This window comes from Lynx canadensis, chromosome E3 (genome assembly GCF_007474595.2).
Source record: "Lynx canadensis isolate LIC74 chromosome E3, mLynCan4.pri.v2, whole genome shotgun sequence".
NCBI classification, from domain to species: Eukaryota; Metazoa; Chordata; class Mammalia; order Carnivora; family Felidae; genus Lynx; species Lynx canadensis.
In genome coordinates this window covers 37,263,930-37,334,059 of record NC_044318.1, presented here as the reverse complement: position 1 = coordinate 37,334,059, position 70,130 = coordinate 37,263,930, and the positions used below count along the sequence as shown (strand labels likewise).

The 70,130-nt window shown below is 49.6% G+C and overlaps 2 protein-coding genes across 3 annotated transcripts; both read left to right on the top strand.

Moving 5' to 3' along the window:
• Nucleotides 1–27,630: 27,630 nt before the first annotated feature.
• On the top strand, nt 27,631–27,902 carry LOC115504471 (NADH dehydrogenase [ubiquinone] 1 beta subcomplex subunit 1-like). The gene has a single exon (XM_032591656.1). It carries the CDS (start codon nt 27,662–27,664, stop codon nt 27,833–27,835), a length of 174 nt encoding a protein of 57 aa, XP_032447547.1. The 5' UTR covers nt 27,631–27,661; the 3' UTR covers nt 27,836–27,902.
• A 1,708-nt stretch (nt 27,903–29,610) lies between these two features.
• Nucleotides 29,611–68,863, top strand: WIPI2 (WD repeat domain, phosphoinositide interacting 2). Of its 2 annotated transcripts, none has more exons than XM_030300527.1 (12): nt 29,611–29,860; nt 36,911–36,993; nt 55,275–55,444; nt 57,720–57,816; nt 58,462–58,559; nt 58,987–59,079; nt 61,772–61,842; nt 64,139–64,246; nt 65,195–65,359; nt 66,218–66,325; nt 67,158–67,255; nt 68,165–68,863. In XM_030300527.1, exons 1-12 carry the CDS (start codon nt 29,787–29,789, stop codon nt 68,275–68,277), a joined length of 1,278 nt encoding a protein of 425 aa, XP_030156387.1. In that variant the 5' UTR covers nt 29,611–29,786; the 3' UTR covers nt 68,278–68,863. The 2 variants fall into 2 exon arrangements, with proteins under 2 accessions (XP_030156387.1, XP_030156385.1); XM_030300525.1 differs by having other exon boundaries at nt 29,612–29,860; nt 67,158–67,288.
• The last annotated feature ends 1,267 nt before the right edge of the window (nt 68,864–70,130 follow it).

The following is a 70,130-nucleotide window of genomic DNA, read 5'->3' as shown; positions in this document are numbered from 1 at the left end:
AGAGAGAGAGCATGAGCAGGGGAGTGACAGAGAGAGAGCGGGAGAGAGAATCCCAAGCAGACTGTGTGCTGTCAGCACAGAGCCCGACTTGGGGCTCAATCCCACGAACCGTGAGATCCTGACTTGAGCTGAAATCAAGAGTTAGATGCTTAACCGACTGAGCCATCCAGGCGCCCCTAGGTAAATACTTTTTAAGTTTTATACTTATCAATCTTCATTTGTATTTTGCCTTTCAGATTTAAGAGAATTTCGGATATCCTAGAATACAAATAATTTAAGGTAGTTTTTTACATCTCGTTTAATTTACCTTTGCGGGATATTTTTTAAATTACATTTTGCGTTTTCATCCTTTAGACTAGTGCTCTCTGAGAGAAATTTCCATACTGACAGAAATGTTGTAGGTCTGTGTTGTCCAATATGGTGGCCACTGGCCACCTGGGGCTCCTGAGCCCTTAAATGTGGCCTCTGCAACTGAGGGACTAGCTTTTTAATTTTACTTAATTTTAATGAATTTAGACTTGAATTTAAATAGCCACAGGTGGTTAGTGCTACACTGGACTGCACAACTTTAGATGATCACTGTGAAGAGAATGCAATTTCCGTGAAAATCTTGAAAACAACATAATTAATGATTTTGCTGCAGCGAACACAAAAATAAATCGTATGAAATCTATAAACTACTAAGTTATGCACGCCTTTATTTTATTTGCTCACCCAGGCATCGCGGGCCTGGCCACAAAGGCCGCGCGGCACATGTAAAAATAACTAAACTCAACTTCCTTACTTGACAGTGGCCAGTCTTCATTCATATGACGGCCACCATCCTACAGAGTGTTCAACCCGTGTCATCGTAGAAGCGTATTTGCCGAGGAGGATGGAACCCGTTTCGTTGAAAAGCTTGTTAGCTAAATTTTTAACTTTAAACATTCAGACATATGGTGTGTGGGCTTCCACTGGGACACTTGGTCCGTCCCCACAGATGCTTGGGGCAGGCCTGTCCATGAATGAATGAAGGAGGCGGTGTCTTCTGAGAGCCCTGCCAGGCTGTGCAACGGCACGTGCAGCGGGGAGGACTCCGGATTCTAGCCTCTGGGTCCAGCGGGGACTGGAAAATCACCTGACTTTGAGGATTATTATCCCCATCGCGGCGTGGGAGGCAGAAAAGCCAAGGACAGTCCAGGTGTGAACCTCACTCTGGGCTCCGTGACGGAGGGCAAACCAAACAGGGACAGAATATGGTACCTCGGGGGCACCTGGGTGGCTCGGTCGGTTGAGCGTCTTGACTCTTGAGTTCGGCTCAGGTCACGATCTCACGGTTCGTGGGTTCGAGCCCCGCACTGAGAGCTCGGAGCCTGCTTGGGATTCTCTGTTTCCCTCTCTCTCTGCCCCTCCCCTGCTCATGCTTGCTCTCTCTCTCTCTCTCTCTCTCTCAACAATAAATAAAATCCAGCTAAGGACTAGATGAGATGGTGAATGGAAGATGCTTGTCACGAGCCTGGCACGTGGTTCCCACTCCACGAAGCCCAGGACTGGCCCGCCCACGGCCGCCCAGCAAGACAGAGGACCCGGAAGCCCCTCCTCGCCATCCCTTCTCCAGGCACAGAGACCTGCTGACATCAGAGCAAGCCTTGCCAGGAGGGAAGGGTTCTCCGGGGAAGTCCCGTGGCTCCTGAGAAGCTTGATTCTTACAGAGTGCTTCAAACCCTCCCCAGAAAGAGATTGTAACAATCACTTACACAAATAACCACCACTTTGGAGCGCCAACAAAAAATGTTTACGAAACCCATAACCTTCAGAATTTCTTGGCTCGTCCTAAATGGCCTTGCAGGGACGTTGGGTAGTAGTAGGACGTCAGGATCTAAATCTACAGAGAGCCCACCGGGGTCACCATATGCTTAACCAACCCCACATTAGCCTCAGGTATGAGAAGCTAGCAAGGCTTAATGAATAAGTAGCCTGCTCCAGAGAAGCCAGCAAAGAGATGAGCAGAATCAGAACACAAGCTCCAAGCTCCTTCCACTCTCCAAGAACACCACTGCAGGAAGAGCGGGGCCCTGACCTTTGTGGGGCCTTAGGAGCAACTTCAAGACCCACGGTAAGAATTGCATTAGAGGGGCCATTCCTGGGGGCGCCCCATGACCTGGTCACTGTAAACTGGGCAGTGTGCATCACCTGGAACTTGGGACCCACAGGACGTGGCCAGTGCCCAGGTTTGACAATGGATCAGAGAAGTCTCCTGAACACCGGGACCCTGCTGCAGAGACGTCCCCAGCAGCGTTACTTACAGAAGTGGATTCCAGGAAGCAACTTGAGCATCCGAAGGTGGGAAATAATAAAGCAGCGTGCGATGATGAGATGGAGTGTTAGGCACACATTAAACTGAGCTGGTGAATAATCGTTAAAGACAAGGGACACAGAACTGCAGAAGGTCTCACTTTTAAAATTAGGATACAATGCTAGCTATAGGTATGGTATCTGCAGAAAAAAGACTGCAAATAAACAAAAAACACATTTCACAGCGATGATCTCAAGATGGCAGGATGAAGGGTGACCGTTGCTTTCATTTTTTATAATGTTTATTTACTTTGAGAAAGAAGGGGAGAGAGAGAGAGAGAGAGAGAGAGAGAGAGAGAGAGAGAATCCCAAGCAGGCTCCACACCATCAGCACAGAGCCCAATGCGGGGCTCAATCTCACAAACTGTGAGATCATGACCTGAGTTGGATGCTTAAACCAACTGAGCCATCCAGGCACCCATTGCTTTCTTTTTTTTTTTTTAATGTTTATTTATTTGTGAGAGAAAGAGAGAGAGAGAGAGAGAGAGTGGGGAGGGGCAGAGAGAGAGACAGAGACACAGAATCAGAAGCAGGCTCCAGGCTCTGAGCTGTCAGTGGAGAGCCCGACACAGGGCTCGAACTCACAGGCCATGAGCTCATGACCTGAGCTGAAGTCAGACGCTTAACCGACTGAGCCACCCAGGTGTCCCGACTGTTTTCATTTTTATACCTACTCCCCATGATTTAAAAACTGTTCTTTAAGGAGCACGTGCTGCATTTATAACCACCATGTTGCTTTATAAGGACCCCCTTTTAACATCACATTTTTAAAGCAAGAGAGTAGACCAACATCTTGGGAGGTTAATTTGCTTGTCCAAAGTCACACCGCCACTAATTCAACAGATTTGAGTGGTACCTTCTCAGATGCCAGGTGCTGTTCTGACCCCCAGGGAGGCAGCAATGGACACAGACAGCTGGACTACACTTCCCAGCCTCCCCTGCAGTGAGGCGTGGCCACATGGGTGAGTCTCCCCATGGGAATGGGAGCTATCTTATAGGGCACATAGAATCCGGCTTGTTTTTCTTCCCAAGTCACTAATTAGAACACTGCCAGGACCCAGAAGCACCCTGTGTACCCCACCTCTCTTAGAGGTAGCCAGTAAGCTGATTTTGCAATAATCATTTTCTGGCTTTCCACATACCTTCCTCTGCACTCCTAAACAACACAGTTGGTTTGCCTGTTTTTGAGCATTAAACAATTGCATTCATACTTCGTGTTTTGCTACCACTCTCGACGTCTAGATTTATCCATTCTGTTGCCTGAAAGCGGAGGTCATTCTCACGAAAGGATATTATTCCAGCATATGAATTCTACCATTGACACTTGGGATGTCCTGCTTATCATGAACAACTAAGATGCTAAGATGTCCGTGTCCTCTGATGGACGTGCACACCACTTTCTCCAGGGCAGATGCCCAATGAAAATGAGCAGCTTTTTGTGTTCTCCCTTCTCTGTGTGCATCTGCAAGACGATTTGCATTTCTGTATTTTCTGTTCTTTTATCTGTCCTTTTCTTACGGTAGGGCTTTATACACCCTGGATATTAATTAATGTGGTGGTTAAATGTGTTGCAGATATGTCCTTCAAGGTTGCAGCACCTCTTCTATTTCCTTCATGGCATTTCCCTGATGAATAGAAACTCATAATTTTTTTTTAATTTTTTTTTAACGTTTTATTTATTTTTGAGACAGAGAGAGACAGAGCATGAATGGGGGAGGGGCAGAGAGAGAGGGAGACACAGAATCGGAAGCAGGCTCCAGGCTCTGAGCCATCAGCCCAGAGCCCAACTCGGGGCTCGAACTCACGGACCTCGAGATCGTGACCTGAGCTGAAGTTGGACGCCTAACCGGCTGAGCCACCCAGGCACCCCGAAACTCATAATTTTTAATGTAGTCTTGTTTATCCACCTTTTCTTTAACGGTTTTAACTTGCCATGCCGTCAGAAATCTTTACCCACCCTGAAATCCAAAAGATATTCTTTTCTATTTCTAAAAGTTTTCAAGTGTGTTTTTTTTTTTTTTTAACTTCACTTATAAATTTTAATCCATCCAGAAATGCTTTTTTCTGTATGGTGTGAGGTAGGGCTCCGGTTTCATTGTTCCCATCTAGATAGCCAATTGTTTTGGTACCATTTATTCAATAGACCATCCTTGCCTCCGGTGATCAGCAACACCACCTTTCTCAAAAATCAAAGGTCTTTGGCGTGACTACGTGGCTCAGTCAGTTAAGCATCTGACTCTCCATTTCTGCTCAGGTCACGATCTCAGGGTTGTGAGATCGAGCCCCCTGTCAGGTTCCACGCTAGGCATGGAGTCTGCTTAGGATTCTCTCTCTCCCTCTTCTTCCATCCCTCCCCCACTCAATCGCATGCCCTCTCTCTCTCTCTCTCTTCAAATGTCTTTGAAAAAAAATCAAATGTCTTTATATGCATCAATCTGCTTCTGGCCTCTCTATTATGTTTCATTGGTCAATTTCCCTAGCCCTGCACCAATACTACACAGCTTTTAATTCCTATAGCTATATGATAAATATATTTCTTGATCTAGATAAACCATTTAAGGATTCCAGGTTAGAAATTTAAAGATCAGCTGGTCCAACCATCCATTGAAAAACAAAGGCTCAAAGAGGGAAAGCATCTTTTACAGTATCACACAGCATATAACTACGGACCCTGTTAAGAGCTGAATGTTTGTGTCCCCCCTAAAAAAGTTTGTATGTTGGGGCGCCTGGGTGGCGCAGTCGGTTAAGCATCCGACTTCAGCCAGGTCACGATCTCGCGGTCCGTGAGTTCGAGCCCCGCGTCGGGCTCTGGGCTGATGGCTCAGAGCCTGGAGCCTGTTTCTGATTCTGTGTTTCCCTCTCTCTCTGCCCCTCCCCTGTTCATGCTCTGTCTCTCTCTGTCTCAAAATAAATAAACGTTGAAAAAAAAAAAATTTTAAAAAGTTTGTATGTTGAAACCTAACTTTCAGTGTGATGGCATCTGGAGGCGGGACCCTTAGGGCATAATCAGGTCCAGCGGGTAGAAGCCCTTCTGAATGAGATTAGTGCCTTTATAAGAGGCGACCAGAGAGCTAGCTCCTTCTCTATCACATAAAAATACAGTAAGTCTGTAGTCTATAACCCAGAAGATGGACCTCACCAGAACCCAACCATGCGGGCACCTGATCTTGAACGTCTAGTCTCCGGAACTATAAGATGTAAGTCTCTATTGTTTATAAGCAACCCAGTCTACGGTACTTTGTTACAGCAGCCCAAAATGACTAAGACAAACACCCATCTCTCACCCTGGAAGATATTCCTGTGCTATTTAATATGGTAGCCACCGGGCATATGTGGCTATTGAGCCCTTGAAATATAGCTAGTCCGAAGTGAGGTGGGTCCTAAGTACAAAAGACACAAACAGATGTCAAAGACTTGCGGTGAGAACAGAACGTAAAAAGTCTCATGAATAATTCACTTACGTTGATTATATGTTGAAATGATAACACTTTGCGTATCAAGGATTAACAACAACATATTCTAAGAACTCATCTCACCTGCTTTCTACGACAGCGAGATAGAAAATCAGCCACACACTCAACGGAACAGCTACTAAAAACTGTAGAACTATATACGTGGCTTGTATGACGTTTCTCCTGAATAGCACTGGGTCACGCTATTAAATCTGCTCAATCAAGAAGCCTGCATTAGGGATTTAACTTGTAGGCGGCACCACAGTAAGGGCCATGCAATGAGGAAGGGAACAGAAATAGTTCTAACTGATGTGCTCTACTTCCCCACTGGACTCCTCACCCGTAGAAACGGCATCAGCCCAAGCATGAAAGGAACAAAGCTCATGGTCCAGCCCCTGACCCAGCTGGAGAGCTCTATCCCAGTTAGGGAGGGGTGCACCAGTGTCCAAATCTAGACATCTCCGACCAAGCCTCCCGTCCTCTCACAAATCAACCAGAGAGGTTCAGACACCTACCCAAGACCACACAGCAGCTGCACGGCAGGTGAAGGCCCACAGTACGGGCTTCACAGCTCCCTCCCTGCATGTTTGCAAATGTGGCCTCCTGTCCCAGGCTTCCCCCTTCCCTTTCGAGGAACCCTCCACCAATTTAGACCTCACCATAGCAAAAAAGGACCCTCGAGAACAAGCCTTTGAAAGTCCAAGCGTCCGTATCAGAGAAGATCCCATGGATTTGAGCAGCCAGTGCCTCCCACCTTCTAGCCAAAAGAAACCAAAAACCAAAAACCAACCCCACAGGAACTCCCCCGTGCATCCGTCTTTCCCAGTAGGACTCCCCAACTTTATGAAGGAGAAAAGGAACCCCCCCCCCAGGAAATGGAGGGTGAGACTGAGCGGGAAAAGCCCTAGTCCTGCCTCCCCACCTCCGATGCCATGCTCAGCGTGGACATCTGTGATCACGCTCTGCTGTCTGACCAGAATGGGTACAGACCTCATAGGGACGAGGACCCTCAGTAAGTGCCAGGAGACGACGAGCCACGTGGATGTGGGTATCAAAACTGATGCCAACCCGTCTCAAATTCACCACCTTCCCCTCCGCCCAGAAGCAGGACACCTGAGGGGGAGGGCAGCACATCAGGTGGGTGCCCTCTTGTTGCCCAGGCAGGAGGCAAAAGCCTTGGGGGCTGCGATCCCAGAACTGCCTGCCCTTCCTCAAGACCCCCAGGGGCGGAAGGCAACTGCAGGAAAGGGTTTTCGCGCCAGCTCTCAGGCGAGTGGACCCCACAAAATCTTAGAGCAACTTAAGAATTATGAACCTCCCCATTCAATGTGTACTTAGTCCAACAGGAGCTTGACTCCCACTCAGCAACTGGGTGGGAGTATCTGTCCTCGCCATTTTAGGAGAAACTGAGGCTCAGGGGTGACCACAAACCTCACACCGGGAAAAGGCCAAGATGTACAGGCAGCTCTTCCCGGGTCCTAGGCCTCAGTTTCCCCACCGAAAAAGAGCAGTTCATTCATTCCTCCCGCTTGCTACGAGCGAGCGTGGTCAAGGGTTGGGGGCGGGGGGTGGGAAGGTGTGATGCGGGGGGGGGGGGGGGGGAAGGTGTGATGCGGGGGTGGAGGGGGGTTGACAGGAACGGTACGGCGGCGGGGTGCGGGGGGTAGTGGGGGAACACGGGTGGTGCGCGCCAGCACCTTTTACATTAACAAAAACGCCGGAGAGAAATTGAGCGATTACTCTGCTCCGGGCGCCATTCAAAGTGCTCTCGGGAGCGCCTGTCACTAATCCTCACGTGGTCCCCAGGGACGGGACGTTCATTATCCCCGTTTTGGAGACCTGGAGATTGAGGTTCAGGGAGGTGAAGCGACTCGCCTCAGGACTCGCCGCCAGGAGAGGAGGCGCCGGGAAGCCGCGCTGCTCCCGGGTGCGGGGCGCACAGCTGGGCGCCGAGACGCTCACAAAGACCACGAAGTCTCCTTTCTGGTTTCTTCCGGCCGAGCTTAGGGTGCATCTATCAACTCCAATTCTCCGGGCGGCGCGGGGAGCCAGCCCGGCGGCGCGGAGCCGGGAGAGACCCTTGGCCACCCCTCCCTGCGCGCGCCCCCTCCGCGCGCGCCCCTCTCCCCGCGCGCGCCCCCTCCTCGAACGCCCCCTTCCGGAGCGCCCCCTCCCCACGCGCCCCCCCCCTCGCGCCCCCTCCCCGCGCGCTCCCGCCCTCACCTCGCGTACTTCGTCTTCTGGAAATCCAGGAGCCGAGGAGCGAACATCGCGGCGGTTCCATCGGCACCCAGCCCGGGGCTCCGACAACCGGCGCTGGGACGGAGCGCGGGAGGGAGGGAAGGAGGCGCGGGGCGCGGGAGCAGCAGGTAGGCGGGCGCAGGGCGGGGGCGGCCGGGGGGCGCGCGGAGCCCGAGCTGGAGCCGAGCCGAGCCCGAGCCCGAGACGCCGACGCCAAATCCCGAGCAGATGGTGGTGGGGGCGGGGCGGGGGGGCTCCGGGCCAATCGCCTTAGTCCCCGCGGCCTCGGCCCCCTCCCCGTGCCCTGCGGACCCCTCCGGCCTTCGCTGGGGGAAGGAGGAGAGATGGGGAAGGATGGGGGCTTCGATTGCAGCCCCTTCTCTCTCTCTCTCTCTCCCTGTCCCGGTGTCCCCTCCGCCGGTAGTTTTCAGAACGAGGTGACGGCCTGCTAGACGGAGCCGCGCTGTCTCCCCCGCTCCTCCCGGCCGGGGCTGGGCTGGAAAGGGAGCGAGGACACTGATGGCGCGCCAGCCGTTCAGGCCCCTGGCGTCGCTGGCCCCGGAGTATACTTGTAGCTCACGCTTCCCCCGCGGCCAGCGCCTCCTGCCTTTCTTTGAGCGCCTGCGAGGCGCGACGGCCCCAAGGGATCCGCCCGGGAATGGCCGCAGTCTCCGGGGAAGCTCTCCACACCCAGAGACTGTGATTCTGGGGACCCTCACGATCCCCCAGACAGGGGTACATGCATTTGGTTGTCGGATTCCAGCGTACCCGGAATCTGCCCACCCGCCTCGGTTCTTCTACAAAATCCAGTGGTCTCCTTTAGGAGACCTTGGCCCGGGTGATGGGTTGTGGGGAACCACCTACAGGAAGGGACTGCTGGAGGCAGAACAGCCCTCAACCTGAAAGGACCCGTGCCCAAACTGAAGGGCAGGCATCTCCTTCTCCCCCTCCTCGCCCTTCCCTTATGCTCACAAACCCCAGCTCCCTGCTACTTTTTATAACGCTTTATTCGAGAATCCTGCTACACATCCAGAAAACAATCCCACCCTACGGAATTCGTTTCTGCACTCCAAATGCTGGGCGCGAGACGGGCTCAGATACCCAGTGTTGGTGAGGACAAGAAGGGTTACAGGTGATGCATTCACAGGGGGCAGCAGGGCTGCAGTGGGGGGGGGGGGGGGGAGGGCAGTGAGTGCGCTGGGCAGGCAGGGCTGCAGGTGGGGACCAGAGAAGGGGTATAGGGATGTTTATGAGACCTAGATGGATTTTACCCACCAGGCCCTGTTGATGGATTAGAAGTGGAGGGCGACTACTGGGCTTCTGGCTGGCCCTGCTGAGTGGGTACTGATGACATTAAGGGTGTGGGGGCAGGGGGAGGAGACCAGAGGAGAAGCAGCAGGGAAGGGAGGTGAAGGAAGATGTGAGCTGGGTTTTGGCCAGGTGAGTTTGAGGTCAAGGTGGGCATGAGTATAAGGTCAAGGGCTAGACTGGTGAGCCAGAGGGTCCAGTAGGGCAGCAAGCCCACCCTGCGAGGAGGAGCTGGGAGGGCAAAGCTGGAAGGCCCCTTGGATCTGCAGATTTCGAATTGCGCATCTCGACCTACCAGCCACCAGCCTCCTGCATCTGTTTATTTCTACATTAAATACAATGAAATGCAATTTGAAACGCAGTTCTTTACTCACGCGAGCCACATTTCCAATGCTCAACAGCTACATGTGACCAGTGGCTGCCGTATCAGACCACTTCCAAATGGAAGCAAGTCCCAGAAGACCAGGAAGTCACCCCAGGTGGGCAGCGAGCAGAAAGAGAAGAGACGTCTGGTCCGGAATGCATTGTGCTGGGAAGACTAAGTCACGTTCAGGCAACTTTTGTCTCAGTTGTTTGAGTACATTTTGTGTCCTGGTTGGCATGAAAATGTATTCTTACTGGGAGTCACGGTGAGGAATGGGCGAGGCTCGAGGCTATAGTGACCAGAGTCTCCTGTCTCCTTGGTGGAGGAGGGAAAGAGGCTGAGAGGGACCAGGGGACCCACCCACGGTCACACAGCCAGAGGAGCTGTTCTGGAGCCCAGCTTCCCAGGCTCTGAGTTCTGAGCCTGCATTTCATGGCTTCTTCCCTGACCTTGACCTCTATCACCATTGTTATGACACCCCCCCCACACACACACATACAATAAAGGACTGCCTTGTGGTCAGCCCCACCAGGGCACACCTGTCCCCGGGTCAGCCATACCTCCTCCTCAGTCCTCAACCTCAATTCCCAAAAAGGTCCCTTCAGTCTTTATAAAAGAGAAAGCCCCAGAGGCCTGACCTCCCCGTGGCCCCCTCCTCCCTGGCCTGGGGCATCGGCTGGTGACTGCAGCTGCCCTGAGGCTGAAGGGAGCCACAGGTGTGGGACCAGACCTCCCCAGGCTGCAGGCCCGCTGGCCTCCTCCGGCCCCAGCCTGCTGTTGACCTTCAGCGGGTCTTGGCAAATGCACTCAGCAAGGCCCCAGAGGAGACCCCCGAAGGGAGACACAAACCTCGAAATGGATTTTCTTTTTCTCCCCGAGCAAAAAAAAGTTGAATAAGAAATAAGTTACTATTTTTACTGCTGGGATCCGGTTGTTATGGTAACTGAGGGCCTCGAGGGAGTCAGGGTTGGCCTGCCAGTGAAGGAGATGAGGTGGGTTCCAGGGGCAGCGGTGGCAGCCACCGGACAAGCCTTGGACTACCTACGGACTGTGGGATTTCTGGCACCCCTGCCCCTGGCTCTGCGCCCCCCCCCCCCGCCGTGACGGAAGGCCACCTGTGCCCATCTAACCCTGGCCAGTGGCCTCTGGCAACTTCTCCCTTTGGTGCAAGCCCACCATCTCCTGCTGGCTGTGTGGTCTCGGGCTCCCCCGGCCTTGTCACCGAGCCTGTCCTTCACTGCTCCTGGCGGGGGGGGGGGGGGGTGGTCATTGTGCCCTCGTCTCCACATGCTGCTTTCGACCCCCGCCACAGTGACCACCACGGGCACCTGAGCGATCAGCCCCACGAGCCCTGCTGGCCAAAACCCAATTCTTCCCTCTGCCGTTCCTCTTCCAGCCCCCTCTCCAGAAGGCGGCCCCACACCACCCCCTGGGCCCGGTTGGCCGTGGCTGGAAGCTCTGAACTCGGCCTTCCCAGGATCCGAGGCCGGCCTCCACCTCCACCTAGCTTTGTGCCCTGAACCCAGGTGCTTCCCATTCGAGGCTGTTTCCCTACTTGTAAAGTGGAAGTTAACAGCACCCACCCTGCAGGATTACTGAAGGAACAAAGGCCACCTGGGCCCGATGTTATTACTGGCAATGTGTCTCCCCATTCAGTCCCCTCTGTAGCACTACATGGTAGGAGGTGCCGTTCCTAATTTGCGGACAAGGAGCCGTGCTCAGGCAGGCCAAGTCCCACAGCAAGCCACACAGCACATCTGTCTGTGCTGAAGTGCCCTGCACTGCATGGGCACTGATTAAACACCTACCGTGTTCCCGGCTCATCAGATGCGCAGGGTGGCAAGCAGGTAGGGAGATAACACCCCCCACCACCACACGCCCGCCAACCACCAGAGCTTTTCATCCCTTCCCTAGAGCCCTGACCACGTCACCAGTCTCCTCCCACACGACCGACCTCTGCCATCTGTCCCCAGGACCCAATGGCACCCTCTGATGTGATCCTTCTCCTCCCTCCTAGCGACTTCCATCCCCGATCAGTAGCTACGACATGGGCCCCTATATACGCCTAGCAGTGTCTGCCTGCAAAGTCCTCGTTGTCTCTGGCAAAGCCACAAATCTTCCCTACCAGAGTGACTTTCTGAAACGCAAGTCTGACGAAGCCCCTCTCCCTAAAACCCTTCAGTGGCTCCCACTGCTTTCAGGATGGAGTCAGGATAGAAAAACGACCTCACCCACCGTGCGCACGCAATAAATGAATCCAAACTCCCCCCAAACATGCATGGCTTTCTCGTGCTCTGTGGCTACACAGATGCTGTTCCCTCTGCCCGGAAGGCCTTTCCTCCTTAGTTTGCCTGACAGATCTCTATTTATTCTTCCAGACCCAGTTTAAAGTTCTCCTTTGTTGGAGCTTTAGGGGAAATGGCTTCTCCTCCCTTTTATGCCACCTTTGAACAAGCGTCCGGGCCCCACGGGATCATCGTGTAGGTACCCACCAGCCAAGGACTACCAGGACCGGTGCCTGTGGTAAGGTTTATCAACGGGCTGCAATTAGGGGGAGGGCTCAATGTGGGGAACTGGAGGGGGTCTCCATGAGGGGCGTTAGGAAGGACTTCCGGCAGAATTTGTACTTGCCTTAGGTACTTAGGGAAGTTCAAGGTAGTGGCACTTTACCGAGGCCCTCCTTTTTATTGGACACTCAGGGGGCGCCTGGGTGGCTCAGTCACTTAGGCGTCTGACTTCGGCTCAGGTCATGATCTCACAGTTTGTGGGTTCAAACCCCACATCGGGCTCTGTGCTGACAGCTGGGAGCCTGAAGCGGCTTCGGATTCTGTGTCTCCCTCTCTCTCTCCGCCCCTCCCCCACTAGCACTGTCTCTTTCTTTCAAAAATAAATAAAACTTTAAAAAAAAAGGAAAAAGAGGGGCACCTGGGTGGCTCAGTTGGTTAAGCGGCCGACTTCGGCTCAGGTCATGATCTCGCGGTCCGTGAGTTCGAACCCCGCATCGGGCTCTGTGCTGACAGCTCAGAGCCTGGAGCCTGTTTCAGATTCTGTGTCTCCCTCTCTCTGACCCTCCCCGGTTCATGCTCTGTCTCTCCCTGTCTCAAAAATAAATAAATAACGTTAAAAAAATATAATAAAAATAAAAAAAAAGGAAAAAGACCTTAGGGGTCAATATGAAAGTGGAGTGCACTCTGCAGACAGGCAGGAACAATTTTTAAATCCTCCATCAGTCCCTTGTGCCACTAGGGATGGGGCAACTCTCTGAAATGTAAACATAATGAAAGCTCAGATATCGACATTGAAGCCGTCTTCAGGCACGGGGCCACCAGTTTGCAAACGTCATTCTTTTCAAGGCACCCTCCACTTTCTTTGGGCTCTCGGCCACTCCCTATACCTTCAAATAGTACCTGTATCTGTAGCTTAGCTATAATCTATCTATACATATATGCACGTGTATATATATACATATGTGTGTATGTGTATATGCAGACACTTGTGTATTCTATATACACGTATATATCTCAGATTTTATAATGTATATTCCAGATTACATGTGATGTATGGTGTTAAATAACAAAACTTCAAACCTAGTAAAATTTAAAGATATAATTGGTTTTACTAATCAATTCACGGACCAGGCAGCATTCTATCCAGCAAGCTGAGGGAGGCTCCGCTGGGCTGCAGGAAAGGTTTTTACAGGCAGAGAGAGAATGGAAAAAAGGACATTATTAGCCAAGAATGCATTATTTTAGACAAGTTTGCCCTCCTCAGGGGAATGGAAAATGTCTATCAGTAGATTTCCTAGTGCTGACCAGGAAATTCCAGGTTGACGGGTTAAAGGTTACTTGGGGGGGGGGGGGCGCGGGGAGGCAGTTGAGAGAATAGAACTGCAGTTAGGTTAGGTATTAAGTCCTGGCGTGCTGACCTGGGGCTCTTCACATAAATGACGCCATTTGGGGCCTGTGGTTTTCTTTTTAACAAGGTGCGTGTAGCTGCTGGAGAGTTTGTCCCACCAGGGTCCCCTGTGCCCTGTCCTCCCTCAGAGCTGGGACTCTGACCATCCATTCTTCGTTCAGCCTGCGGTGTGCCTGGGCCTGGGGGATACAGGACTTGTCCTGGTCACTGCTCAGCCAGGGAGGCTCCTTTCCAGCTTTGCTGCCCCCGAGCCAGCCTCGCGTGTTCCCGGGAAGGAAAGGAGCAGTTCCCAGGAACCAGTCTGTTCCAGCTTGAGTTCCTGGGAAGCAGGCTCTGAGAGGAGTTTAAGCGCAAGGAGATTGATTAGGTGACTATCCTTGGGGTGGACAGCAGTGGCAGGGAGGGAAGAAGCGGCGAGGGGCCCAGCCTTTCCCTGGGCCCCTCCCTGCCTCTCTGGACGGTGGCTTCAGCAGATGCAGAGGGGAGTCCCATCCACCGGTCAGCGGGCACAGCTGTGGGAAAGGGGTGCGGCGTGGGCGAGGCCAGCGCCTCCTCTGACCAGGCCTCACTGCTCTGAACTGTCCGGGCTCTCCCTGGGTCCCCTGCACTCTTGTCCCAGCCTCTCACCTCCTCCAAGCGAACCCTTCTTTCGTCTGCTCCACTCATGACTTAGCGAGGAATCGACATCCTGAGCTTCCAAAGCGGCAGAGGTGAGAGCAGGAAGCTGACTGCAGAAGGAGGTGTGCGGGGGCCAGATCACGGGTCGTCTGTTCTTTGCCTTGCAGACACCCCTCATCTCAGCACTGCATGCCCAGGAGTGACTGTCCAAATCCCGGAGGAGGAGGAAAGGCTCCCAAGTTACACCTGCATTTGCAGAAGGCCCAAGGGCATCATTCAAAGGACTGGTTAGGGCTGGAAAGAGTCTCTTAAAGGATGAAGCCAGATTCAAATCCAGGCCCTCCATTGACTTGGAGAGCCCAGAGCGAAAACAAACACACACAAAAAACAACCAAGCAGGTAATCTCAGTACTGATAATCTAAGTCAGCAGGAGAAGAATCAGTGGAATACCAAATATTTTCCTAGAGGATGAGGTGACTCCCCCACGTTAGGTTACCGTCCTCCGGCTTTTCATTTAAAAATTTTCCCTGGGGCACCAAGAAGAAAATATCATTTTCAAAATATTCGCAAAATCTGGTGTGATGTAGTAAGTAGATTTCAAAACTCTGTCTTTGTTTTATAAGTGCAAGAAACACAAAACTTAATCTAATGTTAAAAAGACAGGGGACCAAAATGGTGTCACTAGGTTAAGAGCCTCAAGTGAGTAAACCAAGACTTAGTACCTAATATCCAACTGCATTTTCAAATCTCCGGAATTGTAACCTTTAACCCTTTCAAACGTGGCGAGTTTCTCAGTCAGCGCTAGGAAATTTACTGAACAGACCCCATCCATCCCTTGTAGAAGGGTGACCTTGCCGAAAACAATGGATTCTTTGCTAATAATTTCCTTTTTCTACTCCCTGTCTTTAAACGCCTTTCCTTTCCTGGAGTCTTTCGGAGCCCCCCTCTACTTGCTGGAGGGGATACTGCCTGAGACATGAATCGATTCAGCAAGCCAACTGGATGTTTGAATTTTACTCCGTTGAATTTTTGTTATGTAACTCTAGACAGGTACTGCTTGTGCTTTTCCCAGGGCTTATGACTTTGGAACAACCGATCTGAATGTTGCCAACTCACAGAGCACCTGGATGGGGAAGGAGGAGGCTGGGGGCCCAGGCCTGCTCCTGCTTCTGTCAGGTGTGTTACCTCAACTCACACCCTCTACCTGAGCCTCAGGTTTTTCACCTCTAAAAGACAGGGATTCCAGCTCTAAAGCTGTAAATTAAGATATCACAATAACGGGGCGCCGGGTGGCTCAGTCGGTTGAACATCCGACTCGTGATTTCTGCTCAGGTCTTGATCTCAACGGTTCGTGGGTTCAAGTCCCGCATCGGGCTCTGCACTGACAGTGCAGAACCTGCTTGGGTTCTCTCTCTCCCTCTCTTTCTGACCCTCCCCTGCTCTCTCTCTCTCTCTCTCTCTCAAAAATAAATAGATAAACAAATAAACAAATAAATAAATAAATAAAAATAAACTTAAGGGGTGCCTGGGTGGCTTAGTCGGTTAAGCGGCCAACTTTGGCTCAGATCATGATCTCACAGTTTGTGGGTTTGAGCCCCACATGGAGCTCTGTGTTGACCGGATGGAGCCTGCTCGGGATTCTGTCTCCCTCTGCTCTGTGCTGACAGCTCAGGGCCTGAAGCCTGCTTCGGAGTCTGTGTCTCCCTCTCTCTCTGCTTCTCCCCCTCTGTCTCTGTCTCTCTCAAAAATGAATAAATGTTAAAAAAAATTTTTTTTAATAAATAAACTTTAAAAAATATATATCACAATACCGAAAGAAGAACAAAGTTAGAAGAACCACACTACATGATTTCAAGATTGACTATAAAGCTGCCGTAATCAAGACATTACGGACGTTGGGAAAGAAGCAACACACAGATTAGCTGCAGAAAATGTAAAGAGTCTAAAAATAGGCCCTTCGATTTTTGACAAAGACGTCAAGATAATTTAATGGAGAAAAAGACAGTCTTTTCAACACATGGTGCTGGAGAAATTTGAAATTCATATGCCACAGAAAATTGTTCTTTTCCTTTCTCACACCCTGTACAGGCTTCAGTGGTTTCCAGGGGCTGGGAGGCAGGGGTGGGCAGAAGCTGGCCACAAAGGGACACAAGGAATTTGGGGGGATGATGAAACGTCTATATCCTGCTTGTAAGGGTAGTTCCATGGCTGTGTAAATCGGTTAAAACTCATACACCTGGGGCGCCTGGCCGTTCAGTCAGTTAAGTGTCCAACTCCTGATTTCAGCTCAGGTCACGATCTCATACTTTGTGAGTTCGAGTCCCACGTCAGGCTCTGCACTGACAGCGTGGAGCCTGCTTGGGATTCTCTCTCTCTCCCTCTCTCTCTCTTTCTCTCTCCCCCTCCTTCTTTCTCTGCCCCTCCCCCAATTATGCTACCCCCCCCAAAATAAATAAATAAACATTAAAAAAAAACCTCACACAACTGTACACTCAGTAAGAGTGAATCTTGCTATATTTAAATTACATTTCGGGGGCGCCCGGGTGGCTCGGTCGGTTTAAGCGTCTGACTTCAGCTCAGGTCGTGATCTCACGACTCGTGAGCTCGAGCCCCGCGTCGGGCTCTGTGCTGACAGCTCGGAGCCTGAAGCCTGCTTCGGAGTCTGTGTCTCCCTCCCCTGCTTGCCCTCTATCTCTCAAAAATAAATAAATATTACAAACATTTTTTAAATAATATATTACATTTCAGTTAAATTGAAAAGACCTACAATATACATAACAATTTTTTAAAAAGGCTCTATCGTTTGTACCTGCCGTGTGTGTATATGGAGGAGAGAGAAAGAACAAGCTTGTGGTGTGCGTAGGCCCAGTTATTGCTAGAGGTGAGGATTATAAGCTTTAACTAACATTAGAAATGTTCGGTGTTCAAAGTTTCTTTTTTTTAATTTTTTTAATGTTTATTCATTTTAGAGAGAGAGAGAGAGACAGAGCATGAGTGAGGGAGGAACAGAGAGAGAGGAAGACACAGAATCTGAAGCAGGTTCCAGGCTCTGAGCTGTCAACACAGAGCCCGACACGGGGCCTGAACCCAGGAACCACGAGATCATGACCTGAGCCGAAGTCCGATGCTTAACCGACCAAGTTACCCAGGCGCACCCAGTGTTCAAATTTCTAGGAGCTGATCACCAGCTCTGACGTTCAGCCCTTCTCTCATCGGGGCTTCTCTAACATGCCCAGGCTGTCGTCCATCCCTGTCCCACTTACCCAGCCCCTGATGACCGGACACCCCTGATCCCAGGCCTCCCAAGAGGGTTCAAAGCCCAGGATCCGGCCTTGGAGGGTCTCTTTGGGTCCAATGGCTGGGCCTTGCTGGCCTCTTGTGGCCAGAAGCAGAATTATCACATCATGACACATTAAAAATGACAAATCTGGGAGTGGGCTCAATCTTGAAGTAGCGGGTGGCAGAGAACCAGCTTGCTCACCCACTTTCCTGGGGGTATAACTTAGAGCGACCTTTTCAGCAATACATGTCAACATGTAGAATGCACGGAGCTTTGACCCATTGACCCCAGCTCTGGAAATCACAGATGATACCCTCTTGCCAAAATGTGTTTCCTCTAGTTCTAAGTACAAGAGATAAGAGGAACATTCTCATCCTCGTGTTACATGAAACCACAGGAAGGTAATCAGCCGAATCCAAAATGCGGGGCCATCTGTAGGACAACAGATCCTGTCCCTGCAAAAAAAAATGGCCTGGCATAAAAACTGGGAGCGGGGAGACTGTTCTGATGAAAAAGAGATTTCCAAGATCAGAGGATATATAATATAGCCAATATAATCCAATGTATTATACATCCAATATAATATAGAGCTGTAGTTTGGATCCTGGTTCAAACCATGGTAAAAAGACGTCTATGAGATAATCATGGGAAACGGATTCCCGGCAGCGGAATAGATGATACAAAGGGATGATTGTTTATTTTGTGAAGGGGGATAATGGCATTAAGGCCATTTGGCTGCCAGGATGGTCAGGGATGTGGGTCAGCACTGGTCTGAGTTCCGTTCAGACCTGAAAGATGGGAGGCAGGGGTGGGGGCAGAGTGGAAGCAAAGGGAAAGTCTTCGAGGTGGGAAAGAGAGAAGAGAGAGATTAGAAGAAGCATGACGGGGCTGGTAGAAGGCAGGTGGTCCCGGGTGAAATGGAAGCAGGTGCAGAGATTGCACAGAACAGGTGCTTGTAGACCGTGGTGAGGAAATTGGATTTGAGGGTATTGGGGTGGAGAGGGTGTCCATGACCCCATTGCCTTTAGGGTTCCTCTGAGCAGTGCTTCCCATTGGTTGAAAGGGGGCGAGGATGAAAGCGTGGAAACCAGAAGGAAGTCTTTTCTCACCGCAAGGTCAGAGATGATGGTGCCTGGGACGTTGATGGGGATGGGGAGGGGGAGTGGTTAGCTCCTAACTGTATTTTGGAGATAGCATCTACGCTGTTCATTGAGGATGTGGGAGACTGAATATACAAACGGGCAGTGGCCCGTCCACAAATGAGGATCGAACTCTGACCTACCACCCATAGCAACCAGTCCAGGATGTCAGACAACCTCCCCAGTAGCCACTGGCCCCAAATGCCACACTGGATCCATCGATAACTGACAGCTTCCTTCCTGTTGGTCCCCACTTCCGACTCGGAACCAATCAGAGAAAACCGGTGATGCTCCCCTCACCAGTCACACAGTGAGCCTGGCGTTTTCACTCAACACCATGCATACCCTGGGGACATTTCCAGGCCCTGGGATTGAAGGCACTTTGCTACTGGATTCCACTGTATGGCCATCCTACCATCTTTAAAACAGCATTTCCCAGTTGATGGGTATCTAGAATGTCCCACTTTGTGGCTTCTCTCTTCCCATCACATTTTTTACTCCCAGATTTATTTCTTCTGTCTAGACCTCTCCCCTGAGTTCCAGATGGTTAGGGTCAACTATTCCTGCGATGGGAAAACCCAAAGCAGGTCAGGGAACCACTCCCTTCCAAGGCCTTCCCACCTCGGTGGGCGGCCCTTTGTTTCTCTTTCATGCTCTCTCCAGGGGAGTGAGCGAGACCACCCAGACCCGGGCAGGCAGGGGCTATTCAGTGCTTCCACAACAAGGAGGTCGGCCACTGTCACTTGTTTGATGGACTGGAAGGCAGGCAGGAGGGTGGGAGAGCTCGACAGTGACGGGAGGAAAGTCTCCGGTGGCCTGATTGGAGGCTGTCGCCCTGGAGAAGTTGGACATATCTCCCAGGTGTGTCGTAGAACTCTATAATGTTGGAGGAAGGGGACTTGTAGACCCTCTCCCCAGCAAAACAGCAATTCATCCGATGACAATATTCAAAACCAATCATTCAAAGCTTCTGGAAATGCTTGTAAGGGCATATGGCAAATAGAGAAACTTTCATTCAAGAAAATCTACTAAATCTCTGTAAAAGCCATGCCCCCTGGCTCACCCACCCTTGAGCCACGGAGCTCCGGAAGCCCCTCCCAGGGCTGGTGCAGCCAAGGAAAGAGGTTCCCTCCCCCCCCCCCCCAGTTCAGTCCAGGGCTCCAGATTCACTCTCCGACCCAACCGCACTGCAGAAACTCTGGTCCAGGCCATGTGACTGGCCTGGAGTCCCCAGTCCCTGCTCCGCCCAGCCCTCACTCTGGGGCACAGCTGACAACACTGGGGCCCCAGCCGCCCCCATCCCAGCTCACTCTGCACTCACAGCAGTGGAAGCCGCGAAGACCAGGCCGGCCACCCCACCCTGCCCCGCTGCTCACTCATAGGGCAAGAGCGTCACTCCCAGAAAATCTGGTCCCCACCCGGCTCAGGTGAAGTGGCCCAGGGTCCTGCCCAGAGGAAGTGGCAGGCTCCAGGAGGAGGAGCTGAGCAGCTATGCTGGAGAAGACTGGTGTCGTGTAGAGTTGAAAACTCCAAGCCTGGAGGGAGATCTGGCAGATGCCCACGGCCTTCCCGGGATGGCAGACAGCTCTGGGAATCAGGAAGACTGTACCCACTCCAAGGCATTCAGAACAGCACTCAGGGTGAACTCCAAGGCATTCCCCATGCCGCACCCAGCTCTCGCTGAAACAGGTGGACGCCTCAATGGCACAAGGAACTTACCAGGACTTCGGACCCACACGTACTGGACAGTAGCTACTATTCCTCAGTGGTGGCTCCAAGCAAGCCATAGGGGTTGAAATGCTATCCAAGTCAACTCTGGCCATCTGAAAGACGGTGTGCAAGCCCAGGGCTCCACCCCATTGGGAGAGACCATAGAAAGAACTCTGAGCTACTAGTTTCCGGCCGAACAGAAGGCAGAAACAAACTCTCTGAACTGTGATAGTAGCTTCTGGGCCACACGTACAACAGTAGCAGGTAAAAATCTAACTGACCTAGGGCCTTACAGAACCTTTGACCCATCGGTCGCTTAGGCTGAGCCAGAGACGTCCCCAGGTAGGCAGGTTAAAAAGCGAAAATAAGGGGCGCCTGGGTGGCTCAGAAAGATAAGCCTCTGACTTCTGCTCAGGTCATGATCTCGCAGTTCACGGGTTTGAGCCCCGCGTCGGGCTCTGTGCTGACAGCTCAGAACCTGGAGCCTGCTTCCAGTTCTATGTGTCCCTCTCTCTCTGCCCCTCCCCTGCTCAAGCTCTGTCTCTCTCTGTCTCTCAAAAATGAATAAACGTTTTAAAAAAAACTTTAAGGCAAAAATGAGAGGAAAAAAATCTGAGTGGGGAGATCAGAAATTGCGTACCGAGAGTTGAGGGATGCAGGGGTGGGACTGACTTCTCAGAATTGGTTCAACCAAGTCACCGAACAAATACACAAATTACCAAGCCAACAACAATAACATCTCCCAAGGCAGGAGCAGAGGACCAGTATCCAAAGTTACTACAATATATTATTTAAAATGTCTAGTTTTCGAGAAAAATTGTGAGACATGAAAAGAAACAAGACAGCATGACCTACACGCAGGCTTCACTGGAAAATTCTACTAAACATTGACAGACAAATTAACATCAATTCTTCTCAAACTCTTCCAAAAAATAGAAAAGGAGGGAACATTTACTAACTCATTTTATGAGACTAGCATTATCTTACCACAAAGCTAGAGAAAAATACCAAAAGGAGAGAAAACCCTACAAAAAAAATATTCCTAATATACAATTCTCAAAAAAAAGAGAATACTAGCAAACCATATCTGACAGAAAAGTAAAAGAATTATATACCATGACCAAATGGAATTTAAAATAATTTTTTTTATTTGAGAGAGAGAGAGAGAGAGAGAGAGAGAGAGAGAGAGAGAGAAGGTGCTCACGTAGGGGAGGGGCAGAGAGAGAAAGAGAGAGAGAGGGAGAGAATCCCAAGCAGGCTACACATCTAGCACATCTAGCTTGGAGCCCAACTCAGGGTTTGATCCTATAATCGTGAGATCATGACCTGAGCCCAAATCAAGAGTTGGATGCTTAACTGACTGAGTTACCCATGTGCCCCTGATCAGTTTTCTTATGCTGCATTCCAGGGATAAATTCCATTTGGTCAGGGCTCCTGGGTGACCCTATGAGGAGCCTGCTTAAGATTCTCTCTCTCCCCCTCTGCCTCTCTCCTCCCCTTGTGCACACATTCTCTCTTTTTCTCTTTCTCTCTCTCTCAGAAAGAAAGAAAGAAAGAAAGGAAGAAAGATAACTGATCAATGTAATATACTATGTTAATAGAATAAAGAACAGAAACCACGTGATCATCCTATAGCTGCAGAAATGCTTTTAACAAAACCTAACCACCTTTCGTGATAAAACTCAACCGCTAGGAATAGAAGGAAATTTCACCCACATGATAAAGAGCATCTACAAAAAACTCATGAGCTAACCTCATACTTAATGGTGGAAGACGTAACGTTTTCCCTCCAGGATCAGGAATAAGACAAAGATGTCTGCTCTTGCCACTTTTCTTCAACACTCTGCTAAAGGTTTTAGCTGGGACAACTGGCCAGAGACGTGTGCCGAGGTAAAAGAAATAAAAGGCCTCCATATTAGAAAGGAAGGAGTAAAACCTATTTGCAGATAATGTGCTAGTGTATACAGAAAATTTTAAGGAATCCGCTGAAACAAAACTATTGGGGTAATACCAGAACAATATATGAAAATCAAGAGTTTTTATATGCTAGCAATGAGTAACCTGAAATGAAACTAACAAAAAATCCATTTATGCTTGCATCAAAAAGAAGAAAATACTAAGGAATGAGTTTAACCAACGAACTACAAGGCCTGTATATGGAAAACTGTTGAGCAGTGCTAAAAGAAAATGAAGACCTTTGTACTGAATCATCATCTTCATACATCTTTATACAGTTGAAGTCCATCAATACAACATTCTAATTATTTTTATGCCATTGTTTTTCAAGTCAAATAGAAGAAGAGTTACCAGAGCCATACATTCGGGCTATCTCTGTATTTACCTACGTTGTAGCTTTACAAGTGCTCTTTATTTCTTCATGTGGTTTTGAGTTACTGGCCTCCATGGCTTCATTTCAGCCTGACGGCCTCTAGTATTTTCTGAACAGATTGGCTATTAGATTATTTCTATGATTTCTGTCTCTTTATTGAGATTCTCTTTGGTGAGACACGGTCATCATACCCGTCTCAATTCTTCAAGTATGGTTTCTTTTGGTTTTTTGAATTTAATTGTAATAGATGCTTTCAAATCTTTGTTCACTAAACCTACCCTCTGGGTCCCTTCAAAGGCAGTAACTTTTCCCCGTTTGGGGGCCATACTTTCCCGTTTCTTTGTGTGTCTCCCAGTTTTTTGTGGACTCTCAGGAATATGCCAGGAGCATTTCAAAGCTTCTTACGGACATCTCATCCCCCAGACATTCCTTTCAAGGATTTGTTTTTGGTGTGTTTTAGTTTTGGTTTTGCTTAGTCCCTTATTCGCCCTAACTGGTAACCTCAAGGCAGTTGCAATACAATACAACACAATTGCCAATGATTGTTTTGGTCACATGTCTTGGGGATGAGCTGGCAACCCCCCGGATCAAATAAAGACGAGCTCTGAAAGGGAGTTTTTCAGCAAAGTATCAGGCAGGTCAAATAGTGACCATTCTCTGGGGATGGGGCTTTTGGGGGAGCTCCAAGCCCTTTCTGCCCGCCTCCAGTGACCACTAGGCTGTTTGTTTTTACATCTATCACAGTTGTAAGGCTGCTGATTTTCAAGGCTACCATGGATCTTGGATAGAGAGATGAGATTAGGGAAAATTAAAAAGCCACAAATCTCACTGCTCTCGCTGAGACGCGGCTGTTTTGTTTGAACGAAAGCTTCTTAGATGGTTGCGAGCCTTTTGTTGTTAATTTCCAGAGTTCCGGAAAGGTTGATTTTGATCATTTTTTTTTTTAATTTTTTTTTCAACGTTTTTTATTTATTTTTGGGACAGAGAGAGACAGAGCATGAACGGGGGAGGGGCAGAGAGAGAGAGGGAGACACAGAATCGGAAACAGGCTCCAGGCTCCGAGCCATCAGCCCAGAGCCCGACGCGGGGCTCGAACTCACGGACCGTGAGATCGTGACCTGGCTGAAGTCGGACGCTTAACCGACTGCGCCACCCAGGCGCCCCTGATTTCGATCATTTTTGCCAGCGTTCTCTTTGCCTTCATGGAGGAATGGTTTTCAGAGATTCTTGCTCCACTATTCTGGAAGGGCTTCCTTCCCACCCATTCAACCCCCACAGCATTCTCCAGAGGTGAATTATTCTAGCCCTTGTTATTGTTGAGGAAACATGCTCGGAGAGGTTACGTGGCTCACCTGATGAGGCACAGCTCGTGAGAATCGGAACCAGGATCCGAATCTCGGTATGCCTGTGCGATTTCGGTGTGGTGCGTATCCCGACCTCTCTCCCACTGCGTCACCTCATGCAAGGTGCGCTCCAGCACCCTTTCACTCAGCCCTTAGTTCCCTCCTCCGTGCCAGCTGTTTAACCCACGGGTTTATTTAGGAACTCGCCTGTGGGAGGATTGCTCATCTCTGAACGTTGCACATAAGAAGAATACTTGGGGAGTTTTTTGAGCACCGGCAGATGATGGTTCTGTTCTAAGGTTGACAGGAGGGAGGGAAGCAGCGATGACAGAAGCTCAGGAGAGCATCCTTCCTGCTCTGTCTGCCATCGGGAATGTCAGCTCATGTCCTCCCCAGGAGAGCTGGGACACGAGGGTGCGTTTCTGAGTCACACGCAGGTCAAGCTCTTTGGCGCAATCCCAGTCTGCTCCCCAGCAACGCTTGTCCGTGGTTCCCAACATCTCCCAGATCATAGAGCAGGGAATCAAAATCTGGGCGGGTGGGTAGCAGCCCTGAGCGCCAGCCCATTCTGGCCCGCAGGAATGGAAGCCCAGAGCTGAGTTGTTCAAGGACTAAGTTCTAGCATTCTAGGGAATGGGATCGCACAGTGACCGATACAGACAAAAATCCTCCCTCAGTGGAGGATTATGTTCTGGTCAGGAGGGGGCGTTTTGTGGTCCATCGGAAAGTGATAAGTGCTATATAGAGACAGAGAGCAAGGAGAGGGATGGGGAATAGAAGAAAGTAGGGAGGTGACCATTTTTAAGAGGGTTATCCAGTTCATACCCCATCTCTTCTGACCGGAAATTCACACGGTGGTGAGGAAGCTTTGACAGTGTGCTCATGCCCTTGGAATTCACCGTCCTTATCATGTGCCCTATTGCCTAGAGAGACGGCAGAATGGCTTACTGAAGGTTTAGTTGTGGCACCAGCTAAGAGACCACACCCTGTGGGGTTGGGTTGTCATTCCACAGTAGGCAATACATGCCTGCAAACTGGGAGTGGAGGTGGTAGGGTCTTCTCGCATGTGACAAAGAATAATCCACTGAAAATGTTTTGTTTCCATCCACACACCCCTGGGCTCACTGGATTTTGAGGTTCTAGTACCCAAAGGACCCCTACTACTCCAGGGAACAGACTCATGGTTCAGGTAGATTGGAAACTGAGTCGACCCTCTGGTCATTTGGCAATCCTCACTTGCTGAACCGACAGAAGAAGTTACTATCCTGGATGAAGTGATAGATTCCGACGAACGAGGGGAAACCGGGTGGCTTTTCCAAATGAAGCCAAGAACTGTGTCGAGAACCCAGGAGATTTCTTCAGGCACCTCTTTATGTGGCTCTGTTCAAAAATAATGGTCCATAGGAAACTGTGCCAACTGATAGATACACCACTAAAGACATTGCTCCTGTGTTACATCTTGACTTCTGGTGATTGGCGTTCGGCTATATGGGCATTCACATACGTATATTTATTATACATTTACATATGTCCATGCCCATGTAGCCAACCACCAAAATCAAGACATAGGGCAGCTCCGGCACTCCAGCTGGTTCCCCTCATGTCCCCTCCGAACCAATCCCCCGCCAGAGGTAACCACTACTCTGCCTATTTTTGACTTCATATAAATGGACTCATACAGTACATATCCTTTTTTTTTTTTAATGTTTATTTTTGAGAGAGAGAGAAAGACAGAATGCGAGCGGGGGGGGGGGGGGCAAAGAGAAGAGGAAGACACAGAATCCAAAGCAGGCTCCAGGCTCTGGGCTGTCAGCACTGAGCCTGATGTGGGGCTCGAACTCACAAACCGTGAGATCGTGACCTGAACCGGAGTTGAATGCTTAAATGATTGAGCCACCCAGGTGCCCCCTTTTTTTTAAGTTTATTTATTCTCAGAGACAAAGCACAAGAGGGGAGGGGGAGAGACAGAGAGAGAGAGAGAGAGAGAGAGAGAGAGAGAGAGGGAGAATCCCAAGCAGGCTCCGTACTGTCAGCATGAAGGCTGATGTGGGCTCAATCCTACGAACCATGAGATCATAACCTAAGCCGAAATCAAGAGTCGGACGCTTAACTGACTGAGCCACACAGGGCCTCATATATTCTTATGCACCTGGCTTTTTAAACTCAGTATTGTATCTGTGAGATTCACTCACATGCGTATGGCCTTTTAATTGGTCTGTAGTATTCTTCTGTATGAATGTACCACCATTTACTTACTCATTCTGCTGTAGATGAATGTTTGGGTTATCTCCAGTTTGTGATTATGACGAGTAAAGCAGCTGTGAGTGTTCCTATACCCGTCTTTTGGGGAAAATATGCATTAGTTACCACTGAGTACATATACCTAGAAGTGAACTGTCTGAGTCATAGGGAATATGTATGTTTAACTTTAGTAAATACTGTCAAACGGTTTTCCAAGGTGATTCTAACAATGCATTTTTTAAAAAAGATTTTATATTGAAGTGATCTCTACAGTCAACGTGGGGCTCGAACTTACAACCCCAAGATCAAGAGTCACTGCTCCGCCACCTGAGCCAGCCAGGGGCGCTGAGTCTAGCCATTTAAGACTTTTCCTCACAGTGTTATGAGAGTTCCAGTTGCTCTGCAATTACTGTCTACACTTTGCATTGTCAATCATTTTAATTTTAGCCAACACGTTATGTCAAAAGTTCAGAGCAAAAAAAGAAAATCGGGGCGCCTGGGTGGCTCAGGGTGGGTTAAGCGTCCAACTTCGGCTCAGGTCATGATCTTGGGGTTTGTGAGTTCTAGCACGTCGGGCTCTGTGCTGATAGCTCAGAGCCTGGAGCCTGCCTCGGATCCTGGGTCTTCCTCTCTCTCTGCCCCTCCCCTGCTTGCATTCTGTCTCTCTCCCTCAAAAATAAATAAACTTAAAAAAAGAAAATCAACGAATTGCTGAAGTAATAGTTAGAAGTTTATTGTGCACCCACCAAAAAGACAGTTTGCAAACAAGGAGCACTCACACCAAAACACAGAATGAGGCTCGGAGGTATATCATCATAGAGCAGCTTCTAGAGTGTGGAGCGTGGAAGCAATGACTATTTGCTCTTTAGTGATTGGTTACAGTATTAGAATCTTCTGAACTAAAAGGAAATTTGCTGGTGGTCGCCTCACATCAACTTTGGGGAAGTACTTTGGTTTCGCTTGTGATTTTCAGAGGCACAAGCAAGGTCAAGTTAGCTTTTCCTAGTCTTGCAAAATAAGCTAAATTAAGCTTGGTTTGTATGACGACACTGGCGTTGTCAACTTGGAATTTTCGAGTCTGGTCTCCATTTGTATTTGATTTTAACAGGTGGATGCTTGTAGTATCTCATTTGCTCTTAATTTGCATTTTCTTGATGAGTATTAATGATGATCACCTTCTCAGGTGCTCATTAGCCGTTTTGATATTTTCTGAAGTACCATGCTCAAGTACCCAAAAATGAGTCGGTATTTTCCTCATTGATTCGTAGAAACTCTTCTAACGTTCTGGAAAGAAGTCCTTTGTCAACAATGTGTACAACAGGGCTGAGCTCGCCGTTGCCCTTGGCCGTGGAGCCGTTTTTTGGCACCAAGGGCGCAGCATCCGTGATGAACGTAATTCAGATTGTTTGTGACCACTGGGTACATACACTTGTACCCGTGGGATTTGTCCTTGGATGTTATCTAGACAAAAAGAATGATGAAAAACTAACTGCCTTCCAGAACAAGAGTGTGTTGCTTAAAAGGGAATTGAGACCCAGTGAAGAAGTCACCTGGAAATAAAGGCTGTGACTGAAATAAAGAATGTTCACCTTAAAAAAATTAGGAAATAAAAACACACTCAGTATTTTCAAAAATGTATTTCAAGTGTATGTATTGAAAGCTTATGTACCCCACTCATTCTGAGGCCTGCCTTCTTGACCTGTCTTGACGAGAAGTTGTTTTTAAAGTTTATTTATTTGTTTCTTTATTTTTGAGAGCGAGAGAGACAGAGCATGAGTGGGACAGGGGCAGAGAGAGAGGGAGACCCACAATCCAAAGCAGGCTCCAGGCTCCAAGCTGACAGCACAGAGCCGGACGCGGGGCTGGAACTCACCGCCAGCGAGATCATGACCTGAGCTGAAGTTGGCCGCTTAACCAACTGAGCTGCCAGGTGCCCCATAAAGTTTATTTATTTTTGAGAGAGAGAGAAAGAGAGCACGAGCGAGCTGGGGAGGGGCAGAGAGAGAGAGAGAGAGAGAGAGAGAGAGAGAGAGAGAGACAGAGAGAGACAGAAACCCAAGGAGGGTGGTTTGATCTCAATAACGTGAGATCACAACCTGAGCCGAAACCAAGAGTCGGGCACTTAACTGACGGAGCCCCCCAGGCGCCCTGAGCAGTTGCTCTCCATTTTGATGAAGATTAACGTTTTATTTTGTGGTTAGTACTTTTTAAAGTACTTGTTTGGGAGACTTCATTTACTCCAGAGCCATGAAGGCATTCTCCTACGTTTTCTTCCAGAAACTTGACTGTTTTACCTTTCACGAGTACGTCCACAATCCATCTCAAACTAGTTTTTGAGTTCGGTGGGAGGTAGGAGAGCCAGCACCTTTAAAGGAAAGGACCATTGTTTCCACAAGGATTTGCAACGCATTCTTGACTCTGGGCTAAAAATTAGCTTCCCTGCGCACAGATTGAATTGTGCCATTCTCCTGCCTAAGTGTTTTCAATGGCAACCCGTTGTTTAGATAATGTTCAGGCTCTTGCTTAATGTATCTTAACAACACCCCGCTCGATTTGGCCACTTCCAGTTTCACAAGCCCAATCTTGTGTCCATCACCCCACTCTAAACTTAGACACGCTGAGCAGAGCGTTCCCTTGGACACACTCTCACCTCTGAACCTTTGCCATACAGAATGCTTCCGTAGGTTACCTACTATTCAAACTTCAGGTCTTACCTCCTCCAGGAAGCCTTCTCTGACTGCACATTCCCTGTCCCTTAACTCTAGGTTGAGTGACCTCATCATGTGCTCTCTTGTACTCCGGCTTGTAATTGTGTTCTCGTGTAACTTCTCTGAGGGGAGGGAGGCCCATTTAGTTTACATGGAAGGTGTCTCGTAAATATGATTGAACCCGCCACGGATCCAGAAAGCGGGCGCCTCAGGGAACGAACGGGGTTACAATTCTCAGATTGAACACTTGGCAAAAAGGTTAACACTTCTGAGCCTCAGTTTTCAAATCTGTAAAGTGGGGACGCAATAGTCTCTAAGTAGGCCTGCCAGAAGCATCAAATAAGATGCTGCACATAAATCCTTAGCGCAAGGACAGGCACACAGCGGACACTTTTAATATTAATAAAACCATAGGGACTCACTCTTCCCTTGCGCATGCGCCGTCCTCCGTACGCCAGCTAGCGCTGCCCGGCGCGCCCCTGCGCGTCCCCACGCGTGCGCGTGTTCGACCGGAACCCCAGCCCTGGCCGGAGATGAAGGGGCGGGACCTCCGCAATACGCCTGCGCCCTGAGAGGCCGTGCGCCGAGGAGGCGGGGCCGCGCCGGCGCGCAGGGCGTCCCGGCTCCTGAGCATAAACAAGAGCGGGCACGGGATGAGGCGGCGGTTGATCCCCGGGCAGCCAGCTGCGGCCAGCGAGGCGGCGAGCGGGGCCAGGCGCCGACCCTGAGCGCACCCGACTCGTCCTCCCGCGCGCGAGCCCTCGGCCGGGGCCACCCTCCCGCCCGCCCGCCGCGCGCCCACCATGAACCTGGCGAGTCAGAGCGGCGAGGCCGGCGCCGGCCAGCTGCTCTTCGCCAACTTCAACCAGGACAACACGTAAGGCCGGGCGGGGGTTGGGGCCCGAGGCCTGGGGCCGGGCGGGGGTCCGGGCCCGAGGGCCGGGGCCGGGGCGGGCGGGAGCCTGAGGCCGGGTTCAGGGCCGGAGATTCGGCCTGGAGGTTCGGGGTGGAGGCCGGGGCGGGCGGGGGCGTCCCCGGGGGCGGGCCTGGAGCGTGGAGGGAGGGGCGCTGCCCTCGGGGACCCTCCGGGCTCTGCGCTGGAGCTGCGATCCCTGGGCGGGGAAAGTGATGGAGATAAGGAGGCTTTTCACCCACCGACGGATAGGTTGCTTTACCTTTTGGGACCTCCCTTCTCACAAAGTTGGGGCAGAACTTTGTGCCTTGACTTGTTGTCCCAGCCGCTTCTGGAGCAGTGAGCGTGGGTTTCTTCCTCTTATCCCACCTGCCCTTCTCCCTCGGCCCTCTTCCCCCCACTCTTTCCCCTCTTCAGGTCCTTCTTGTCTCTTCAGGCCCTTCTCCTTGTCTCTTCATTATCTTAGTGCCCTTTTCCTTTCTTTCCCTTTCTTCTTGTCTCGTTGTTCTTTTTTTAGGTAACTTCGATGTCCTGCCCGAGCAAGAAACAAACTTAGCCTTAATCCCGGCCTCTGATCTGGGGAGAAACTGAGTCAAGGGGGATGTGGCAGAGAAATACCTGAGGAGTCTTGGTGCTTCAGGGAATGGGCCCATCCTTAGGGAAAGAGAGGCCCACTGATGCCAACCCATGGATTTGGAACGCTGTTTGTCCAAACGCCTATGGGTTTGAAGCTGATTCTTCAGAGGCTGTCTCGGTGACCTGTGAGGATAGTAACTAGATGAAGTTTCTGGAGAAGGAAGGAGCTGTGGAAGGGAGGAGAGCCATCTTGGGAAGTGAGTAAGAGGAAGTGATGTAAGTGAGGAGGAATGGGTCATTGGCTTCATAGTAAGTAGTTGGTCGAGTTGTTACTGGCGGAATGGAGTCAGCAAAGTAGAAAATGAGATTTTTTTTTTTTTTTTTTAATGAAGAGTTCATTGTAGAATGGCAGGCAGGCATCAAGTCCGTGGCATGCAGCGGGTACTCGGTAGCGCCTCCCCAGAATTATGAGGTTAGTGCCGGGTGGCCCGGCAGTGGGACTGCGCTGAGGTTAGAAGGAAGCAGATCCCCTTTTCCCAAGTGCAGATGAGGAAACTGAAGTTCACAAAGGCTCAGAGCTGTGCCTGGATCCTAGAGTTGGTTAATGTGGAGCGTGGGCAGGCCCGAGTCTCTTCCACTGCCCTTCCCACTCTGCCACTGTCTTCTCTACCTAAAAAGTAGGATTTTGAGGATGGTGAATTTAGGCATCCTACTGTAGCAGTCTTTAAAGATTAAAACTACCAAAGGCTTAGTGTTCCACGTGAGTAAAAACCAGCACAGCAAAAGCATTTTGGATAACCTGTTGCCAGTGGTTTTGATCGGGATAGACTATGTTATGTGAACCCAGGAAGCGAATAGAACATTTCAAACTGAGATTGGTTTTTAAGCCCTTAGTGTTTTTTGTTTTTGTTTTTAAATTTTTTTTTAACGTTTTTATTTTTGAGACAGAGACAGATCGCAAGCGGGGGAGGAGCAGAGAGAGAGGGAGCCACAGAATCCAAAGCAGGCTCCAGGCTCTGAGCTGTCAGCACAGAGCCCGACGCGGGGCTCGAACTCACAGACTGAGATCATGACCCGAGCCGAAGTCGGACGCTCAACCGACTGAGCCACCCAGGTGCCCCAAGCCCTTAGTGTTTTGAGATCGGTTAAGAAACGGTAGCTTTCTGGGTTTTTATGTCTTGTATAAGTTAGAGAATTTCCAAAACTTTTTCTACCATTTTTTTTTTCCAGCTTTTCATTATTCATCATTTATGTTGAAAGGAAATCAAATATGAGAACATATTCTCTCTGGCTGTTATTTCAAATGGGCTTTCAAATTACATACACAGTAGAAAATGGTCTGGCCTGAAGTTAGACCTTTTCACACTTGGAAGTCACGTGCTTCCTCACTCCTCAGTGAGTCTGGAAGTTCAGGAGGTTTCTGTGTCATAATTTGGATTTGCCAGAAACCTTGATATACTATGAATGTAAACTGTTAAGAAATAGTAGGATAGGATTATAGTAAGTTATTAAGAAATGGGAAGATAGGATTTAATCATTGATTAAAATGACTAATTTGTCTCGAAGAAATAGACATGTTTATGAGGAAAGGCTGTACAGTTTATCCCTTTGTCTCCTTTACCCGTCTCCAGAATTTAATAGAAGAACACAGTTTTTCACAAGACAAAGGTTGTCGGTCTAGGATCCACATTCACTGTGTTCAGTGAGAAAATCTGGAAGCAATTTCACTTAATAGAATACATGTATGTTACACAATAATGCTTAACAAAAGAATATTCCCTGTACACCAAACTATCTGTCCTGCTTTTTGTACTAGTAATAGGGTTTCAAATATTGTGTTAATTTTCCTAGGATTCTCGTCCTAAAAGTATGAAGAAGTGCTTTTTTTTTGTTTTTGTTTTTGTTTTTTTTACTATTTGTTTGTTTATTTTTTAGTTAGAGCAGTGAAAGAGGCACTGAGGACAGTTGTTTTCAGTCATCTCGCTATTAACTGGTTAGTTCCAATGCTGGTTTCTGAAAGTAACCGTTTGAACGGTTTACTTTGGAGGAATTTTTGGCTTTTGAAATTGGAGTTAACAAACTAGTAAGAGTATCCCTGAAATGGAAATGTCAAGGACTAAATTCCTCCAGTGAATGCCGCTCGTCTAGTGGGAAATCTGTGATTTGGCAATGTCCTTTTTAAACTACACTTCAAAAAGGGGTAGAATAAAGAAAGGGACTTGATTCTCCAGGTCTCCTGTTGACAGGATTGAAGTTGTTAGTGTCCAGAAAATTAGAGAGATGCTTGTTTAACTGAGTTTCTTCTACAGTTACAGTTGTTATTCTGGGAAAGTCAACTTCTCTCCACTTTTTTCTCATCGGTAAATCGAGAGGCTTGATTGTAGATGGTCTTTAAGGATCCTTCAACCTTAAAGTTTTAGGCCATTCTGTCGGCTGGGTAGGGGGAGTGTTGGAGGAGGGCAGGACAGTCACCCAGGAGGATATTGTCCGACAGCAGTGGCCCGTGGAGAAAAGACCAGTCAGCCATCAGGACTTGGTGTGACCCGTGGGACAGGCGTGGTGCAGGGAAGTTCAGGTTACTCCCAAGTCTCTGGTTTGGGTCTAGTGTGAACAGTGATTCCATTATGGGGACTCGGTTTGGGGCAAAAGATGAGTTCTGCTCGGCCGCTGTTGAGCTGTCAAGGCATCAGGGCGAACCAGCTGGAGGCCTGCGGTGGAAATGCTGGGAGCTGCGGGAAGAGCCTGCCGTGGAGCAGACTTACTAAGTAGGGCCCCAGGGTCTACGAGGTGTCCTCCTTGGGTTCCTTTTTATGCGTGTGGACTGTTGCCACCTCACTCTAATCAAGTGAGATAGTAGGAAGGGAAAGCCTTTCGGGACTAACTATTGGTAAGAGTTTACGAAAGAAAAAGGAGTTAAGAGAAAGATCTGATTCGCGCTTTTTTTAGTGGAAATTCACTATCTTTTAGATATTGAGCGCTCAAGTTTCAATTCAGTGATAGACTTGCAGTTAAAGATGGTGCATCACACAGAGGCGATTGTTTTGGCCCCTCCCAAAACCCTACTGAAATGTCAGTCAACACATTACCCAAAGATATATATTTAAGCTTATTTATTTACCGTGGGGAGAGGGGGAAGCAAGGAAGGAGCGGAGAGAGCTTCCCAAGCAGGCTGTCCGCACCGGCCTGACAAGGGGCTCCACCTCCGGAACCTTGAGATCATGACCTGAGCCAAGATCAGGAGTTGGCCGGTCGCTCAACCGACTGAGCCTGACTGAGCCACCCAGGCGCCACTCAAAAAATATTTTAAAAGACTGAAACCCATAGGATAGGGAGAATGAGGAAGGAGTCACTAGCAACATTCTAGAAGCTAGCAAGTAGTACAGGAAGGTGATCCCGGATTGCTGGTGGAGAAAGCAGAGAGCCAACCTGGCGTAAATTGCAGAATCCCCAAAAGGCTCAGGGTTGGCAGCCTAGGGAAGCTCTAGAAGTGGAATAAAGGGGGGGTGTGGTGAAAATAAAGAGGATTGGCCCTCAGCATGTCTCACAAGCACTCACTCTCCCATCTTGGCAAAGGACTTAGGCCTCGTCTCAAGACTGTATAACAGGGTCTCTGGATTTTGACACCAGGCACGGTTGAAGGCCGGGCTGTGGTGTTGAAACGTGGGACTGAGTAAATATAACCTTTTTTCTAGGATAGTAAGCTGGTTTTTTTCCTTCGGCAGTAAAAGATCTCATTGTGTTACCTTAAAAAAAAAAAAAACAAAAAAAAAACTACACAAACATTTATTGGGGGGTAAGGTTATTTAATAAGGGAGTTTCAAACTTCCTTGTTACTGTGCCTCTCCCATTAATATGTCTGCCATTGTATGGTCAGGCAAATCATGAGAAATTATTAAAAGCAGGATCAGTCCCAAAGAGGGATGTATGAACCTGATCATTGGTGTTACCACCCTTTAAAAACATCCACTTTTAGGGGGTGCCTGGGTGGCTCAGTCGGTTGGGCGTCCAACTTCGGCTTGGGTCGTGATCTCACTGTTCCTGAGTTCGAGCCCCGTGTCAGGCTCTGTGCTGACAGCTCAGAGCCTGGAGCCTGATTCGGATTCTGTGTCTCCCTCTCTTTCTGCCTCTCTCTCTCTCTCTCTCTCTCTCTCTCTCTCTCTCTCTCTCTCAAAAATAAATAAAAATAAAAACATCCATTTTTACTGATAAAATATATACTCGAACTATGCCATGGATATATAGGGAAAAATAATTGAAATATTTGTGCTTGTATTTCTTATTGATGGAGGTGCACAGCAGTTTTACAAACCACGCAATTAAAATTGTAGCTAAGGTATTTAATATCCTAAAGCAGTTTCTGAATATTTGTAAGGACATCAGAGTTCTGATGTTTGATCACCAAAGGCCAGTTTTGACAGATTCTTTTGTTCGGAGCATAGAATCAAAATCTAGTTTCTCATAAACCAGTTAAAGCTCATTAAGTTTGCCCATGAAAGAAGCCCTCCCTAAGCTTATTTTATATATAGTGTCAATAAGGTTGGCGATTGGGTTTCTAAGTCAACAAATTAGAAAGGGAGAGGAGCTGTTAATCCTGGGGAGAGGGTCACAAGGAAGTGACACCTCTCTGCAAAAGAATAAATGGAAAATATTTTTAGCAGCTCAACACTACAGTCTGACCATTTGTGGTCACACACACAAAACCCTCATCTCCTTGGTAGGGTCTGAGAGGGTCACCGTTTTGTAATAGTACAGTAGGTTTAATGATCACTCCCGTAGGACTCCTGGAAAATGTTAAGAATCTCCCACCCCCTTGTGATAGGCATACAGGAAAGCATATACAAGAACACCTTTTTCATTTTTTAAGCAAAAATAGTGAGAAAGAATCTATCGGTGCTTAAAATAGCAACCATTAGTTATCTGGAAAACATTTCCCAAAAGTTATAGACTGCTGAGATTTTTGTCTTATTTTTAGTTCTCCTGGATATTTATGTTTTTGTTGGCTTCTTTATTGCTTTTCAAATTATTTACGTAAATAGGTAAAAATATCTAATTACCTCATTGATAGAATTAATTCAAAACAGTGAAGTATTTTTGCAAAAAAAAAAGGTAGAGTTTTGCTTTTTTTTTTTTTTTTTTTTTTAGTTTAGTTACATATTTTGGGGTGGGGGGGGAGAGATTCCCAAGCAGGCTCCACGCTCTCAGCGCCGAGCCCAACACAGGACTCGATCTCACAAACCATGAGATCATGACCTGAGCCGAAATCAAGTCAGACGCTTAACCGGTTGAGCCACCCAGGTGCCCCAAAGAGTTTTGCTTTTGTTTATACTTCTAAGATGAACCAATTACAACTTAAAAATTTCATAGTGCTTACAGTAGATCCATTCTTTGAATACATTTCTTCTACCTATGGGCAAGAGAAGGGTTGGAAATCTCAAGTTTTTAATAGATGAAATGGCCGTTGAAGTAGCCCTAAGTTTTGTCTTGGTGTGCAGATACTCCCGCTAGGAAACGTCGGTGTTCAGTCTTTCTAGTCTTCTGGTTTGTCTTCTGCCTCCACTTGTCTGCACATTTTTCCAGACACTAGATTCAGAACCGTCCAGTCGCTGCTTCCTCATACGCCCCACGCATCCTGCTTGATTGGCTCGTCCTCTGTTTCTCAGAGCTGGACTTCCTTTTGTTCCCCCCCAGCCCCCCCCCCCGCGGTCAGTCACTTTCTGGAGAGTAGTAATCTTCCGGTGGGGAACTGCTTCACTCAGTGGCCACTGCACCTGTACAGGGTCGGGGGTGGCAGCTGGGGAGCCCGTGAGCTCCCTTCAGGCCTCCTGGCGAAAGCCGTGGCTTTGGCGTCAGGTGTGAGTGATTTTATCTTTTCCTTGTAGGTCAGCTGTGCAGTCTTCTCATGCCAGCTTCCAAGTTATCTTTTCCGTCTGTTTTATTTCCACCCCACTGCTCAGCTATAGTTTCACATAGGTGATTGAGCTGCGCTTGCCGTGGCCCTGCCGAGGCAGAAGGATGTCATCGTCCACCATCGTAAATGTCTTTGTTTAAAATTCGGAGCGTCCGCCTTCTTCGCTTTTGGACTCACACATAGAGCAGATCACCTGAGGAGCCCCACTTTGTTTTGAGGGGATCGTTAATTAAGGGCTGATTATTTCCATTTATTTGTCAAAGTAATCTTTAAGGTTTTGTAGGTTTTCAGTAAGAATAAGGTCTGTATTTTATTGACCTTCACCTTTTCCTGGCTGCGAGCTGGGGCACCTGGCTCTGCCCCTTGCCTCTTTTCTGCTCAGCCAGCACTCACCCACTACAAACTGTGTGAAATTACTCGTGCTAATTTTCAGTAGAGGTGATGGTTACTAGTTGGTAACATGGAGCTTGTTTTTGCATTATCATTGTCTACACGTATCAGCTCTTATTTCTGATTTGGCTTTTTTGCAGGTCCCTAGCTGTTGGTAGTAAGTCCGGTTATAAATTTTTCTCCCTTTCTTCTGTGGATAAGCTGGAACAGATCTATGAATGCAGTAAGTGTTTGCTTTATTTCTCCCCCTTCTTAAAAACAAAACAAAACAAAAAAAATAGACAAAGTATACTTGAATTGGAATGCATTCTCAAACTCTAACACTGTGATTAAAGTCCAGACACCCCTTGACCAGTACTCTTCCTTGACCTTGGGCTTCCTGGGATGACAGCTGTGAACGGGTGGTACGTGTTCTCCAAGGTGTGCGTGTTTGCGTGTTTATAAATGTACTGCGGAGACGCTTGTTTTATGGGTTGTCTTTCAATACACGATATCATGCTGTGTGTAGTGTTCTGTAATTTCTCCCCATTTTAAATGCCAGTGAAACCATTTATCTTTCTGTTATAAACCACTTCCAGAAAACTGAAAACTTCACAGCCCCCACAGGAATGATTTATTTGACATCTTATGGCATTCGAGTGGCCTACATGTCAGAGGCAATATGGACTTGTAGAAGGGTCATATGAGCTTTGACTTCTTGTTCAGTCACTTATTTGTGACTTCAGATAGATTACTTCATCTTGGATCTCAGTTTCTTTGGTTTTCTTGTGTGTGTGTGTGTGCGCGCGCGCGTGTGTGCGCGCAGTAGGACTTGCTGAGTAAACGGTAAGCATAGAGTCCTCCTCCCCAGAGAGAATTTGCTAGAAAGCTTTGGGCTCTTCCTGCATACATAACTTGTTTTCTGTGCATGTATGTAGTTACACACATAAAGATATACTTTTGTGTTTGTGTGTGGTTTTGTTTTATATAAGTGAGCTTGTAATGTTTTGCTCTTTATTTTTGTTTTTAAAAACATAACTTTAAATTGAGGTGATTGTAGATACACACGCAGTTGTAAGAAATAATACAGACCCCATATACCCTTCTCCCGGTTTCCCCCAATGGTAACATTTTGCGAAACCACAGTGTAATACCACAACCAGGATAGCAAAGTTGATTGCTCCTGATCAGGTTTCCCCAGTTTTACCTGTATGCGTTTGTGTTTCCTAAGTTCTGTATGGTCTTAACGCCCTTGCAGATTCCTGTTTCCCCCACACACGGCCAAGATGCTGGTTGGTTCTAACAACACAGGGTCCTTCCCGCTGCCCTTTTATAACCACACCTGTCTCTACCTCCCAGCCCTAATCCCTAGTAGCCATTAATCTATCCTCTCCAAAATGTTGTCATTTCAAAAATGACATGGAAATGGAAATATGTAACCTTTTGGGACTGGGTTTTGTTTTGTTTTGTTTTTTGTTTTGTTGTTTTTACTCAGCATCATTCCTTGGAAATTCATCTGAACGGTTGGATGTGTCAGTAGTTCGTTTTTATTACTGAGAAATATTCTGGGGTGTGGATGGACCACAGTGTATCGTCAGTTACCTGTTAAAGGGCATCTGGGCTGATTCCAGTTTGTGACTATTATTACAGATAAAGCTGCTGTGAACAGTCATGTATAGAGATTGTGTGAACATAAGTTGTTACCTCCCTGGGATAAATGTCTAAGAATACAATTGTCGGGTCATATGGTAGACCCCCCCCCCCTTTTTTTTAAAGAAACTGCCAAAGTATCTTCCAGGTGGCTGTACCATTTTACATTCCCACCAGTGATGTCTGAGGAATCTGGTTCCTCTGTATCTTTGCTGGCGGTGGGTGTTACCGCTGTTTTTCATTGTACCACCTTGGTCGATATGAACAGTGTTGTCTCATTGTGGTTCTGATTTGCATTTCCTCAGTGGCTGATGATGAGCATCTTTTCGTGGGCTTATTTGCCACGTGTATGTTCTCTTCAGTGACACGTCCGTGTTTTTGCCTGTGTTCTAATGGGCAGATTTGGGGTTTTTTAATGTAAGGTTTTCAGAGTTCTTTAAATATTCCGTGTACTACTCCTTTGTCAGATATGTGGTTTGTAAATATTTTCTCTGTATGTAACGAGCAGCCCTGAAGGCTGCCCGTGGCCTGACCTCAGTTAAGAATCTTTGTGGGAGAATTAAGGCTTCCGTACTCACGACATGCTTGTAATGAGTCACACTGGGGTTTGGATTCGGGGAAAGATTTAACATGTGCCGTTTCACGTACCTGAGTGAGCGGACAGTTGTGGGGAGCGGGGTCTCCTCCCTCCGAACGGCGTCGGCACCTCCGTTCCGAGCGACTGGCCCCGTGTCGTCCGCTTTGCTCCCTCCGGAGTGAGCGTTCCACTTTGGAATTCCGCTTCACCTTCCAGATCTCTGAAGGAGGGCGGTTCATCGAGTAACGGGATAGGCGTGTCCTTCACCCTTGGGTCCGTCCACTCCGGGGGCGCTTGCGGAGGGCCTGCTCTGTGCCAGCCTGCCCCGCCCGTGGCGATGCGCTAGCGGCCCCTGCTCTCCTGCCGCTTGCACTTAAATGGAGGAAGACCAAGAACGAGTAAATACATTCGTGTCCAGCGTTCTGCTGGGCACGTGGCAGCCGGCACAGACCCAGATACCACCCCCTGCATCCCCACCCCTGCTAACTTAAGATGAAGATGTCAGGGGTACGATCTCGTTTCTTCTGCCAATTGCTTGCAATAGGAAGTTCTCGTGGTCCTCCGGGAGGTCAGAGGCTTCCCTGGCCCCTCCCAGGCTTCGGCCTCCTCCTGGCAGCCAGGTAAGCCTTCGGGTGCCCCCTCGCCTCCATCGGGAGGGTGTGTCCCCCCCCCCACCCCCACCCCCTGCAAGTCAGCTTTTGTTGCTGCCCAAAGGCCAGCAGCCAGGCCCTTCCTAGGGATGTAATCAGCGGCCCTGACTCCACGCTTCCTGTGGGCTGCCTTAAATTTTGCTCCTCCTCTGTCCTCAGACTTGGCCTGCTGATGTTCACTAAATCTTCCTTCCAGAAAGCTTTTCTTTCTAGTATGGAGCCAGAAGATGTGATGTGGGTGATAAGACAGCTGTGAGCTAGTGTGCTTGCTTATCTCGAGTGGGGCCAGGAGTTGTGCAGATCTCCAGACTGGCCACCTCCCCACTTCCCCGTGGCCCCACGCAGGATTGTTCCTGATAGGGCTTCTTCAAAGAAGGGTAGCCGGTCTCTGGATTCCACTGGGCCTTTGTGAATGACTGAAACCTTTACTAACACCGTACCCAGGGGAGCCCGAGTTGTGCTATGACCTGGTTGCTGTAATGAGTAGGGTCATCTGCTTTGAAATCCACAGAATCCACCCCCCACCACGCCGCCATTTGGAACCCAGTGCTTAGAAAGGGGGTAAGAAGACCAAAACCTGGTCTTTACTTCTCAAATTGAATCAGTTTAATGACTCACCTGATTCCTTGAAGTTTATTTACTGATTTTTTGGTGTCTTGTTTTTTAAAGGTTTTTGGTGGAACAAAAACAAAACGTGATGTCTTGATAATACTGTGCAAAGAGTGGGTATTTACTGACCAACACCGTGAGGTGGAACATAGGCTCCTTTGTTCTTAGTGAACTTGGACCCTTAGAAATAGTTGATGAAATGGACAAAGAATTTTTCGAGGGTTAATACTTTAGACTGGAAGTGATTGAATTCTTTTGCTCCTGGAGCCTTCTGCGCCTTTCCCCTCTCACATACACTTTTATGGAGTAGATAAAAGAACGTCCCTTCAAAAACAGGTTAACTGCTGAACCGAGATTGTTCTCTGGAGTTTTTCCACAAATAGACCCAGAGCAAAGAACATACTTGATGCCTGGCCTCGCTGTTTGCTGCAGGCCCCGCGTTGGCCTTTCCCTCATAATCTCAAGCATGCATCACAAACTCAGATCTTTGCTCTCGGACGCTGTTGCTGTTACAGAAAAAATGAGCCAGAACTGGTCTTGGGAAGAGCAAGATGGACAACTGCTTGTTTCTCTGTTGTTTGTTCAAACAACAGCAACAGAAAGCCTTTTGCCCAGAATCAGTGGAAGATTTTTTCCTATCGTACTATTGTAATTTCTGGAGTTGCAAGAGCTCCCGTGTACGCCTTGCCCGCTGTCTGTGCCTGCCTGTTTGTTTTGTCATTCTCTTTCTCTCTGTCCTTTGTGTGTGTGAAGATGCATAATGTGCACATGTGTGGTCTCCCTTCCCTGTGAAGCGTGTGTGGTCGTTATTTGTAAACTATCACTTAGGTTGGGAGGAAAAGTTGGCTCTTTTACATTCTATATTGTGCGTGTTTGCATTTTTAAGTTTCTGAGCTAGGAAAACATGCGTCAGGAGGCACTCGGTTGTGAAATCGAACATAAGCAGCGAAAGTGACCAGTGCCTGCTTCGACATCCACAGCGCCTCCACAGACCTAGAGCGCGTCTCCTCGGGAGACCAACCCTTCTTGACCGGACAGGCGTCATCTGCGTCCTACGGGTTGAGAAACGGTGCTTTTTGAGATCGTCCTGATTAGACACACAGCTGGTTCGAGTGTCAATTTCAGTGGGCTGTATAGTTTTGGATCTTAAGGGGAGAGGTCCAGTAGCCTCTCTGCGTAAATCTACCGTGATGAGGTTTGGGCTCTTGCCTCTCTTGAGAGCTGCAGGCATCCGACAGACACGCCTCGTTTACAAGTGTGTTATGTCACTTGTTTCATGGTTTCTTCTTCGCTTCTTAGTGCTTTAGAGGTGTTCTCATTGCCAGTTCTAAGTAGTGCCAGCAGAAGCAAACAGCATTCTTTGGGGGGGGGGGGGGGTAGCTCACCAGCAGGGGAAGGGGCAGATGGAGAGAGAGAATCTTAAGCAGACTCCATGCCCCACATGGAGCCCAACAGGGTGTCGATCCCATGACCCTGGGATCATGACCAGAATGGAAGTCAAGAATCAGATGTCCCTAGCGTTCTTTTTCACATCAAGTAATTCTAGGGGCGCCTGGGGGGCTCGGTCAGTTAAGCATCCCATTTCAGCTCAGGTCATGATCTCATGGTTTGTGGGTTCGAGCCCCACGTTGGGCTCTGTGCTGACAGCTCAGAGCCTGGAGCCTGCTTCAAGTTCTGTGTCTCCCTCCCTCTCTGCCCCTCCCCTGCTCACACTCTGTGTCTCAAAAAATAAAATAAACATTAAGAAAAAGGGGCACCTGTATGGCTCTGTCGATTAAGCGTTTGACTGGCTCAGGTCATGATCTCACGGTTTGTGAGTTCGAGTCCCGTGTCAGGATCTGTGCTGACGGCTCGGAGCCTGGAGCCTGCTTCAGATTCTGTGTCTCCCTCTCTTTCTGTCCCACCCCCACCCATATTCTGTCTCTGTCCCTCTAAAAAATAAACATTAAAAAAAATAAACATTAAGAAAAAATTTAAATCAAGGAATTTGTTTCTTAAATTTTGTACAGGGTATCTCTAGGAAGAATGTTTGTCAAAAACTGTGGCCAAGGCCACCTAGAATGGTCCTTGAGAGCAAAGCTTTCCGTGATCCTTGAGGTCATCGAGTTCACACTTTCTTAGTGGTGGCCCAAGTGCCCATCGGTGCCATTGTCTCCTTAACAGGCCACCTCCAATAATTACAAATGTTCAGCCTCGTTTGGCCTTGTTTCTCTTGCTTTTCATTCAGTTGCAGCGCCCTGTAACCGGCCCTACACGTGTGCACCCTGGTTTCGTGGAGGGCCGAGCTGTGTGGACTTGAGTTTGCCGGGAGGTTGACCGCGCTGGGCACGTGCGCTCTGAGCATCTTTCCGCGTTGAAACGTGCTCTAGGGAGTGTGGTGTCATGTGAAAATGGCAAAGAGCTTCTTGAAACCGCACGGTAGAAAATTAACAGACCCAAACCACCCGATAGTCCGTGAAGACCGGTGGCTGCGTTCCCAACAAGATGCAGGCCCTCGGTGCCACAGACATAAAGGACCTCTGACCCTGAAGCGGATCCTTTGGGGGTGTTGCCGCTTCCTCTGTGGTGCCAGACACGCGTTAGCTGCGGGGTGACCTGGTGCGTCAGCCCTGCACGCGGGGCCTCGGCCGTGTCCTAGTTCCTGGCTCCTTTGGTAGTCTGATGAGTTGCAGCGGTTTCCCCCAGAAAACCCAGTAGTTCGTATGTGAGCCGGTGGTTTGAGAGACCTCGAGGCCCGCGTGAGCGTGGCAGGATTCAGGGCGCCGGGGTCTCCCAGAAGACCCCCCTCCTCAGAGGCTCCGCCTGACAACTCGTGTCCTCCCTCCGTCCCTGATGCCCTACACTTCTTACATCGGCTCTTAACATCTTAGGATGCCAATTCGCCAATAGTCTGTGTGGCTTAACAGCTTTTTTGAGATGTAATTTCTATGCCATACAAATCACTGGTTTAAAGTGTACAAGTCAGTGGATTTTCGTATATTTGCTAAGGTGGACAACCTGCCATAATCTAATTTTAAAGCATTTTTATCCCCAAAAGAAACCCTGAGTCCATTAGCAGTCACTGCCCGTTTCCCTCCACCCGCCTCAGCCCCGGGCAAGCGCTAATCTACTCTCTGCCTCTGCACGTCGGCAGCTCTGGACAGTTCAGATAAATGGAATCAGATGCCACTGGCTTCTTTCACTCAGAACGTTTGCAGAGTTCATCCGTGCGGGAGAGCGTGCCAACACTTCATTTCTTTTTATTGCTCGATAGTATTCCCTTACGTGGCTCCGCCGTGTTTTGTGGGTGGACACTTGGGTCCCTCCTACTTTTGTCTGTTGTAAATAGTGCTGTTGCGTTCATTGGTGTGCAGGTTGTTGTGTGGACATAGGTTTTCATTTCTCTTGAGTAGATGGTTGGTTACCTGTAGGAGTGGAATTGCTGAGTGAGCATCTTTGTCGCACTTGTGAGTTAGGGTATAAGGTAAATTCCTGGAGTCGGGACGATAGACTCAACAGAAGAACATTTTTAAGTGGGTAGATATTGCCAAGTTGCCCTTAAAAAAGATAGTACTGGGGCACCTGGGTGGTTCAGTCCGTTTAACATCCAGCTTCAGCTCCGGTCACGATCTTGCAGTTCATGAGTTCAAGCCCCGTGTCCGGCTCTGCTCATCCCTACCCCTCTCAAAAATAAATAAATGAACCTAAAATTGTTCTTCTTTAAAATAGCTTTATGGCCTCCCACCACCAAAAAAATTCTAAAATCATACCTGCATTTTTTTCTTAAAATTCCCAAAAAGTTCCAAGCTTGTAGTTGATGGAAGAAATAAGCAAACACCCCAGCGCACTAGCCGCACACTTTCCTGCTCTTGCATTTAGGCGAACGCACAACATACCATGTCTGCTTCCCACCATTTGTTAATGGAAATTTTCAAACACAGACAAGTAGAAAGTATTTTACAGCTGCATGTGTACATACACCGCTTGGGAGTCTGTTAACACTGTACTGTGTTCATGCTGTCACGCATCTAGCCCTCGATCCACCTTACCTGTGTGCGTTTCAAGGCACGTTTCAGGCATCAGTATGTACTTGCTTAAATACTTAAGCATGGATGTTACTAACTAGAGTTCACTGTTTTTGTTCTTTTATTCTGAGATAATATTTACATACAGTGGAATGTATAAATCTAAAGTAAACATTCTGTGTTTTGACAAATCAGACATCTCCGATCAAGGTTTACCATCACTCCAGAAAGTTTCCTCTTACTCTACTTCCTCCCTCCGATCCATTCCAACTCCCTTTCACCCTCTGAGAGGCGAGCAGTGTTCTGGGGTTTTCTGCTATACATTAGACTTGCCTGTAATAGAACAGACATCGTGGGAACGCAGCACGTGCTTTCGCTAAGGTTTCTTATACTCGGCGTCAGGTTCCTGGGGTTTATCCATACTGTTAACGCATCTCTGTTGCCCAGTATATAAATACGTGAATTTGTCCATTGTTTTATTGACGAACATCCACAATTTCCCCAGTTTTTTTTAATTACGAATATAATCGTTACTGACATTGTTGTACAAATCCTTTTGTGAACGTACGTTTTCATTTATCTTAACTAAATATCTAGGGATGGAAAGAGTGTTTTGTTTTATGAGAAACCACCAGATTCTCCTACGAGGCTGTCCCATTTTGTATCCGCTGCCCCCCCCCCCGCCCCCCACAGTGCTGTGTGAGAGTCTGGTGGCTCTGCGTCCTCACCACCATTTGGTGTTAACTAGTCTTTTTTCACTTTAGCCATGCTGATGTGATGTGAGATCTCATTGTGGTTTTGATCTGAATTTTCCCGATAATTCATCACGTTGGGCACTTGCATGCCCTTGTTGGCCATTTGCATCTTTTTTTTTAAGTTTGTTTTTCTTTATTGTTTGAGAGAGACAGAGACTGTGCAAGTGGGGAAGGGGCAGAGAAAGAGAGGGAGAGAGAATCCCTAGTAGGCTCCACACTGCCTGTGCAGAGCCTGACACGGGGCTCGAACTCACGAAGCCGTGAGATCATGACCTGAGCCAAAATCAAAAGTCAAATGCTTACCTGACTGAGGCAAACTGGTACTCTGGCCATTTGCTTATCTCTTGTGAAATGTGTGTTCAGATATTTTGTCCCTTTTCAATTGCATTGTTTGTCTTTTCATTATTGTGTTGTCAGAGTTCTTAAATTTCTGGATATTTTTTGTCACGTTTTATGAATTTTTTTTTCTCTGTCTATGGCTTGTCTTATCTTTTGAGCAAATATTCTGAATTTTGGTAAGATCTGATTTACCCTCTTTTTAATTTATGCTTTTTTCTCTGTCCTTTCTGAACAAATTTTGGCTACCATCGGGTCATGAAGATGTTTTTCCATATTTTCCACATTTTCTATGAAAGCTTTATAGTTTCAGCTTTTATGTTTAGTTCCATGGTCCATCTCATTACTTTTGGTGTGTGGTGTGAGTCAAGGCTCCTTTTTTTTTTTTTTTTTTTTTTTTTTTTCCCCGCTGATGGATTCCTGTAGCTTCCACCATTTGTCAAAAAGATTTTTCTTCCCTCATTGGATTGTTTTGGTGCCTAAAAACAACCCTGTAAGTGTGGATCTATTTTCTGCTCTTTATTCTCTCCCATTGATCTGTTTGTGAGTCTTTGTATCAGTAACGCTGCTTGGTTTACTATAACTTTATATACAAAATTTTGAAGTACCACAGTGTAAGCCTTCAACTTTGTTCTTTTTCAAGGTAGCCTTGCATATTCTAGATAGTTTGCCTTTCTGGTTTAAAGTCAGTTGGTCATTGTCTACAAAAAAGTCACCTGGGATCATGCTTGGGACTGCATTGGACCTAGAGGTCAATTTGAGGATAATTGGTATCTTAATAATATTGAGTATTCCAATCCATAAACATGGTGTAGCTCTCCATTTATATAGATCTTCATTTATTTTTAATTTTCTTAATTGTCTTTTCCCTTAGTGATGTTCTGTGGGTTTTAGCATGGAGGTCATGTGTCTTTTTAAAATTTATTACTCATATTTTGGGTTTTGACAATGTTGTAAATGGATTTTTTTCATTTTTCATTTGTTTGCTGCTAGTCTGTAAAAATAGAGTTGACTTTTGTATTTTAACCTTGTATCCTGTGACTTTGCTGAATTTACTCATTAGTTCTAATAGTTGCTTTGTAGATGCCTTACAATTGCAATAGAAATAGTTTGACGTCTTTCTGGTCCTTTTGCCTTTTTTTGCCCCTTCATTTTCTTGCCTTATTGCAATGTGTAAAATCTCTAGTACAAAGTGAGGATAATTGGCATTCTTGCCATGTTTCCAGGTTTAAAAGGAAGAATTCAGTATTTTCACCATTAAGTATGGCTGTAGATTTTTCATAAATGTCCTTTATTGATTGAAAAAGTTTCTTCCTTGTCTCAAGTTTCTAAGTTTTTACCATGAATAAGCATTGAATTTTGTCACGCTTTTCCTGCATCTTTTGAATTGATGTACTTTTCCTCTGACTAGTTGAACTTGCATTTATTATCACAGCCTCAGGTGGAGACTGATGGTCCTGCACTTTTCTAATAACTGTATTTGCTTGCCCTCTGAGATGGTTGTTTCTGGCTGTTTTCACTCATTAAACCTCCCACCACTGTGGCCCTCAAAGCTCCTAACCACTGCTCACGCTTCAAAGATAAACCGGTACTTTGAGCACGGACTTCCCTCATCTGACCTTCAGCTGATGGTCTGTCTACCTGCAACCCTCCCATCTTCCCATCTCCCGCCTGTTCAGATGGCAAAGCAGGGATTCCCGTCTTGTTAAAACCAGCCCTCTTAGTGGATCTCACCACCTTCCAAGTTTATTTCGTGTTTTCTTTATTTGTGAGAGAGAGAGAATGTGAGTGGGGGAGGTGCAGAGAGGGTGGGGGGGAACAGAGGATCTGACACGAGCTCTGCGCTGACAGAGTGGGGACAGAGCCCAAGTCAGATGCTCAACTGAGCCACCCTTGCGCCCCTGCCAGTTTTTTTTTGAAGTATAATTGACGTAGGATATCATATTACCTTCAGCTGCACATCATAGCGGGGCAGCATTTGTATACATTATGAAATGATCCCCACGGTAAGTCCATTTGCCATCTGTCACCGTGCAGAGTTATTACGGTATTACCGACCGTATTCCCTGTGCCGTACGTCACGTCCCCATGACTTATTTATTTTGTAACTGGAAGTTTGTACCTCTTAATCCCCTTCACCTATTTTGCCCACCCACTCCTTCCCCCTCTGGTAACTATCAGTTTGTTTCCTGTATCTGTGAGTCTGTTTCTGTTTTGTTTGTTCTGGTTTTTGTTTTTGTTTTTTAATTCTACATACAAGTGAAATCATACGGTATTTGTCTTTCTCTGACCTGTTTCATTTAGCCTGATATTCTCTAGGTCCATTCATGTCACAGATGGTAAGATTTCATTTGTTTTTGTGGCTAATACTCACCTGTCGGTGTGTGTATGCACGTCTTTATGCCTTCATCCATTGATGGACACTTAGGCTGCTTTCAGATCTTCGCTACTGCAAACAGTGCTGCAGTGAACATAGGAATGCATACATCTGTGTGGATTGGTGTTTTTGGTTGTTTTTGTGTGTTTGTTTGTTTGAAGATAAATATCCACACTTGGAATTGCTGGGTCATACGGTAGTCCTGTTTTAATCTTTTGCAGAACCACCATACTTTCCAGAGTGGCTGCTCTGATTTACATTCCCACCAACAGTGTACGAAGGTTCTCTTTTTTCCACATCCTTGCCAACGCTTTGTTATTTTTTGTGTTTTTGTTAATAGTAAATCTGACAGATACTTCCCTGTGTTTTGATTTGGATTTCCCTACTGATTAGTAATGCTGAGCATCTTCATGTGCCTGTGGGCCATCTGTATGTCTTTGGAAAAATGTCTGTTCTAGTCTTCTACCCATTTTTTAATTGGGGTATTTGGTTTTTTGGTGTTGTTACGTAAGTTTTTTAAATAGACTTTGGATATTGACCCGTTACCTGATATATGATTTACACATGTCTTCTCCCATTTAGTAACTAGCATTTTCATTTTGTCAATGATTTCATTTGCTGTGCAAAAGCATTTTAGTTTGCTATAATCCCGTGTGTTTATTTTGGCTTTTGTTTCCCTCGCGTGAGGAGACTGGTCCGGGAAAATGTTGCTGAAACCTATGTCAACGTGTTTACTGCCTGCGGTGTCTTCTAGGAGTTTCATGGTTTCCACTGTTACATTCTTTAATCCATTTTTAATTCTTTCCTGTATGGTGTGAGAAAGTGATCCAGTTTCATTCTTTCGCATGTATCTGTCCAGTTTTCCCAGCACCGTTTATTGGAGAGACTGTCATTTCCCCACTGTATATCTTGCCTCCTTTGTCATAGATCGGTTGACTGTACATGCATGAGATTTTTCTCAGGGTCTATTCTATTGATCTGTGTGTCTGTTTTCGTGCCAGTGTCATACTGTTTTCGTGTAGTCTTGTAGTGTAGTTCAAAATCAGAGAGCATAATTCCAGCCTACTTGTCCTTTCTGAAGATTGCTTTGGCCATGCAGAATCTTTTGTGGTTCTGTTCAAATTTTAGGATTCTTTAGTTTTGTGAAAAATGCCATTGATACTTTGATAGGGATTATGTTGACACTCTCGATTGCATTAGACAGTATGGACCTTTTAACGATATTAATTCTTCCAATCTGTGAACATGGAATATCTTTCCACTTATTTGTGTCCTCTCTAATTTCTCTCATCATTACAGTTTTCAGAGTACAGTTCTTTCACCATGTTGGATAAATTTATTCCTAGTTAATTCACAATCCCAGGGGTCGTGGGATCGAGCCCTGCGTCAGGCTCTACACTCAGCTTAATATTCTCTCTCTCTCTCCCTCTGCCCCCTTCCCTGCTCATGCTCTCTCACTCTCTGTGTAAAAAAAAAAAAAATCCTAGGTATTTTGATAGTCTTTGATGCAATCGTAAACGGGATTGTTTTCTTAATTTCTTTTTCTGATAGCTCATTATTAGTGTATAAAACATAACTGATTTCCGTATGTTCATTTTGTCTCCTGTGACTCCGGAGTTCACTTATAAGTTCCAATAGTGGTTTGGTGGAGTCTTCAGGTTTTTCCATTCACAGTATCATGTCATCTGCAAGGAGTGACAATTTTACTTCTTCCTTTCCAGTTTGGATGTGTCTTCCCTTCCCCTTTTCCTAAGGCCTTCAGAAAACACTTGGTCACATGGAGAGGCATGAGGACCCCTTGTGTTAGAATCCCATGAGTACCGTTGCTCTGCACAAGGCCAGTGGAGCTCTTAACAGATCCCAGGGAGATTGTCAGTAGGCAGTCTCCTGGACAACCAGGACAGACTTTTCTCTCCAAACTGGGAAATGCTGCTAGCATGGCAATGATTTATACCTGCGTATCTTTGTTTTTATCTATCTCCTGACCTACCTTTTTTTTTCCAGTTGAAGTATAGTTGACACAACATTACGTTCGTTGCAGGCGTAAAACCTAGGGATTCAGCACCTCTGCGTGGTGCTGTGCTCACCGCAAGTGTGGCTGCCATCTGTCACCATACGGTGCTGCGGCAGCACCACGGACTACGTTCGCCGTGCTGTTCCTTCCATCCTCGTGACTTACTCGCTCCACAACTAGTAGCCGGTGCCTCCTACTCCCCTCCACCCACCTTTGCCCATCCTCCCACCTCTCTCCCCTTTGTCGGCCACCACTTTGTTCTCTGTATTTAGGAGTCTGTTTCTGTGTGTGTTTCTTTTAGATTCCACATAGGAACTGGAACCCTGTGGTATTCATATTTCTCTGTCTTTAGTTCATTTAGGACAAAACTTTCTAGGTGCACCCATGTTGTTGCAAATGGCAAGATCTCATACTTTTTTTCACGGCTGAATAATATTCCTCTGTGTGTGTGTGTGTGTGTGTGTGTGTGTGTACATATGTACGTACGTGTGTACACGTCTTCTTTATCCATCCATTCATTCATCAACGGACGCTTGGATTGCTTCCGTATCTTGGCTTTTGTAAACAGTGCTGCAGTAAGCCTAGGGATGCGTGCATCTTTTCAAAGTAGTGTCTTCATTTTCTTTGGGTAAATAGCCAGTAGTGGGATTCCTGGATCGGGTGGTATTTCCATTTTTAATTTTGTGAGGAGCCTCCTTACTGTTTTCCAAATGGCTGTACCAGTTTCCACTCCCACCACCAGTGCCCCAGGGTTCCCTTTCCTCCGCAGCCTGGCCAACATTTGTTATTTCTTTTTGGTACTAGCCATTCTGACTCATGTGAGAGGATATCTCCTTGTGGTTTTAATTTGGATTGCCCTGATGATGAGTGATGTCGAGCATCTTTTCGCGTGTCTGTTGGCCATCTGTCTGCCTTCTTTGGAAATATGTTTATTCAGGTCCTTTGCCCATTTAAAAATCAGATTATTGGGGTTTTTTGGTGTTTAGCTGAGTTTTTTTATTTATACGTATTTTGGATATTAACTTGTTACCGGGTATCTCATTTGCCAATATCTTCCCCCATTCAGTAGGTTGCCGTTTCATATTGTTGATGATGTCCTTTGCCGTGCAAAAGCTTTTTATTTCGGTGCAGTTCCAGTAGTTTATTTGTGCTTTTGTCTTGCTTCCCTGAGGAGACACGTGTAGAAACATGTTGCCAAAGTTGAGGTCAGAAGAGCTCACTGCTAGTGTTTTCTTTAAGGAGCTTTATGGTTTCAGGTCTCACATTTCGATCTTTGATCTGTTTCAAGTTTATTTTTGTGTATGGTGTGAGGACTTGGTCCAGTTTCATTCTTTCACATGTTGCCGTCCGGTTCTCCCAACACGGTTATTGAAGAGGCTCTTTTCCTCCATTGGATATTCTTGCTTCCTTTTATTTCTTCTTTCCTGTGGCCGTGGCTGGGACTTCCAACGCCCTGGTGAAGAAAAGTGGTGAGAAAGGACATCGCTGTCTCGTTCCTGAACTTGGAGGAAAAAGCTTTCGGTTTTTGACCTTTGAGTGTGGTGTTAGCTCTGGGTCTGTCTTGTGTGACCTTTCTTCTGTCACGGCCCACCTCCCAGGTTTTAAGTAGTTCTTTCCTCCGTTTATCCTGGCTTGACTGCGTCCTCAGTCTCTCTGTTAATAGATCCCGTGGCTCCTTTATTTCAAAACAGAGGCGTGGCCTGACCGCTCGGCCCCTGCGGGTGAGCCTGCAGCCACTGTCCTCCCTGCGCTCCTCCGCCTCCTCCCTCCCTTCCACGTTTCCTGCTGCCTCCACTTCCCCATCAAAATCGGTCAAGATCACCAGATAACATCCCTGGGCCCAGAGCGAGTGACTACTTCTCATTTCACCTCCGCCTCTGGTAGTGCCGGCCGGCCCGCGGTTGCTGCCGCTTTCCTTCAGCCTCATCCCCCGGGTCGTGCGGCCGCTGCCACTGTCTCTTACTCGGTCTCCTTCACTGGCTCTCTTCCTCTGCCTGACTTCCAGCTGTCGCCGTGCCGCCCGGGGCCCCGGACCTGCCTCTCCTCGGCCTCCGCGCCACGTGGGGTGCTGCCTGCTCCTGTTCCCTGCTCCGTCCTCGGGGCCTTGGACAGCTTGTGGCCCGCATCTCATCGTGCGTGTGGAATGGGTGAAGTCAGTAAGGTTGTGTCAGACAGGAGTGAAAATCCATTCTTCGAAGGGAAGTACAGTCAGTTCCCATTGTGGTCATGTTCTGGAAATACGCTGTGAATACCCAGCGATCACTCCCGGGGCTAGGCTCCCGTGCGGCTCTGGTCACCATGTTGTCATCAGCTAATGAACACACGATCTTGCTTTATGGGAGGTTCTGTTTAAAGGCATCTTACCTTAATGCGTATTGTTGATTTGTCAACAGCGAACTCACAACAAACAACACTGTAACTCGTGCTAAACAAAGCTTATCTGACAAACATGATTCTCCGGAAGGCAATCACAGTCTCCTTGCCCTTGGGAGCACCAGCCAGCACTGTGGTTGGGGACCATTTTAAACAGTGACATCACCAACCAAAAGCACAAAATACGAGAACATAGACCATGAGAAGGATGATGGGTCACAGAATGAGCTGAAAACAAGAAGGCAGTGTGTCACCTCGTCCAGCCTCCGCTGGGGGTGTTGGGTCAGTCACGTCCACGTTTTCTGGCCCCTCTGTGCATGTCTAGGATGGCTGTGCAGGGACCACGAGTATTCACTTGGCGGGGGGGTGGTGACGCGGAAACTTGAGCAACCAGGCAAATTTACAAACACAGAATAATAGTAAGTTAATAGTAAGTTTTGTGGGGGTTTTTTGTTTGTTTCATCTTAAAGAGAAAGAGTGCACAAGCAAGGGGAGGGGCAGAGGGAGAGGGGGAGAGAGAGAGAGAGAGAGAGAGAAAGAGAGAGAGAGAGAGAGAGAGAGAGAGAGAGAATCCCAAGCAGGCTCCATCCAGGCTCAGCGGAGAGCCTGACACGGGGCTCGATCCCACAACCCTGGGATCATGACCTGAGCTGAAATCTAGAGTCGGACGCTTAACTGACTGAGCCTCCCAGGTGCCTCAATATTTACTTGTTTAGTAAGAAGTCGGTATTGCGTATGCCAACTTCTCTTCACTATTTCCCTGTCCTACGATTAATAAAGCTGAGGCTCCAGCTTTTAACTTCATCATGGAAGAAATGGGTACCAGGTCTTGTAACTAGTAAACAACAGAATCGAGACTACAGTCTGATTTTCCTGAGGGGCCTGCCTCTCCCGGTCCCTGGCATCCACCCCTGGTACGTACTGAGGGGGAGCAATCGCCCTGTGCTTAGGTTAGCGTGAATGCGCTTGGACATTACCAAGGAGTTTTGCCCCTTAGAGGTAGCTCTTGTGGGTGGACCACTTCACCACTGAAGCAGATGTCACGGGTAAGATTAGCCCATTTTTTAGATATGACCCAATTCGAGAGGTTTTTGTGTTTTGTTTGGTGGTGTTTTGAAAGGTTTGAGAAACAACCCAAAATCTAATCCTAGGCCTATTTTCAATCATCCAACAAATGTAAAACCGGCTGCACTTGTGCCGGGCGGTCCCAGACCTGGGGGTACTGCCCGAGCTGGCGGGGGACACCACCAGATGGCCAGTGGTAACGTGATAACCGCCAAAGGGAGAAGTAGAGAACGCAATTAGATGCGCCCCAGACAGTCCCTGAATCCCGAAGAAGGAGCAGGGTAACTGGTGGGGGGAGCCTGGAGAGGGAGACGTTGGACAGTGATGGAGGGAGCACCCTTGGCCCCCGGGCCAGAACACCTTGCACAGCAAGTGTGGCGCCAGGCGCCCTCCCAGCTCCTCCTGGCCCAGCGGACCGTCTGCTCACCAAGCGGGCTTGTGGTCCTAACGCGGCGTCCCCGCCAATTTCCAGAGGGAAGGGGCTGGTCAGAGAACTCAAGTGTTGGGCCCTGAAGGAAGTTCTTGCTGCCCACGATCAGCATTCTGGCTTCGGATGGGTCTCGTCTGAGTTTGGTCGGCCAGGTGAGAGTCGGGTCCTGGACGGGATCGGCAGCTTCTCCGAGCTGCGGACGGACCCCTGCTCTGTTTGCATAAAGGTTAGCCCGCTGCTGTGGGAAAGAAGTGATGTTCTGGGTAAAAGGGACTGCGAATTGGGCACTTGATTTCACTGCCTATTCTAAGTCATAAGAGCCTGTAGTTCCCCCCACAGTCATGTACGACGTCACTTTGCACACACATGGCTCTGGCTGCCGCCGGGTCTGTTAGCGCCTGGTCGTGCTGAGCACGTTGGGCTGTCGCATCCGTACGGAAATGATCGATTCCAAGCGCTTTCCTGGAAATAGTGTGTCTTCATAAAGGGGCCCTTGGAACTTATTCTTTCATTTTTTCTAGTAGTTGGGTTTCTAAACTTAAGTGTGCCTTTGTTACACCATTTAAATCCAGCGTCAGAGCTAATGGAGAGGAGTCCTTTTGGGTAACTTTGTATTTTGTGTTCTGTGTGAATTTTCGCCTAAGGGCATCTTAGTTACAGTGGAAACATCGCTGAGGCTTCAGATAGTCAGGACTTCCGGGTCCCCCGGGCCGCGCCTGTCAGGTTATCTCTGTTCTGTGTGCCCCGCTCAGGTCCAGAGAGGTAGGTCCCGGGTCGCTGCTGGCTTGATGGACGGGTACGAGCTCGAAGCACCCACCGCAGCCGCATCCCGACAGACACAGACAGGCCGCCCGTGGAAATAGTGGGGATTGCTGCTTCTGTGATTTTTCTACGGTCCAGGATTCTCTTTGCTCCTAGATCTGAACCGACCCGGGGATTTACTAAGAAAACAAGCGCAGAAATAGAGACTGGGGTCCATGTGGGCATTACCGGAGATGGGGTGGGTGTGAGGTAGTATCTGTGGAGGGTCCGTTGCATCTGCTGCTTTCTGTGCAGGATGTGTGTGCTTACTTTTAACATCACCTTGTGGGTGGGGGGTATCCCCACTTGAAGTGGGCGCAGGCAGATGATGCTGTAGAGCGCCGGCTGCGGGCCGGTATCTGCAGGCCCCCTGCCCCCCGACAGTTCCACGGAGGAGCCGTGGTCCCCAGGCTACGTGTGAGGAGATGAGACTTAGAAAGATCGAGTCCTCTAGAGGTCGGTTATTCGGGGCCCATCGCCTGTCAGGCACTGGTGGGGAAGTTCCAGGACCACAGCTGCGAGTGGGGACGTGAAGCCTCTGTCCTCATGGGAGCTCACGTTCCGGGGTGTGTCCGGGGTGTGCCCGGGGAGCCGGCCGTGAGCCGCTGTGGGGCGGGAGTGAGCAGGATGGTGTGAGAGAGGAACGAGAAGGGCCTCCTGGGAGGAGGGGGGTGGACCCGGGGGGTAGTCTGTCCCCGAGCTCATCTTCCCACTCCGCTGTGTTCTGGGACCGTCCCCGCAGTCCCGTCCCGTCGCCACACGACCACCTTTGTGAGCCCGCGGTGCTCCACTGGTCGTGCGTGTGCACTTCGACGTGCATCCGCGTGTGAGCAGACCGCGCCCGTCGCGACGAATACGTACGTGTGTGTGTTTTGTACTTTCAGCTGATACCGAAGATGTGTGCATCGTAGAAAGATTGTTCTCCAGCAGCCTAGTGGCCATCGTTAGCCTCAAAGCCCCGAGGAAGCTGAAAGTTTGCCACTTCAAGAAAGGCACCGAGATCTGCAACTACAGCTACTCGAACACCATACTGGCCGTGAAACTCAACAGGCAGGTGAGCGACACTGCGCCCAGGACGCCAGGCGCCCCGTCCCCGCCCCGCCGCTCCCGCGCAGCTTCCAGCCGGCCCTGCCGCCACCCGGTCTCCCCCGGGGCCTGGGAGAGCTGGTGCTCCTGGGCCCCAGCCCCGGGCCCTGGTCCTGCTCGCCCCGGGCCACCTCCCCGATGCAGCTCCGTCTCCTCGACGGTCCTGCTCCAAGCACACTGTCCCCGCGCACGTTCTTGGGCTCTGCCGGGTTAACTTCCACTCTTTTCAAGACACAAGCCTAGCGCTCCCCTGAATGCGCACTCAGCCATCGAGTGGCGTCAGGGTTTTCGTCCCTTCTTTCACTTTCATAGATGCTACTTAAAAAATACATCTGTGGGCGTCTTTTTCCTTTTTTCTTCTTTTTTCTCTTTTAAAATTTTTTTTTTCAACTTTTTTTATTTATTTTTGGGACAGAGAGAGACAGAGCATGAACGGGGGAGGGGCAGAGAGAGAGGGAGACACAGAATCGGAAACAGGCTCCAGGCTCCGAGCCATCAGCCCAGAGCCTGATGCGGGGCTCGAACTCCGGGACCGCGAGATCGTGACCTGGCTGAAGTCGGACGCTTAACCGACTGCGCCACCCAGGCGCCCCTCTTTTTTCTCTTTTAAACTTACTGTCTTCCCCACACTCCCAAAAACATCTGGCCCAGCGTATGCGCTTGGTGGCTGGCACCGGAGCTTATTTCGTGAGACCACCTCATGGCTTTCGCTTCCCTACAAAACGCAGCACCGTCCTGAAGATCCTTCAGCTTTTCCGCGACAACCACGTATTCCTCGCAGGGAAAGCTGTCGACGTTGCCGGGTGCAGAGCGCACGTCACCGCGCTGGGGTCTGCAGCGCCCGACCGGGTGGAGTGGTTGCACTGGGGGCGCGCTGGTGCGATTCAGCCTGGGAGGGGGGCTGTGATCTGCGGAAGTGGGTCAGAGCCGGGGATTGTAAGGCGTGACCTGTTGAACGCTTTTGAACCTAAAACATACAAGTGTACGTGCACGCACCAGCTACTGTGCGAGCCGGGCCGTCTTCCTTGTGTGAATCGTCCCTTGGCGCATCAGCTGCAGTCATTCTCCTCAGAGCGGGGTGTGAACTGCACCTGCAAAATAATGAGAGCGCAGAGGGAGTTTTCATGCTTTTAAAAACCCCTAGGCTTTTGGGGCACCTGAGTGGCTCGGTCGGTTAAGCCTCCAACTCTTGGTTTCTGCTCAAGTCTTGATCTCAAGGGATCGAGCCCAGTGTGGGGCTCTGCACTGACAGGGCGGAGCCTGCTTGGAATTCCCTCTGTGTCTCTATCCCTGCCCTCCGCCCCCACCCCTGCTCCAGATAGATCGATAGATATGGCACCTGGGTGGCTCACTTAGTTAAGCAACTCTTGATTACAACTCAGGTCATAATCTCACGGTTCGTCACTTTGAGCCCCGTGTCGGGCTCTTTGCTGGTAGCATGGAACCTGCTTGGGATTCTCTGTGTCTCCCTCTCTCTCTGTCCCTCCCATACGAGTGTGCTCTCTCTCTCTCTTTCTCTCACTCTTGCTCCTCATCTCTCAAACGTTAAAAAAAAAAAAAAAAAAACAGAACCCTAGGCTTTTATTCTTGTTTTGCCATGCTTTACTCGTTTATTCATGCTTTATTTCTGTTTTGTTTTGTTTTTTTTTTTTTTTAAGAGAACATGTGCACACACACGAGCGGGGGAAGGGGGCAAAATGGGGGATGGGGAGAGAATCTCACGCATGCTCCATGCTCGGCACAGAGCCTGACACGGGGCTTGATCCACGACCTGTTCCGAAATCAGGTGTTGGCCGCTCAACTGACTGAGCCATCCAGGCACCCCCAGCATGGGTTTTTGAAAGCAGCTGACCTTTACCGGACCTGTCCAAGGCACCTGCTCTGCTTTTCATAAGGGGAGGAGTGAGCCAAACAAAAACAAACCAAAAACACAAAATGAACTCTTCTTAGCTGTAGTTCACCAGTGTCTGTAATAGTGAATTAAATGTCACGGTTAGAGGTCCTGGTACAGTCGGCAGAAATGGTCACGGGAGCAGGCACTGCTGGCTTTGGACGTCACACGAGTGGTAAATGAGGAACAAAGCCGCCCGGTCACGGCCAACGTCCTCTGTACCGCGAGCGTCCAGTCCGCCTGGTGTTCCGGAAGGAACAGGGGGCCTCCGTATCCAGGAGGCGGTTAAGACTGGGGAGCAAGCATTGTGTTGTGTCTTTATTTTTGGTTTTCTGTTGCGTCCCTTCCCTAGCGGCTGATAGTGTGCCTGGAGGAATCTCTCTACATACACAACATCCGGGACATGAAGGTACTGCACACAATCAGGGAGACCCCTCCGAACCCTGCAGGTAAACGAGTTGCGGGAAGAAAGTGTCATTGCCTGATTCTGCCTCTCACTTATTTTGATTTTATTTGAGAGAGAGTGTGTGTGCACGTGGGGGTGGGGGGGCGGGTGGTGGGCAGAGGAAAAGAGGGAGAGACTTCCTAAGCCGGCTCCGCGCTCAGTGCTGAGTCCCGTGCGGGACTTGATCCCACAACCCTGGGATCACGACCTGAGCCGAAATCAAGAGTCGGACGCCCAACCGGCTGAGCCACCCAAGTGCCCTTGGTTCTGCCTTTTAAAGATTAGCCATTTTGTCCATATAGCTTCTACCCGGATAGACCGCTTTGGAAAGTAGTGATCTTAAACCAAGCTGCTTTCCCTCTGCTGCTGGGCTTGTGACCACGTAAACCATTGGTTTCGTCGGCTTCCAGTTCTGAGGTTACTGATCGGTTTCAAGCAAAGGCCTGCAGTCTGTTTTTATAATCTTGTCACTGAAGGAGGTGGTTGGGGCTGTGGCGCTAGAAGCAAGCCCGCTCGGCAGCCGCCAGGGCTGGCTCAGGGTCCCCTTTGCTGTCTGCGTTCTTTGTTACGTAAATGCCAGCTCCTGTCTAACATCGGAACAGAAAACCCTCTCGTCCTAACTCTCCTGGGCCTCCGTGTGTTACCACAGGCTTGTGTGCGTTGTCGATAAACAACGACAACTGTTACTTGGCGTACCCGGGCAGTGCGACCATCGGAGAGGTGCAGGTCTTCGACACCATCAACTTGGTGAGGCTCCTTTTGTGCTGGGGTCACTCGCTCGAACGTCCTCGTCCCTGGACCGGGTGCCGGGGAGCCTTCAGCCTCCTCGTTTCTGTGCCTCGGCCCTGCGGTTTCACTGCCGCCTTCCTGGGGGCACAGCAGGTCTGGGTGACCTCTCCCTGCAGATGGATCCCCGTGGTCACGCCCGCAGTGCTGAGCTCGGGCAGACTGGCCGCTGGAAGGGCTGGAGGGAACTGTAGCCACTTCGCGGACGGCCTGCTTGGAGCAGCCTTGCCTCGGGCCCCACCCCCAGTAAATCAGGTGGACGTGGCCTTGGTGTCACCTGGCGTGGTGTCGGAGGCCCAGCCAGTCAGCGCTTCAGCCTCGTGACAGGGGCGGCGGGGAGTGTGGTCTCGCCACGCGGCGGCCACGGCACGTCGGTCTTGCCTTCCAGAGAGCTGCGAACATGATCCCGGCTCACGACAGTCCTTTGGCGGCGCTGGCATTCGACGCCAGTGGAACCAAGCTGGCCACCGCCTCGGAGAAGGTACGTCTGCCACGTGGCCCGGCGGGAACCCGGTCTGGGGGCTTTGGCACACTTTCTCGGTTCCGCTCACACAGTCGAGCGACCAGATGGGTTTCTGGGTCGACCGGCTCCCAGACCAGCACGGAGAGCGGCCCCTGCGGCGGCCATGGGATGAGCCGCCCGGACTGCGGTGGGAGCGTGTGGGCGACACGCCCCACGTCCTCCTCTGAGACGGCGCTGGCGGGCTCGGTGCCAGGGAACTCGAATGGCAGTGAGGAGTGGACGCGGTTCTGCCCAGGGCGGGTCTGAACACATTTCGGTGCACGCTCTCTCCTTTCCTTCTGTGTCTGCTCACTTAACAAGACAGTGACCGTGCCGAATGTATCACCTACATCCTCTTTCGCCCTGCGTGTGTCGTATTTCGCAGAGTTAAAAACCCTTCTAACGGCCGTACGGCACTTGGTTGTGCTTTACCAAGACGTCACCCTGTGGGGACGTTTAGGTTCTTCCTACTGTTTAGATTGGAATGATCACATTTGGAATATAGATAATAGTGTGTTTGTCTTACATACAGATCTTTTTTGTGCCTCTCGGTTCACTTAAGAGATTCCAATGAGCAGACTTTCTGGGTTCAAAGGATGTGGTTGTTGTAAGGTTCTCCCCACACAGCACAGGGCGACTCCCTTCCGCTTGGGCCTCTTCTCCCCCCCCACCCCCCTTCTTGACACCGGAGGGGCGTCACTGTCTTCCCAGCTTGGCTGCTACGTCTTGTTCCTTTGCAGCTCCTCTGGTCTCCTTAATCTCGTTCTCCTCTGTTCCGGCTTCTTCTGTGCAGTTCCCTGCTGCCTAGCTGTGCTTGATGCTTGCTCACCGACAACCTAGGTAGCCTGCCTCCTGTCTCCTCTCCCCTTGAGCCAGCCAACCACGTAAGATTTGAGAAAAGTCCGCTTGAACTCTGCCACAAGGATCCCCCAGTTTCGGTAACAACAGCGCTGCCATCTGTGGCTCCCTTAGTCACCGAGGACACAGGTCTTTTATGTTCGTGACCCCATCCCATCCCCCAGCAAGGTACACATATTCTCATTTCATATCGAGGGTTCAGAGAGATTAATCATTTGCTCGGGGTCACCAAGCTGGGTGGCAGCAGAGGTTCGGACTCCAAGCCTGGCTTTGCTTTTAAACACCACTGGACGATTGCGTCGTCCCCTTGTTCGCTTCTAGGGCAGTGGCGGTGAGCTTCTGTCACCCCTTGGGTAATAAAGTCTCGTCTCCATAGTTCTCATCGGGTCAGAGAGGCACCCTAAAGCATTTTGTGGAGCCTCGAGGCCGGTAAAAACAGAACTGGAGCTTTCTGGACAATGAAGAACAATCTTCTGATTTGCTTTTAGCCCGAATACTCTTGGTGCGTGGGGTTAGCCCTTAGCGGCATCCCGTCCCGAGGGGCGCTGGGCCGTGTCCAGCTATATGCTTGATCCTGCATTCGGTGGGCACAGCGAGGCTCCTTACCAGCTCACCGTTAATTAGTATTACGCAATAGGTATGCCATTAAAATAAATTTCTACATCCGAAAATTTAGACTACAGAGGACAAAACCTTTGCTGTGGTTGTTGTTGTAGATGAGTGTGCTATTTTATCCTTTTCAAGTCTCAAGAATGGCAAACTCATTTGGTATCTTTTTATCCAGAGAGAATCACTATATTTAAAGAACGTTTTCCAGAAGGAAACGATTCCTGGTGTTCTGTAATTAGGTTGCTTATAGCTTAGTTATTTATTTATTTTTACTATTTATAAACACGTCAGATATCATAGAATGGTTTTCACACTAAAGAGTTTGAACCTTCCAAAACGCATTTGGTGTCAGGTGACCCTCTGAGTAATTCTTCCTGCCCCCGCACATTTGAGATACTACCTGTTTTCAGGTTTTCCTAGGAGTCTCTTCCCTGTGTGTTTTATGACCGTAGCTTGTTAGTATTCTCTTAACATCTGGATGTCAAAAGCACTACTCGTGCTCACTCTCTTGGATGTTCTGTCTTACTCTCTCAGATGTTCAAGTCCTGTCCTTCCAGGCACACGTCCCCGTTCTCCAGGGCAGCGGCAGGAAACTAGCATCTTGAGAATGGCTCATCCCCACACGGGGAAGTAGGGCCGCTCACTGCTCGTTCATACGTTCCTTTGTCTGAGTCATATGGGTTTTCTTAGTGTTGGTCCTACCACGTATAAGTTGGGACTTACTCGTTTTTAGGCCATTAAGTAGCATTTCCAGCCAGTGGTTCCTTTGATCAGTAACTCAACCTGAAGCAGCAAGAGAGGCTGTCCGGGTGGGGGGTTGGGGGGGGCGGTCCTTGAACCCCTCAGATCACCGAGTGAGGTGATGCTTCTTGATGTGCAGCAGGGTCGGCTCGTCAGAGTTTAAACTTCACGTCACGTAGAAGGACCAGAACTGTTGCACACTTGACTCCAAGGGTATCGGGGTTTAGAGCAAGCAGGGAGTTACAGCGGCCGCATTTGAAGAGAAGCGTAAACGTTGAGTACGCAGTAGAAGCGGGAAATGTTCCCGTGGGCAGAGTGGGGTGCTGCTGGCGTGCGGGGGGCGTGTGGAAGCTGCTGGTGAGTGGTACCCCTTGTGTTTCCTTCACAGTCTGATGTGCAGGAGACCGAAGGCTGGGCTTACTCGGTTAAAATCCTTTTTTCTTTCCTTTTTCACCTGTCACAGGGGACCGTGATTAGGGTGTTTTCCATTCCAGAGGGACAGAAACTCTTTGAGTTCCGGAGAGGAGTTAAGAGGTAAGATACAGAAGTCCCAGAACTGGTTTTGGAGTTGACATTTGGATTTCGGGTGTGTGTTCTCTGGATCGAGTGGAAACTTAAAGCAGCCCTGAGAGCCCCATTTCAATGCACAAGTGTTTCTCAACCCAGCCAGACGGTCAGAGGGGACTTGGGAGTCGTCCTGACGGGTAAAGGAGCACGTTTATAACGCCAGCTGGCTTTCTTCTGTCTGCCACCCCCCCCCCCCCCCCAGAACGGAGGGCAATGGCCAGGCAGCCCAAGAATGAGGAGGAAGCGGCCTGACTGGGCCCCCTGGAGCCATGTGGCTTCCTCGGCCTGCTCTGAGGTGGCAGGCCCGTGAGTTCCCGACCTGCTCATCACGCTCCTGTCCTGCTCCTCTACTCAGAAAACCCCTCAGCGTTTGGTGCTCCGTCCACGAATCTCCCTGTCCTTCTGCACACCTTGCTGGCTCTGTACTTGGCACCCCCTGGGTCCTCTTCCACAGGACTGGCTCTAGGGCTCTGGTCCCTGTCCTGAAGGGGCCACCGATAGTGCCCACCCCAGGGCGGGAACTGGGCCGGGAGGTTTTCCAGAACCTGCAGCTGTTGGCCACCCCCACTTCTGGGAACTTTGCGTTGTGCATCAGCACTCCCTCTCATCCCTGGGGTCCTTCCCAGAGACGGCACACGCGTGCTTTAGGGTCCCATCTCCAAAGCCAGATGCCTCAGTCCCTCCCCATTACTGCTTCCTAGGTTTCTTGCCTTTTTTCTCTTGGTTTTCCTTACATTCACCTTTCTCGATTTTTCTACTGCTGCTGCTTCTCCATTTCCTCTCCCTGTGTCTCACTTCTGCCCTGGAGCCTCTCCTCCTGTGCTGTGCGGCCCCACAGGTTCCCACAGGCTCCTAAACCGGGTTGTCTGTGTGCTGGTGGGTCCACCTGTGTGTGTGGCCCAGGCTGCTCTCCTGACACGCACCTGTATTTCTCCTGCCTGCTGGATGCTGGGCCCCCCAGTGACCCACCAGAAGGTGCCCCCCATCTGCCCTTCATCGCTCACGTGCCTGATCTTGGTGAACACCACCATCATCGACCTGGTGCCTGGGTCAGAGGGGCTCCACACTGGCTCCTTTCTCCCATTCAGTCAGGTGGCAGGGGTGTCGGCACCCTGGGTCAGTCCCACCAACCCCCTGTCCCCTCCGCCCCTGCCTTCCCAGTTCGAATCACCGCCGTCTGACCTCTTGTGTGCCTCGGTCTCTGTCGTCGGCCCCTTCGGTCCATTCTTCAGACCGTGGCCCAGGTTGCTCTTTGAGGGTGTCAGTGTCAGTAAAGCACACGCCCGTTGGGGGAGTTCAGGCGTGGCTCCTCCCGGCAGGGCCGACCGCAGACCCCCCAGCCGTGGTGCGTGAGGCCTGCCGTTGCCTGCTTTTCCAGCTCGGCTGCCCTGGCCCCGTGACTCCCAGCTCCGGCCACACTGAATGCCCGCTCCTCAGAGGGAACTCTCTGCACGGGGTCTCGCCTGTGCGGTCTCCTGTGCTGGGTGTCAGTCTGTGACCCGGCCGACTGCTGACCCTCGCGTGGCAACAACCCTTCCCTCCACGGGTCTCTAGCGCCGCCTACTCGTACTTTCCGGCTCTCCTTTCTTGCGGCAGATTACTGTCCGCGAACCCGGCTCACCGAAGCTCCGTGAAAGCAAGAGCCCTTCCTGATTTCCCCGCTTCATCCCCAGAGCTTGGCCCGACACCGGCACTTCAAGGCACCCGTTAAACACGTACTGACCTGACGGGGCAGACGCATCTTGTACTTCTAAGTATCAGGAGCAAGTGCAGGTTCATTTGAGGCTTTGGGATTTTTAAGCGGTTTTTAAGATAAACTGGAGAGTCTCAGCGTGTGGAAAGTTCTGCTTTCCTCTTAGATACCACCAAGGTTGCCAGTCTGCCTTGCATGTTAAGAATTGCGAGGATTTGAATTATTGGACTTTGTTTTATTAACCTGAGTGCTGTAAATCCTGCCTGATTCAGCTAAAACTGGTTTAGCGAAGCCCTGAATCCCTTTGTTATTTGGAATTTCAAAGAAAATTAGCCAGCAGTATGGTAAAGAATTGCTCTTAATTTATTATCTTTAAAACATTTTCTTTTCTTCAGAAAAATTTTTGAAAAAGCGTCTGGAGAGGAATAAGAAAGATGTCCGTAGACTCAAGTATGCCAATTCCGAGAACTTTTCTTCTCTGACTTTAAAGTCCCTGGAGAAAGGTTGCTAATCGCCCCTTGGAGGTTTGCGGGCGACCGCATCACTCAGGCCTCTTTTGCTCACCCGCAGGTGTGTGAGCATCTGCTCCTTGGCCTTCAGCATGGACAGCCTGTTCCTGTCCGCGTCCAGCAACACTGAGACTGTGCACATCTTCAAACTCGAGACTGTGAAAGAAAAGTGAGTTGAGTTGCAGAGACACGTTTGTTTTTAAAAAAAAAAAAAAAAAAAATACAAAGCACTTTTTCCACTGACTGGGTGGAAATTCCAGCACGGATGTTGTCCTGCCTTTAGACATTTTTGCCAGTAAACACCCCGGAGCTGCCTCTCGAGTAAGTGTCGCCAGATGTGGGCCCAGCGGTGAAATGACTTCCCTGAAAGATGAGGCAGTGAGGCAGGACAGGAGGTTGGGGGACGGGGGTGGTGTGAAGAGGGACGTCCTGGGGTCTGTGCACACGTCCCCTCGTACCACTGCCTTTACCCACACAAGACGTGGGAGTGCGTGCTGGCTCCAGCCTGCGCACAGGTGGTTTCTGCATTTAAAGCAGTTGATTTAAATTCCGCGTTACTCTGACGGGTGTGCGCAGCGAAGGAGAGGTTCTTTTCTTAACTTTTAAAAAGACACCCACAAAGTTGAGTGTTGTCAGTTCACGTGCTGTCTTACTCAAAGGAATATTTACGATAAGTTAACAAATGCATCCAGGTGAACAACAACAAAATCGGGCTCTGGGGAAATAATTGAGGTGTGTGCTCATGAGGTTTCCACAGACTTCCCGTTGAAAAGTTCTGGGGCGGAGGGCGGGTCGTGAATCTGGCCCCGTGCATTTTCACTTCTGCTGCAAAGTGGGGAGCCTGCCTGTCTGCCACCGTCTCGTGTGGCCTCCTGGGGGGAGCAAGGCTCTTCTAGGTTCTGAAACCTGACAGGCCTCCTCTGACCCTTCTCAGGAGACGCGCCCACAGCGTCCCCAGTCTCTTGAGACTTCGTCGTTCTCTACGCCCCTTTTTCCCGAGGTGCGGGGAACCCCTCTTCCAGTTTCAGGGCTGATACTTGCTTCTGTGAGTGGGACCTGGTCATTTTCCTGGTGGAGAGTCCGCCTTTGTGTATCTGATAATGGTTCTTCCTTCTAGACCTCAGGAGGAGCCCACCACCTGGACCGGGTACTTCGGGAAAGTGCTCATGGCGTCCACCAGCTACTTGCCCTCCCAAGTAACAGAAATGTTCAACCAGGGCAGAGCCTTTGCCACAGTCCGCCTGCCTTTCTGTGGCCACAAGAACATCTGCTCGCTGGCCACGTGAGTAGGGACAGGGGTCACCTCTCTCTCTCCTGCCAGGGTACATCCAGTCAGGAACCTGGTCTCGGATCACTGCAGACGGTGGAGGTGTGGCCCCGTTAAGTTGCTCCCGGCCCGGGAACAGCCCGGAACTTAGGCCTTTGCAAAGCTTGGTCAAGAGTTAGGTGGAAGTGGAGGGAACCCCCAAGTGCCTCTTCACCGTTACTGGACTGAAATGCTTCCCCTGCGTTGTTCTGATCCAAAAATTCTTCCTCTTTCTATTTCTGTTGGGAATACTGGTCGTGTTACTAAAGAAACCGCCTAAATCTGAACTATAGGAGGCCGCCAATAGTTAACCTCTTGGGACCTACACAACCTGCAGTGTGACCTAGTCCAGGGCTGTCTGTGTCGCTCTGGAGTGGGGCTTCAGAATGCACAAGGCGCCTGGTGAGCTTCGTCGGATTGTCCAGAGTGTAGCCACGCAGGGAGATACTGTCTTGAAAATTCCGCGATAGCACGTCTTCGTGATTCCGTGCACGTAACAAACGTTACTTGACCTCCTCTTTGTCCAACTAACGTAGTTGAAATATCTACGCTTAGCATTCAGAGAAGCCATGGAAGTGGTTTTGTTCCCAGCTCTTCTGTGGGCTTGGGTGTCGATTCGCACGAAGTGCACCCGCAGCCCCCATGCTGTGGCCTCAGGCGGCGGGCGGGCGGCATCTCTCTTCTCACCAGTGGAGCGCACGAAACTAACTCTGCTCCTTTGGGGTGGGGGGTGAGAGGCCTTCCTGGCTGTGCCACAGGCGAGGCTCCTGGTTTACCAAGAATGTTGTATGAAAGCGGAGGTCCTAGAATCGGGCTCCTTCTGATTCTTCCTAGAATTCAGAAGATTCCCCGGCTACTGGTGGGAGCTTCCGACGGGTACTTGTACATGTACAACCTGGACCCCCAGGAGGGAGGCGAGTGCACCCTGATGAAGCAGCACAAGTAAGTGGGCCTCAGCCGGCCAGCACCGCCAGCGCGGGTACTGTGATGTCAGGCACCCCCCCCCCCACCGCCGTGCGTTTGCCCGGTTCCCCAAAAGCCAGTGACACAGACGGGCATGTGCCCGCGGGGCTGGCCTGTGCCGCTGAGGAGACTCCCTTGGCGCAGACAGAACTGGGTGAGGGTGCGGGCCCCGGCTCTCGGCGCTGCTCTGCTGGTGGCCCAGTGCGGTGACTGTGTAGAGATCGGACAGGCGGCCGGCGCTGTGCTCGTCCGTCCCCGGGCCGGGCCGGGCCGGGCCGGGCCGACTGAGGCGGGAACTTAGCCTTTTCCAGGAAAGGGATGACGCTCTTGGTGTCGTCCACGGTACACTGAGCGTTCTTGGAGAGCCTGCTGCCTCAATGTGGGACACAGGTGTTCTCTTCGAAAAGAAGAAATTCATATTTGTTCATTGGGAAGAGTGCAGTTTGCTGTTGCTTTTGCTTTTTTTGAATTACGCAGGAATTCCCCTAACAATGATACTATAATACTGTAACGTTATAACTGGGGGTCTTTTTTTTATAGCAGATTCTACTTATGATCCTCAGTCTTAAAAATGGGAGATTATCTCAGTGGGTGTAACTTTCACCAGATTTCCCAGGTAGAAATGTTGGTGAGAAATCCGAATGAACACAGGGAATGAGCTTCTAGTCAGCACAGTGGAGGGAGCGCACACGTGTGTCCATTTTGGGTGAGCCTGTTGGGTTTTCTGGGCATTTCTGGCCCCACAGGCCCACGAGGCTGAGTTGTGAGGATCCCTGACGGCCTCGCCGTCTGTTTTCCTCCCTCCCTCCAGGTTGGACGGCAGCATGGAGACCACCAATGAAATCTTGGACTCGGCCTCTCACGACTGCCCCCTAGTGACGCAGACCTACGGCACGGCTGTCGCCACAGGTACTCACGTGCCTTCGTCTCCGACCAGACTTGGTAAGGGCTGTGCCACAGGCACGGAGGTAGATGTGTGCGGCCCGTGCTGCTGCCCTCCCCCCCCCCCCCCCCCCTTCCCCTGGGCCGGGACAGGCGGTGCCCTGAGGCACGCTGTTGGCAAGGGGGGGTGGTTCGAGGCTGAACTACTTGTATTCGTTTTCGAAGGAGTAGTCATGATGGCTCAGGCTGCTTTGGGTGCGTGTGAATTGTTCCTGGCTTGCTGCTAAAATAGTACCCTCAATTTTGACGTTGCCAAGGGGGCGCCCTTGGTCCTGTGTGATCGCTCACCGGGCGAGCGTGAGGCACCCCCTTGGCACTGGGAGGCACTGGGGCCCTGGGAGGATGGGATTGTAGGCCTGCCTTCAGGGCTCCTCCTGCTGCGGGACAGACACAGGGGAGGCCATGCAGGTGTCCACCCCACCCCCCACCCCCAAAACCACCTTGACCTCAGGGGGGCGATCCTGTCATTTTGCTCCCACGGGAGACTGTAGGTGTCACCATTGCTCTCTGCGGTGAAGCGGCCCTTTCTGTTGGGTAAGGCCCTGGGTGTCTGGTGACGAGCACCCCGCATCACCAGTTCGAGAACTGTTCCCACTCTGTCTGTGGAGGAAAATTTGCGGCCTGGCTGTTGGGAAGCCCCGTTTACTGTGTAGCCATCTCGTTTGACGTTTATGAATTTTGGAAAATACCTGATTCACCTGGGGCTGCCCAAGGCCGCGAAAGGCTTGTAGTCAGAGAGGGAGGACAGTTCAGACTTAGTGTGCGCCCCGGCCTGTAAACACGCCAACGGCCGTGTCCCCGCGCGGCCTCCGTGGCCGCTGGCTGCCGCCGTCCTGCCTCGCAGCCCCTGAGCGTGGCCGCGCTGTCTCTTTGCAGCCTACGCCGACGAGCTGGGAGCCGCGGGCGGTGCGTGTCTGGAGGAGGAGGCCAGCGCTCTGCGGCTGGAGGAAGACAGCGAGCACCCCCCTATGATTCTTCGGACGGACTGAACTTGACCTGTGAACTCTGACCCCTGAAGCAGAGGACACTGGCTTGACAGAGGACTTTGTGTTATGCTGCTATGAACTTTGATCTGAGTTGGGGAGAGGACGGCAGAGACTTCAAAAGAAAAAAAAAAAGATTGTAGCCGTAGTGTCATTCCATACTGTCGAGAAATACATTGTTTTCACTTCAGTGGCTTTTAATCCCGCTTAGGAATCTTAGCTTTTCGTTTGTTTTCTCTTTTTGCCAAAATTAACTGTTCGGTGAAGCCCTTGAAACCTCCTTGCTTTGCATGCATTAATGTGCCAAGCCAGCAGAGGAGAGGAGAGCTAGAAGCCACTTTACGACACCCGCAGTTGTCTGGTTTTTAAAATCTGTATATAGTGAGGAGCGTCCTCGGGGGACGGCAGCATCGCGCAGTGGTTGTGGGTGTCCAGGCGGACCTGCTCGGCGGGTCCAAGAGCCCTCTGTGGGCTCGCCAGGCTGGGGCGTCAGCCGTGGGGAGGAGTGCTCACTCCCTGGAGCCCCTCCCGGGCCCTTTTCCCCGTTTTATTTTGTTAATTAAATTCTTTCCAGATTGGATTACTCTGGGAATTCTTGCTTGTTGGACTTTTATTTTGTTTCTGGCCTTATTTTCCACGTGGGTATTGGAGGAGAGCGATTCTTTCTGGCATTAAAAACCTTGTATTCGGACAGCGCGTGAACTTGAAAGAGCACCCGGGAAGGCCAGCGCCGAGGAAAGTGGTCTGGTTTGTGTGATTAAATTATCTGGTCTTTAATTTTCCTGTTGAATAACTGTGTGGGGGGTTTGTTTGTTTTTAGGGAATTTAGTAGCGGCTCCCTGGACCCACAGAGCACAGAATTACAGCGTGGTGGCTACCCGAGTTGTCCTCTGACCTTGAGCCCCGCTGACTGTCAGGGGCTCTCCTCACCTGCGTCAGAAGTGGTAGAGAGAGCTAGAAACGGGGAGGTTGGCTCTGAGCGCCTGCCTTCCAGTGTGATACGTGCCTTTTCCATTTAGTCTTACGGAATTGTCCGGCAGAGTGACGTGGGTCTGTGGTCACGGGTCCCAGTGTTTGCCCAGCTTCCCTTTTCGTTTTCACAGCCTGAAACAACCGCAGATACCTCAAACTCTGCATTCCAAACCAAGACACCTAGCAGGTAAAGTTTTGAGGCCGTTCAAACGGAGTTAGCGGCATAAAGGATCGTGGTGGATTCTGTGGAATGGTGACAGTTAAGGATAGAAGTGAAAAAGCAAAAATGTGTCTGCCCTCCATTTTCCCTTTGTCGGGCATTTGAACCGAGGCGGGAGAGGGGCAGAGGCATCTGCTCCGGGTTGTATTTGTCTGGTCTCGGCAGTCGTGCGGCCTGCAGAAGGGGGAGAGGCACCTGCTCCAAGTGCCTGCGGCTGTGTGCCCGGTGGTTCAGGTAGAAAGCCTAGGTGCAGGGGGCACCCAGAGTAAGCTCTGACTGTGGCAGAAATCTCCAGAAACGCCGGTTGTGGCAACGAGTGGACGTGCCGTATTAGTCGAAGGTGAGGGCAGAATATACTCTACTTTCCTCTGAAGGCTGGAGGCTGGCACGCCTGCCAGCGTGACCCGCAGTCACGGGGGTGATAGGGTGTGCGTCTGCTGAGCCCCGCGCAGCACACGGCCTGCCCGAGTCAGACCCGGAAGGCCCACTCGCTGTTCCCTCTGGAGCAAGGCGTTGCACTCCATGTCTTTGGTGGTGCATTTGGCCAGGGTGAGTGTTCACGGGAAAACTAGTGTCAGAGGCCGCGTGGCGGACGTGGGGCCCTCAGCTAGGGTCTCCTGACTACCAAAGAGAGAACTGCCTTTCCTGTTGTGTGTTCAGTATTGCC

Excerpts from the sequence above, each read along its gene's own strand:
- WIPI2 (XM_030300525.1), top strand. The coding sequence starts at position 29,787 with ATGAACCTGGCGAGTCAGAGCGGCGAGGCCGGCGCCGGCCAGCTGCTC. Across the intron at positions 36,994-55,274 it reads GGAACAGATCTATGAATGCA|CTGATACCGAAGATGTGTGC; the intron begins GTAAGTGTTTGC and ends TTGTACTTTCAG. Across the intron at positions 65,360-66,217 it reads AACATCTGCTCGCTGGCCAC|AATTCAGAAGATTCCCCGGC; the intron begins GTGAGTAGGGAC and ends GATTCTTCCTAG.
- LOC115504471 (XM_032591656.1), top strand. The coding sequence starts at position 27,662 with ATGAACGTAATTCAGATTGTTTGTGACCACTGGGTACATACACTTGTA.